The 72,089-nt window shown below is 41.2% G+C and overlaps 3 protein-coding genes across 7 annotated transcripts in view; 1 reads left to right on the forward strand and 2 right to left on the reverse strand.

Moving 5' to 3' along the window:
* Positions 1-308: 308 nt before the first annotated feature.
* RBMXL2 (RBMX like 2) lies at positions 309-1,472 on the reverse strand. Its single transcript, XM_041730691.1, has one exon. The coding sequence runs from the start codon at positions 1,470-1,472 to the stop codon at positions 309-311; it is 1,164 nt and encodes a 387-aa protein (XP_041586625.1).
* Positions 1,473-24,204: 22,732 nt separating this feature from the next.
* On the reverse strand, positions 24,205-56,472 carry NLRP14 (NLR family pyrin domain containing 14). Its single transcript, XM_041730689.1, is given in 11 exon segments — positions 24,205-24,489; positions 25,676-25,846; positions 31,154-31,324; positions 34,108-34,278; positions 35,653-35,823; positions 36,414-36,584; positions 43,380-43,547; positions 46,097-46,260; positions 49,362-50,959; positions 55,534-55,605; positions 56,181-56,472. Coding segments are annotated over 11 exon segments (3,282 nt in total). The 3' UTR covers positions 24,205-24,356.
* Positions 56,473-71,862: 15,390 nt separating this feature from the next.
* ZNF214 (zinc finger protein 214) overlaps positions 71,863-72,089 on the forward strand; it is a 15,660-nt gene continuing 15,433 nt past the window's right edge. For all 5 annotated transcript variants that reach the window (XM_041729665.1, XM_041729667.1, XM_041729668.1 and 2 more), the window contains exon 1: positions 71,863-72,089. This exon is cut by the window's right edge and continues 7 nt beyond it. The gene's annotated coding sequence lies outside the window, so the exon portion shown is untranslated.

Genomic DNA, 72,089 nt, shown 5'->3' on the forward strand with positions numbered 1-72,089 from the left:
GGATTTTTACTTGGAAATATAAGAAGACCAGTACGCGGGTTCAAGTCATACTTTTAACACGAGCTTGTTGAAAGAAACGTTAAACAATTCCAAAACGTTAAACGAGCAATTAAACGAGCTTTAACTTCTTCCTCCCGAAAAGCACCAAGGTTAGGGAGAGAAAGCTTAACAGAGAACGCTCAAAAGGTAAAAAAAACCAACTCTTGCTGGCACGAGTCCTTGGGGTTAGAGTTCACCATCGCACAGACTCTTCTTCTCTTTCCGCTAGTTTCTCGGAAAACGGAACGTGGGTCGTCGGCAGCGGGCGCCTAGTACCTGCTGCGGCCTCCCCCCCTCTCGGGGCGGCTTCCCAGGCGGCCTCCGCCCCTGGGGACCCTGCGGCCCGAGCGGCTGTAAGACTCGCGCGGCGGGGGGCAGCCCCTCTCCAAGGACGGGGAGAGCCCGCGGTCGGCCCTGCCCACCCGGTCGCGGCCCCGCGAGTAGCGGTCGCTCCGGCCGCCGCCGCCGTAAGTGTCGCGGCCGCCGCCGTACACGTCGGGCGAGCAGCCCCGGTATTCGCCGTAGCGGCCTCCTCCGCCGTACGAAGGCGGGGGCCCCCGCGCCGCCGCGGCGCCGCGCGGATCCGCGTAGCTGTCGAAGGGGTCTCGGTAGGAGCCTCCGCTCGGATGGTCCGCGTAGTCGCGGTCGCGCCCTGCGTAGCCGTCTCGGTCGCCGTAGCCTCTCGACGGACAGTCGTCCCGGGCCCCGGCGTGGCCGTAATCGCGGTAGGCGTAGTCTCGCGGCGAGGCGGCGAACTCGCGGGGGTCGCGGGCGCCCGGGTAGTCTCGGCTCAAGTAGCCGTCTCGGGGCGAGTAGCCCTCCTCCCGGGGGCCCAGGTAGGGGGCGCGGCGCGGCGGCGGCGGCTCCCGGCGCGGCGGGCCCGCGTAGCCGTCTCGCCCCCGCGCGGCCGGGGCCCGCCCGCGCATCCCGCCGCCGCCGCCGCTGCGAGCCGGGCCCGACGGCGCGGCCCTCTTGGGGGGCGGCCCGGGCCTGCGCGGCGGCGGCGGCCCGCGCTTCAGGGGCATCGGGGCCCTGGAGGGCCGCGGGTCGAAATCCCCCGCGTAGCTGCCGTCGTCCGCCGGCCCGCCCCGGGACGGAGGGCGCCGCGGGCCGCCGCGGGCCCCGCGCAGGCCCCTCAGGCGGCCGCGGCCCCGCCGCCCGCTCTCAAACGCCGGCTTGGTGGCCTGGGCCACCTTGATGGCCTTACCATCCAGGGACTTGCCGTTCATGTCTCTGGCGGCGGCCTTGGCGTCTGCGGGGCTTTCGAAGGTGACGAACGCGAAGCCCCTGGACTTGCTGGTTTCTCGGTCTTTCATCAGGAGAACCTCGCTGATGTGGCCGTACTTGCCGAACGCGGCCTCGAGGCCCTTCTCGTCGGTTTCGGGGTTGAGGCCGCCGATGAAGAGCTTCCCGGGGCGATCCGCCTCAACCATGTCGGCCGGTCGAGGGCTCGGGCTCGGGGGCGGCGGGGGGCGAGGGGCGCTCCCCGACGGCGACGGCGACGGCGGCTCCTACCGGTCGGGCGGCGCGTCGCGGCGGAGCCCCCGCAGCGCAGGCGGAGGGCTGAGGCGAGCCTCGGCGGGTGCGCGGCCCGGGGCTCCGGTGGTGATTGGCTGCCGGGCGCGGGGGGCGCCGGGGGGCGCGGGGGGGCTCCGAGGTGGGTCTTCCAGCTTCCGTTTCCTGACCTGCCCCGGGAAGCTCCGTTGCGCAGTGAAAAGCCGTTAGGTTAAAAAAAAAAATTTTTTTTTTCCCCATCACTCTTGAGGAAAAAAATGTTTTTAAAGATTTTTTTACTTATTTATTCATGAGAGACACACGGAAAGAGGCAGAGACACAGGCTGAGGGAGAAGCGGGCTGCCTGCCGGGGAGCCCGACGGAGGACCGCACCCCGAAGGCCCCCCACGCCCCCATCACGACCTGAGCCCAAGACAGACGCTCAACCGCTGAGCCACCCAGGGGCCCTTAAGGAGAAAAATTATAAAGTATTCTAATCCGAGTTATCCAAGCCATTTTCTTTCCTTTTTTTTCTTTTCTCTTCTTTTCTTTTCTTCTTTTCTTTCTTTCCTTTCTTTTCTTTTCTTTTCTTTTCTTTCTCTCTCTTCCTTCCTTTCTTTCTTCCTTCCTTTCTTTTCTTTCCTTTATTTTTTTTTGATTTTATCTATTTATTCATGAGAGACACAGAGGCGGAGACACAGGCAGAGGGAGAAGCAGGCCCCATGCAGGGAGCCCGACGTGGGACTCCATCCCAGGTCTCCAGGATCACGCCCTGGACTGAAGGTGGCGCTAAACCGCTGAGCCACCCGGGCTGCCCCCAAACCATTTTCAAACAGGAAAAAAAAAAAATCCACTGAAAAAATGAAATAGTAACTGAAAAGTTTAAAAACGCAGTTTGTACATAAAGTGTATTAAGAATTTTTGCACTTGTCCAAGGGCAAGAGAAGACTTGAGGGGGAGGGTTGGTTGCTAGAATAGGAAAAAGAGGGAGTCATTCTTTGGATGCATCATTTTCCCCTTCTGCACCATTTTCATCCGTTTGCCAAACTCCAAAGGGCTCATAGTTTTATGTAGTACTGCCCTTTAATATAAAGGTATTGCACAAAAAGTCCCCTTTGGGAAAAATAAAGGGAAAACATGAGAGCTCTTAGACATTCCTCACAGTAGCACCTGAGGCAAGCAAAACCAACTGAAGCCCTTGCCTCTTCCTCTCCAAAAAGGAGGTACATCTCAGTGAAACAAAGCATTTTAGGTTCAAACAGGTCACACAATTCAAATTTGTTCCTTACAATATTCTCTGAGTGAAACTGTGAAGAGTAACTTGGTGAACATAGCTGTGCTTGAGATTGTGACATCTAAAACCACTTTCTGAAAAAAACCATAATGTGTTTGAGGGCTTTTTAAAATAACTTAGATTTTTCAAAGGCCGCTATGTGAAAAGTTAACAATAGTCATGAGAAGTCAATATTTGTGTATGTAACGTGTACATATGTATGTACATATGCGTTAATTTGGTTTACTGCAATAGCCACATAATGTTGAAAGAGGTGATAAAAGCAGGCATTTTTATGTTTGACTTTAATGTGAACATTCTTAAGGTTTTAAGATTTTTTTAATGTGCATGAGTAGAAGTTAAAAGCATCACATCAGTTCATGAGTTGCAGTAACACATTATTAAATCATATTTCTAAGGTAAGCCTACCAATTCATGATGTATTTATTGTTAAATAAATTTATTTTTCTTTGCTCATGTTTTACATAGAAATGTTACATTTCTGAGCATAAAGGGCATTGGCCTATAATTTTCGTACCCTTACTGAGCTGGGGAGATTTTTGCCTAAATTTCTTTCAGTTTTAAGGCTATTCAGATTTTTTTTTTTAATTTCTTGACTTGGTTTTTGTAGTTTACGCTTTTCTAAGTGTATCATCTTTTTTTAATTTGAAATTTCATTTTATGGATAGCTGTGTTCTGTTTTGTAACCAGTCTCACCAAAAGTTTTTATCTTTTCAAAGAAGCAGCCTTTTTCTTTGTTGATACTTTGTTTTTATTTTATTTGCTACTATTGTCTTTCTTCTTTCCACATTCTTTGGATTTACAGTTTGTGTTATTTTTGTCCTAATTTTTTGACTGTGCATTAAGAGTTTTAAAAAATATTTCCTCTACTTGCTGTATCTAAGTTTAAAACTTCTTCTCTATATGCCAGTTAACAGCATGTCCTGAGCTGTGAAACATGGTGTTTGCATTGTTCCTCAGTTCCTAACATTTGCTCATTTTCATTCTTGACTCATGAATTATAAAGAAGTATGTTTTCAAGTTTTTGAACATACACATTTGGGGTTTTTTTTTCTTAAAATACTTTGTATGATCTCCATTCTTTGGTTTTTGCTTGAAACTTGCTTTGTGACCTGCTGTGGATCTGTGAGTGTGTGTGTGTGTGTGTGTGTGTGTGTGTGTGTGTGTATCTGTGTAATGTTCCACATATGCTTGAAAGGAAAGTATATTCTCCAAATACTGGGGTAGAATTCTTTCCTTCTATTCCGATGTTTAAATCTACCTTATCCTATTTTTGTCTGATAGAATTATCAATCACTGAGAATGGTTTTTAAATTTCCTGTAATTGTGGATTTGGAAATTTCTCTTTATGTAAGTTTTTGTTTCATGTAATTTAAGATTATATTGTTGGATATATAAAAATTGAGAATTGCTATGCATTTCTGGTAAATGTCTTTATTATGTAATGATCCCCATTACCCATAACATTTTTATCTTAATCTATTTTATCTAATACTTATATAGCTCAGTATTTTTCAGATTTCTTTCAGCCAGCTTCTTGTGAGCTGTTAACCATACCTTTCTTGCCTCTTTTTTTCCCCCCCAACTTTCTTGCATTCTTGTATCAAATGATTTGTCTTTATTCCTTTCTTTTTCCTCTAATTGGAAGTTTTGCCTTCCATTTCTATTCTTTGAATGTTTACCTTGAATGTGTTTACTTAGGGCTAACAAACACTAAGTTTATAAGTTTATAGACTCTTATAGATTAATTTTTACATATGTACATAACCATGTAACCATGACCCAACGTCAAGATCAATAACATTTCCACCACCCCAGAGAGTTCCCTGGCGCCCCTTTCAAAACAATACCTTCTTCCCAGAGGTAACCACTTTTCTGACTTATATTGACCATAAGTTAGTTTTGCCTGTTCTTAAACTTTATATAAATGTAATCTATAGAATAAACTGTTCTGTGTCTGGCTTACTTCATTCAGTTTGTTATTTCTTCTTTTTTAAAAGATTTATTTGAGAGAGAGAGTGCAGGAGCATATGCGTGCCTGTGGGGGAGGGGCAGGAGGAGGGGCAGAGGGAGCTGGACAGAGAAACATAAGCAGACTCTGTGCCTGATGCAGGGCTCGGTCTCATGACCCTGAGATCACCACCCTGAGATCACAACCTGAGCCAAAACCAAGAGTTGAGGCTTAACCGACTGTACCACCCAGATGCCCCTCCCTCAGCATATTATTTCTGTGATTCATGCATGCTTTGTATGCACCAGTAGTCTGTTCTTTTTGATTTTCTAATATTCCCCATATGACTATACCACAATTTATTTTTCCTATTTTCCTACTGATGGATATAGGGGCTTGTGGAGGGAGGTAGTGATTCTTGTTTCCTCCAGTTCCTATGGTACCCCCTCCCTACCCAATCAGTCCCCAGTCCCAAAACACATCCAGACTCACTTACCCACTTCTGCACTGCTACCAACTCCATACAAACTATCACACCTGAGGAATAATAAATATATATATGTTTGGTCTTTGTCCCCAGTTGCTGGCACAGAGCTCCTAAAACCCTTGGGATTTCCTAAGGGATACAGTATCTTTTGTTAAAAGATATCCCTTTTGACACACCTGAATTTATGCTAGTAAGGTTACTCCTAGTGGGGCCCCTAGATCATTTCACGATGGGGACTCATAGCCTAAGGAACCCACCCTGTAATTACAGGGTTAGAACTTTGAGCTCCCGCCTCCTTACATACACACATACACACATACACACATACACACACACACACACACACACACACACACCTACACCCCCTCTCTAGGGAGGACCAAGAAGCTGGAGAGTTTTTTCTAATCTTTCTCCTTCCGGGCAAAGTAAAGGGACCATTGTGTGTCTGAAATTTTTGCTCCCATTTGCTCCAGGGCTCCTCTCAAACCAGGCTGGTCTTGTCCCAGGAGCCCCAAAAAGGCCACTATAATTCAGTATTGTCTTTAGTAAAGTTTTGTCAGGGTAAAAGAAATTGAACAGCATTAGGGCCATTGCTGCAAAACATACAGTCTGGAGGAGTTGGGAGGGGTAGGGTACTAAGTCAACTGAGAAGAAGTTCCCATATCCTCAACTAATAGTAACTTACAAAGAGGCCTGGAACTTTATCTCAACCTCAAGAGTATACCCAGGATCTTAACAATCAAAATCTTTCTTCACTGTGCTTCCAAGCACTGGATCAAGAGTCAGACTCCTCACCAGATAAACAAGCAAGCAAACTGGAGACAAAAGGTCTCAGTGCTTGCTGAGTCAGTCCAGTTGTCGCATACCAGAGTCCTTTGGTGGTTTCAATGCAGATCTGGGAAGGGGCACCACAGAACAGAGATATAGCACCAGCCATGTGTTAAAGATGGCAAGACAGACACTAAGTATAAACTCAAACTGTAGAAACTGCTCAACCCCAACTAAGACAAAGGAGGCATGTCTTTATTTATTTTTTAAAGATTTTATGTATTTACGCATGAGAGACACACACAGAGAGATTGAGGCAGAGACACAGGCAGAGGGAGAAGCAGGCTCCATGCAAGGATGTGGGACTCAATCTCTGGATTCCAAGGTTGCACCATGGGCCAAAGGCAGGCACTAAACCACTGAGCCACAGAGGTGTCCTGGAGACATGTCTTTAAAGAAAGAATAAAGAGGAACAAAAAGGGGTGGTTGGGGAAGTAAAGAAGTAGGACTAAGGGGTCCTGGGGAAATGGAAAAACTTTAGAAGGAGGTTGTGGGAAAGTACTGAACATGGTTTGGGAATGGGGGCTGGGAAGATATATATTTGGCAATTTGGCAACTCTGTGCTTTATTAGACAAAGACTAAGCATGGGCAGGAGGCTGGGGTCACCTCTAAAGACATGTCCCAGTACAGGTGGAAACCAAGCTACACTTAGGTCTCTTAGCGCAGTGTCTGTGTAAGTCCTTTGTGCTGCATGGGACTTCACAGTTAACAAAGTGACTAATGTAGGGGCACATCTTTGGTTCTGAATGCTGCAGGGCAGAAACACATGTTTATACTGATACAGGACCAACAGCTCACTAGTGAACAATCCACAGATGGCAGTACATGATCCAGAAACACAGCAAGCTATTCTCAAGAAAACAGCCAGCCTGGATAACACTGTGAAGTCTGAGAAGGGGGACAGTTCAACTACCCCTATAAATGCCAAGCAGAACACCCAACATGAAGCAACTGATATGCTTCATATGCAAGCCATGTGGGACTGGCTTTTTGATAATGAAGATATCCACCCATTGAATATGCCAGTTACACAGGTTGGTTAGGGGACCTTTATGTATGGGTATCCCAAGTTGCAAAATAGAGCAGCAGTCTGATAATCCTCATAGAATTTAATCTGAGCTTCCCCTCTTATAGGTGCTATTAAAAATACTATCAGTAGGAGCACCTGGGTCGTTCAGTTAAACGTCTAATTCTTGGTTTTGTTTCAGGTGATGATCTGAGGGTTGTGAGATCGAGCCCTGTTTAGTGCTCTGTGTTCAGCATGAAGTCTGCTTAAGACTCTCTCCTTCTCTATCTGTCCCTTCCCCTCAGGTGCGTGTGCGTGCTCTCTCTCTCTCTCTCTCTGTCTCTAAAATAAATAAATCCTAAAAAAAAAAATACTAACAATAAAATGGAGAAAGGCAGAGGGTAGTCAGAGGACTTGCCCCAGGAAGGTAGAAATCCCCGCATGGTTATTAAGCAACAAGATAAATTGAATGGACATTGATAGGGGTGTAACAAAGATCTTAATGCAGCAGGAGGTCTTAATGTTGAGTGAACCAAGAGGACCTCCTGCTAGTCTTTCAATATTAAACAGCTTCAGATAAATCTGCTCTATTTACTCCAGTTTAGAAGAGTTTTAAAAGCCTGAAGATAAATACTACAATGAGAAACACCTGACCTGGAATCACCTGGGGTAATAGTCATGCAGATTAATCAAGACAAAGATTGACAAATGGCATAGGTACCTTGACCTGACACCTGCTCAGGACACAAAGTCTTCTGAGCAGATAATGGACAGGAATGGAGAAGAGCAGTTTCTGGGACCCCTAGACAAGGGAACCTTGTGCACTGTATCAAAAAACCCATTGATACATCCCTAACAGGAGCTGTAATCAGATTGAGAGACCATAGGGGCAGCCTGGGTGGCTCAGCGGTTTAGCACCTGCCTTCAGCCCAGGGCATGATCCTGGAGACCTGGGATCGAGTCCCACGTCAGGCTCCCCGCGTGGAGCCTGCTTCTCCCTCTGCCTCTCTCTGTGTCTTCATAAAGAAATAAAAAAAAATTTTTTAAAGGAGAGAATATAGAAATGTTAAGGGTTGATAGGATTGATGTAGAGATTTGGGTAAAAACAGGAATGTTTATATGAAGTGACTGCATCCCTATATCTCTTTTACCTCCATGTATTATGTAGATGGCTATTGTGCCTGATAGAGTAATGTTTCCCCTCCCTATTATGTAAAACACCGGCATGTAAATATACCCTTCAAGCAATATTAGACATGCTAACTGGGAACAGATAAGACTGCCCAAGCCCACACAGTGTAAAAGAAAAGCTGGAGTGCTGGTATGAGTGAATTCTCTGTACCAGAGACCCATATGGAGTATAAACTGGAGCTTATGGAACAGCCTGTGAATGGCCTACAGCCATGACTACTGGAACTTTTTGGACTAGAGAATTTCCATTTGAAGGGCAGTCACTTCATATAATAGTTGCTTGCTATTAGACATTAATTGAAACTGCTCCTATTCCTGAAAGATATAAATAATTGTATAATCTCACACCCATTAAGATAGTTACTATCAAAGAACCAAAACAAACAAATAAAACCCCAGAAAATAACAAATGTTGGCAAGGATGTGGGGATACTGGAACACTAGCACACTGCTGGTAGGAATGTAAAATATTGCAGCCACTATAGGAAATAGTATGGTGGTTCTTCAAAAGAATAAAAGTAGGGCAGCCCCGGTGGCGCAGCGGTTTGGCACCGCCTGCAGCCTAGGATGTGATCCTGGACCTGAGATCGAGTCCCACGTCGGGTTCCCTGCATGGAGCCTGCTTCTCCCTCTGCCTGTGTCTCTGCCTCTCTCTCTCTCTCGCTCTGTGTGTGTGTGTGTGTGTGTGTGTCTATGAATAAATAAAATCTTAAAAAAAAAAAGAATAAAAGTAGAATTACCCTATGATCCAGCAATCTACTTCTGGACATATATCCTAAAGAACTGAAAGCAAGGCCTCAGATATTTGTACACCCATGTTCATAGCAACATTATTCACAGTAGCCAAGAGGTGGAAGCAACTCAAGTGTCCATGCACAGATGAATGGAAAAACAAAATGCAGTATAAATGTACATATAATATTAGCCTGAAAAAGGAAGGAAATCCTGACTACTGCAACAACACGGATGCACGGATGAATCTTGAGGACATTATGCTACATGAAACATGCCAGTCACAGAAAGACAAATACTGAACAAGGATTCACTTATATGAGGTACCTAGAATGGTCAAGTTCATAGGAAGAGAAAGCAGAGCAGCGGTTGCTAGGGGCCGGAGGGAGGGGAAAATGATCTGTTATTTAATTGGCACAGAGCTTCAATTTTGCAAGATGAAAAAATTCTAGGGATTGGTTGCACAACAATGTAAATATACTTAACACTACTGAACTGTACACTTAAAAACAGTAGAGATGGTAAACTTCATGTCACGTGTATTTAACATAATTAAAATTTTTAATGAAAAATAATAATCTTAAGACCAGAAATATCAATGATAATTGGATGAGGTCACAGAAACATGCTAATGGGTAGAACAGTGCCCAGAGGCTTCTACAATAAAATAGAAATGGTCTGTATAGGAATATGCTATCAGAAGACAGCAGAAAGTTGCCCAGTGGATTCACAAGCAAGCCAGGTAGACTTTCCCCTTGGATTGACTTTGGAACCACATGACGAGCTGTAGGGTTATATTCTATGAACAGTGCCTTGTAAACAGTTTCTCAAGTGACCAACAAGGAGCTGCTTGGTTTATGGATGGCAGTTCCAAGGTGAACAGATAGCATCCCGTTTGGAAGGCTAAAAACTGTTTGAGGGAGGGTAAAAACAAATCAGCTTGGTGGGCGGAATTACATGCTGTTTTCCTAGCAGTGATTGAAGAAGTCAACAATGATAAAAGCCTCTTGGTTTGAGCTTTCACTGACTCATGGGTGGTGTCCATTGACCAGGGGTGGATAACCGTGGGGGACCTGGTTCGCTCAGTAGGTAGAGCACGTAGCTCTTGATCTTGGGGTCATTAGCGAACCCCATATTGGGGGTAGAGATTACTTTATAGATGAAATATTTAAATAAGAGAGAGATGTGAGGCATGGCCCTATTGAAATCACTGTGAGAATTTGGGGGGTGCACTACAGGACATGTTGATGCCCATTAGAAGAAGCAACCTGCAGCTTCACAAGGTGATTGGAATTCACTAGTCAACAGCCCTGTGTACTTGTTTGAAGAGGCTACCTGCATGCAAGAAATGCCTGGATACTGGAGCAATGCAGATATGGCCTGAATCTAGACATTTTTGTCTTGCACCTCTGGAGCACAAAATGCCACGAGCTACAGTTCTGTCTGCCAACAAGAGAGACAAACTACAGATGATGTATGGGCAAATTAGCTGGGGAAACACAGTTGGCAAGTGAAACTGATACTGGTAGCCAAGGCGTCTTAGAATTGATGTGGATTTTGAAGTAGGCTCTGCTTACCCAATAGAAGATGCAAATGTTCAGAGTACTGTAAAAGAACCATGACAGAACAGACTGTACCAGTTTGGATCACCAAATCATATTTCTTCAGACCAAGGAACATACTTGGCTGAAGTATGACAAGGAACATACATTATGGCCCATAATGTCCAACAATGAATAGGGAGGTATCCTCTTAGTAATAGTTTGATAGAGAATTGGAATGGGCAGTTAGATATTGTTCATCTGAAACAGGGGGAGATAAAGGCATGAAGGCCTTTATGAGTATATGCTCACACTCAACACAGGGAGGGCTAAGGTACTGTCCTCACTGAATAGACTCTTTTTTTTTTTTTTCCTGGTGGATCTGAGGAAGAGGACTGGAAGAGGATGGTAGCATGACTATGCATCTTCTCATGGGATAATGACTAATGACTGTAATTTTTCTTTCTTCCCCTTACCACCTCAACTTTCTTTTTCTTACCTTGGTCTTAAGGTCGCAGGACCAAGGCTGCAGCTATAAGTTCCAGAAGCAGAGATGATTCTTTAGTAAGAAACTGTGACTATATTTTAAATCCTTCTGTCAGAATCCCTAAGGACCTGATGAAGTATACCTTTACCCCATTTGGGAAAACAGTGATTAACAGTGAGTTCCACTATGACTAGTAATAAAATCAGTCCACTAATTCTGTATCTGTGTATCCTATTCTAAACACATGGGAGTGGCCTGAGGGGAGGGCACCTGCTAGATTGATATTGCTGTCTGCGATCTAGAGCAGCACCGTGAGTGAACTTAATGTCCCTTCGAAAGGTGAGAATATTTGGATAAAAAAGATTAAATAAATAAATGAGTTAAATAATGAGAGACGCTCAAGCTCAGTAACACTTAGAAAGAGGCTCAAAGCAGGAGATGATACTATCCCTTAGCGCAGTGATACTGATGCCTGAAAGAGTGAAGCTATGTAGTGCTGAGGCTACTCCTGCTGTTGGAACATGTCAAGATCAAATGAAAGCCTGCAAACATGAGTGACCTCACCGTGGGAAGTATTTCCAGATAGCACGATGATGGCCTGGACTGAATGGGACTCTAGTAATAGGCCAGTATCTTTTATTTTTCAAATTACGTTTACCATAATGAAATATGGTCTTATATCTACATCGTTGGTAAAATTGTAATACTGATATTGATGGTCAGATGTATTGGGAAATTAAGTTAAAAGCCTCCCATCTCTACCCCACATTAACTCCTCCAAATGTTGCTGTTATTGGTTATGTTCAGATAGGATTTTTTTTTTTTTTTTTATTTAAGGGATCCATGGTCAAAGACTAGAGGGTGGTCTGGGACACAGTAAAACACATATTAATCTTTGTCTAAAATTCTTGGAATGTTAGACAATACAAGTGTCTTTTTTTTTTTACCCATAAACCCTTTCTACCATACCTAAGTTTATGTTAATGGAGTAACTCCTAAAGGGTTCCCTAAATAGATTCAGGATGGGGCTGGTCACTAGAGGAACCAGCCATGTGATTAGAGGGTTAGAACCTGACTCTGGAAGGGGAAAGGGCCTGAAGATTGGGTTCAATCACCAATGGCCAATGATTTAGCCAATCATGCCTCTGCAGTGAAAGCCCATATGAAAACCCTACACAGGGATGCCTGGGTGGCTCAGTGGTTGAGCGTCTGCCTTTGGCTCAGGGCAAAGTCCTGGGATTCAGTCAGTCCCACATCGGGCTCCCTGCATAGAGCCTATTTCTCCCTCTGCCTATGTCTCTGCCTCTCTCTGTGTGTGTCTCTCATGAATAAATAAATAAAATCTTAAAAAAAAAAAAAAAGAAAACCCTAAACAATAGAGTTCAGAGAACTTCCTGTTGGGTGAACACATGGATGTGCTGGGAGGTCGCTTGCTTCGAGGGGAGTGGAAGCTGCAGACCCACTTCCTGAACTTGCCTTATGGCCTTTCATTTGGTTATTTGCATCCTTTATAATAAACTATAATCATAAGGATAGCACTTTATTGAGTTCTATGGGTCTTTCTAGTGCATTATGGAAACTAGGGGCATTGTGAGAATTCCTAAATTTTTAGTTGGCCAGGAGGCTATTGTAGCAATCAAGGAGAGACAGTGTGTCATTTTCTTCTTTTTTTAAATATTTTATTTATTCATGAGACACACACACATAGAGAGAGAGAGAGAGAGAGAGAGAGAGAGAGAGAGAGAGAGAGGCAGAGACACAGGCAGAGGGAGAAGCAGGCTCTATCCAGGTCTTCAGGATCAGGCCCTGGACTGAAGGTGGCGCTAAACCTCTGAGCCACCCGGGCTGCCCCAGTGTGTCATTTTCTAACAACTCTCAATTCTTTGACACCAACAGGGTGTCATTCACTTCTGACATTAATGCCTGGGAATTAGCACAGACTCCACAGCCTAAGGGCTCAGTCCCAACAAAACTGCCCTTATTCAGAGGCCAGGTGCACATGGGATCCCCAGATCACATGAATTTCTGCCCTGCGATGATGAAGAGGTTCTAACATACATGGTTGTTTTATATTCTAACACTCATAGTCTGGGCCACTCTGAATTTTTTAAGTGGGCTCTATGCCCACTTGAACTCATGACCCTGAGATCAAGACCTGAGCTGAGATCAAGAGCCCAATGCTTAACCGACTGAACCACCCACATACTCATTTTGAAATATTTTAAGTAATAATTACAATACTTGAAATTGCAAAATGATAATGGATGAATATTTTATGTGTCTACAGCTGTTCCCCATGTATTGTGAAAAAGAATGCTAATACTATTTTTCACTCCTTTTGCAACTACCAGCAGCAAACTGTAGTAGATCTTAATAATTCATGAAGTTGTGAAAATCAGTGGACAGGGAAGGATACATCAAAGAAAGGAGAGCCAGGCAATGGGGTGCAGGGGCATTCCCTATAGAGTATCTCACTGGCTACCAGATCCTTCAAGAGAGTAACTGGGCCAGGGAGGTGGGGACTTAGTGGGTAGAGAAGCTCCAAGATGAAAAAAAGAAATCTATCCACTATCCACATTTCAAGAAAAAAAAAAATCACCCTTCTGTAGTAACAGTAATAATCTCTATAAAGGGCTATGCCCTGACAAGGAAGACTTGGAGAATGCAAAAGAACTGCCATGAGGTTCCCCATTTCCTCAGGGCAGATATGAGAGTCAACTGAATGAGATCCCCATCCTTCCTAATAAGAAGGTCAGGGGACTATCTCTGGAAGCAACACCAATGCCTGGGGCCTGGGACCCTGAATCTGTTTCCAGTATTTTCAGAGACTGAGTTCTGGTCCAACCATCCAGACACATGGAGTGATCCATGGCTCTACACTATCCCACAAGCTCCTTGACAGTGAGGAGGGAGCTTCCCAGGCACTCTGCAGCTTGGGCACTGCCTTTTTTTTTTTTAAGTTTTTTAAATTATAAAATTCACTTAACATAAAATTTGCCATCTTAACCATTTTTAGGTACATAGTTTAATAGTTGTGATGTTGTGGTTTATTATATATTTTGTTGTTGGTCTACGGTCTCTGGCTCATAGCTCCTAAAACCCTTGGCATTTGCTGAGGAATAAGAACAATGGGAGCAACTTTTAGTATTTAATCTTTTGTCATGGATTCCTGAAGTAGCTCCAGGACCATAGAGGTGAAATGAGTGTCTTGTTATTCATAACAGGCTCCTTACAACCACACCTAAGTTTAAGTTAAGTAGTAACTTTTGGAAACACCTGAGGATGGCAGCTGGTTGCCAGGGGAACCAGCCTCAGGATTAGAGGGTTGGAACTTCCAGTCCCACCCTGCTCCCACCTCTCTGGAGGGGTGAGGGGCTGGAGATTGAGTTCAATCACCGTGACCAAAGATTTAATCAATCACGCATATATAATGAAGCCTTCATAAAAACCCGGAAACCCTGGGTTGGGAGAGCTTCCAGGCTGGTGAATGAGGAGGTACTGGGAAAGTGGCATTCTTTCTCAGGAAGAGCATGAAAGCTCTGCACCTTGTCCCATACCTTGTCCTAAGCATGTGTTCCATCTGGTTGTTCCTGAGTTAGGCCATTTTGTAACAAACTGGTAATCTAATAAGAAAAATGTTTAAAAAAAAAAAAAGAAAAGAAAAATGTTTTCTTCAGTTTTGCGAGTCACTCTAACAAATTAATCAGACCCGAAGAGGGGATCCTGGGAATCTTTGCTTCATAGCTGGTGGGTCAGAAGCACAGGTACAATCTGGACTTGGGACTGGCACCTAAAGAGCCATCAGGAGGAGGGGCAGTGTTGCAGGGCTGAATTTTCAACCTGTGGGATGGGAGGTGCTCTCCAGGTGGAGAATATCAGAATTGAGTTGAATTGTAGGACATTCAGCTGGTGTTGGAGAATTGCTGGATGTGTACACATGTGGTGACCAGAAGCGTCAGAAGTAGTGTAGTATTCAGAGTACTGTTTGATGTAAATGAAAATAAGAGGTTCCCTTTACAGTAGCATTAAGTACATTCACATTGTGAAACCAAGCTCAGAATTCTTTTCATCCAGCAAAACTGAGACTACCCAGTAAACAACTCCACATTCCTTCCAGCCCCTGGCCACCACCTTTGTACTTTCTGTCTTCACAATTTAAGTACTAGACCCCTTCATTTATTCAAATAATATGAACTGAAAGACTGTTCTTTATGTTGCTCTTGATTCAAAGATATTTATATTGTCTCGGTAAATGATAACACATGTCCATTTTTTGGAAATCCATTTCTGCCCAGCTTTAGGAAAGCAGCTCCACAGATTGGGATCTCAGCTTTATTAGGAGTGGCCAAATTGCCCCAGGGGAAAAGATCTGGGAACTCAAAGGGACTCAAGCCTTCTTGGCCTCTAAGCGCTGTCCAGGGTCCTAGTGTCCAGGTTCTCTGGCTTGGGAGACCAGGGTTGGGGTCGCTTCCTTTCTAAGCACGTCCATACCATGAACAGCACCGCAAGCCATGTTCTGAGGGTGCCTGCCTCTGGGACACAAGACCCGGGAGCCGACTACCCACTCTGCGACTCTGGGCTCCTGCCCCCTGCAAGCCTAGTCAGGAGTGGCCTGTGCCCCGACCCACCGAAAGCTAGGCACGCCAGCCGTGCATCTGTGCGCCTGGCTCTGGCCTCCCCAGCCTGAGCTTGTCTTCTCCCCAGTCTGCCACAACCTCGGACGCTCTGCAAGAAACTCCTGGCCTGCCTCCCAGGCTTCATCCCAGGACCTGAGGGCAGACTCACCCTGCTTAATAATTTTCAAAAGCCAACTGGAAACAAGCACCCTCCTCCCCCATCAAAGTTGGAATCCAGGGACCACAGCGGGATGCAGAGGATGTGAATCCAGGAGTTTCCTAGAAGCTGGGCATTTCCAAGCTGTGGGAGTCAGTGGCTTTTCTCAGCATGACAAGATCAACAGCTTCACTGAGGTAGTAGGAAGTTAGAAAGTAATACATCAGATGCCTTCAGGAAGAGTGAGATATTTTTGCTTTCATTCATTCATTCAGAGCCCACATTGGGCAAGACATTGTGCTGGGAGCTGGAAATAGAACAGGGAAGGAAGAACCATGGTTCCTGCCCTCACTGAACTTACACAGTGTTTATGAAAATAGGCAACAAGGAAATCTTGGTGAAGTTGGATAGAAGCACCTATGCTCTGTTAGGAAAGAGGCAGTAGTATTTCAGATAACAATGCTCAACCTTTCTGACAAGGGATATTTAAACTGCAGTGTAAAGGATGGTCAAGAGTCAGCTCTGTGGAAGGCTGGAAGAGCAGAGTGGACAAAGAGGATCACCAAGCAAAGGACCAGTGGTGGAAAAAATTGCAACATTCAAGGAATTGAGAAGAAATCAGTGTTTAGTGAGAAGGGGGAGTGACATATTGGAAAGTGGAACCAAATTATGCTGCCTTTTTGTTAAATAAAGATCTTAGAGAGTGAGAGCATGTGAGTGGGGGGAGGGTCAGAGAGAAAGAATCTTCAAGGAGAGTCCTTGCCAGCAGGGAACCCAATGTGGGGCTTGATCCCAGGACTACTGAGATCATGAACTGAGCTGAAACCAAGAATCAGACACTTAACCAACTGAGCCACCCTGATGCCCAAATTATGCTGCCTTTTAAATAAGGAGAATTTTATCCAGTTCTTGCATTCACTTACTCTTTCATTCATTCAACAAATATTGGGTACCTACGATAGGACAGGCACCATACTAGGTGTTGGAGATTCTGAGGTAAGGACAAAGAGGGGGCCCCTGGGTGGCTCAGTCAAGTATCTATCTTCAGCTCGGGTCATGATCTTGGGTCCTAAGATGGAACCCCACATCGAGCTCCAAAAAAAAAAAAAAAAAAAAAAAAAAAGAACAGGGACTGTTTAAACAACTAATTACATCTGAAAGACATAACAATATGTGAGTTCATCACCTTTCTTCCTCCTATTGGTAAAGGAACCCGCTAGGGTCCACCCTTTAATCTGCACTTAGATGTTACTTATCTTCTAGGAAGGGACTTATGACTAAAAAATAAATGAAGACAATATTATTGGGAACAATATGTGCAAAATGAAATGGGGACAAAATAAACTGAATAGAGTATTATTCTGTTTGAAACAACATTGTCAATGGCTTACACTGTGGGGGTCAAGAGATGAAGTTGAATGTAAAGCATTAGAAGTGGAAGGACAAGGAAAAGAGACTTGAATATAGTTCTGTTTTGCTTTTAAAGAAAACTACTTTGAGTGAAGGACATAGTAGAATGCAATAAGTGAGAAGCTGGGAGATCAGATAGGAAATGACCTAAAATAAACTGTACTAACACTGGAAAGAAGAAATCTTTTCAATAGAGTTTTCCCTTAGAATTTTTCTCTTGCACTCTTTTAAAGTGTATTGACAATGGAAGGTACCATGTGTTTTTCCCACACCAATTAATTCTCCCCAGACACTGAATATCCTACAAATTCACTCAACTCAGACACTGCCCACCTAGAAATAGCATCATATTCCACAGGTTGATGAGTACTGAGTCCCACACGATGCCAATTGGAAGTCCAGGTTGCTCATCTGTCCTTTGAACTGGCTATATGTAAATCAGAGTGTCAGTTACCCCTCTTCCTCAACTATAGAACCCCAACAATCATTCCTTATTACACTTTCCTAAGGCACTGACGATAACTGGAACATTCCAAGGGTCAGATTAGAAAAGCCCTGATACTAATGGAATGCCTAGAAGATCACACCCCACAAGACCCCCTCCCTGCCCAAGATCAAAGGCTGAACACACGCCGACCCCCCCACCCAAGATCACATGCTCTCTCGCACATACCACCCCTCCCACCCACGTTGCAAACCTCTGCAAAACTCTAGGTGTCCATCTGCTGGAGAGGCCAATTGTAAAGGCATAAGCCTGTCACCTCCCTTAGCTGCTGGCACCCAAAATAAATTTCTCCCTCCTCCAAATCCTTGTCTCTTGAGTTACTGACCTCTCATGACAAATTTATCAGTTTGGCAACAGTGTTGGCAAACCCAGTCAGGAGCTATGCTTTTGATTTGTGCATCCCCCTTGGGATTCCCTGGAAGGGAGCATTGGGCTGGCCTGTGATAGATTATTTGGTAACACCACAGCCCCCTCCTTGGGTTCGATTAACTTGCTAGAGTGTCACACAGACTCAGGAACCGAGAATACTTACTGATAGGAAATGCTGGGATTTGGGACTAAATGGTCCCCCAAAAAGTTTTTCTTTTACCTTTGTTCTCCACATCACTTACTGTTACTGATGTATTACAATGGTATATAAACAGCCAGATGAAGAGATCCATAGGGAGAGGTCCCTAAGAGCAGGAACTTCTGTTCCCATGGAGTTTGGGGGCTAGCAGGTTGATAACATTTAGGTTCACCATCCTGAAATTGCCCAAACTCTCTTGGTTTTTTATGGAGGCTCCATTACATAGGCATGTGTGATTGAACCTCAAGCACCAGCACCCCCCCCCTCCCAGTCAGGGGCTGTGACTGAAAATTCCAACCTTCAAATCAAGGTTGGTTCCACTGGCAGCCAGCCCCTCCTCCTCAGGGGCATTCTGAAGGTCACCTCAACATAAATTCATCATTGGAAAGGACTCATGAATAACAAGACAGCCATTTCACCTTATGGCTCTGAGGCAATTTCAGGAACTGAGGACAAAAGACCAAATATTATAACAAAAGATGCTCCTATTGCTCTTATGGGTTAGGAAATTCCAAGAGTTTTCTTAAGCAATTTCAAGAATAGGACGCCTGGGTGGCTCAGTGGTTGAGGTTGAGCGGCTGTCTTCAGCTCAGGGCGTGATCCCAAGATCCAGGATTGAGTCCCACATCGGGCTTATAGGAAGCCTGCGTCTACCTCTGCCTGTGTCTCTGCCTCTCTGTGTCTGTCATGAATAAACAAAATCTTTAAAAATTTTTCAAGAGCTGTGAGCCAGGAAGCCTGAAGACTGAAATAAATTGTGAAGTACAGTATAGCACAGTTGGGGGAAGACAGTTGTCCTGTCTTCCACACTTCCCTCACCCTAAAGTTTATTTTCTCCTAGGCTAAGATCCAGGGGTGTTAGTGAGACATTTTTTAGCCTCCATTTTATAGATAACTCAATTGAAGTATGAAAATAAAATACCTGCCAACATTACAGAGCTGCAGCTGGTAGTAACAGAACTAAAATCTGTCGATCCCAGGTTCACTTGATGTATGGAAAACAACTGACTACCAAGAGCAACCTTCAGTTACAACTAAAAACCACTCCTTGGTGGCCAAATCACCACAGTTGAGACCCACCATTCTTAGAGAGGAGTATTAAGAAAAATTATCCAAAACTTAAAAATAGGCAAAAAGGATTACTAGGTATCCTTTCATTGCAATGGTAGGTGTTGGCTAGCAAGCAGGGGATTATCTGATTTTCTAGGGGTGTACAGGTGGCCATTAGACGGAGGTGGTTCTAATATCGTAGCATCCAATTGCAGAGAGCAAGATATCATCACTCATATCCACCAGTGGCCTATGTCAAGAAGTGACACAGGCACCGAGGGCATTTCAGCTGAGACCAGATATCACCGAGGCCAACACCAGCTAATGACACACTCAGAACCTATAACCAGTGGAAAGATAAGAGATCTGCAGGGGCCCAAGATGGATTAAGTCTCTAACAAGGTAGGATTTTTGCAGCAAACTGTTTTGAGAGTCTAACACTGACCCCTTTATGTCTGACCACTTCAGAGCTGCTGCAGCAGGCTCTGATTGATCTGTGAAAAGAACACCGATCCTTCACCACTTGAACATAATAAGCATTTAAGTGCTGAGAGGTGACTTACACGGGGGCCAAGAGCTTATGCTGACTGACTTCACATTTGGTTAACCTCCTACCCCCTGGTTCTGTCTTGTTGTAGGATTTGTCTTGTGCATGGCTTTGTGTGCCTTATAAGCAGCTCAGTTAATCACATGGTGAAAAGTCATTGAGCTTGGAATGCTGAACCTGCTTTATAATTAATTTTGCTTTATGACTGAATAAAGCCAACATTGCGGAAAGACACACTCCAGTGTGTGCCTTCATAGAGTGCTAATGACACTATCCAAGCAAATCAAAACAAAAACCTGTAAATGCCTCAAGGTTAAATGGAAACCTAAGGACAACCAATCACAAATACCCAACTAGGCTTTTCCAAATAAAGCTTATAATGCTTAACCTATAGCCATTCAAATAATTTGTTTTGCTTTCATATCTTCTCTATTAAAAGACTTTCTCCTGTTTTTGGGTGCAATCTTTCTTGCCACTTCCAGTTTGGTGCTGCATAATTCAAATTGATTTTCCCTCAAACTCTTAAAAAGATAAACTGAGAGGCATATTAAAAAACTTAAAAGTTCTCTGTCAATTTGCTATTTGATCAGGAGATTCACAACTAAGGGTAGAGAGTATTCTGTAGAAACCTAATATTAATAATTCTTTGAGCTAGCAGTGCAAATGATTTCTATATGATTGAAAGAGAATACCAAAGGTTACTTATTACCTTGTAGGACATTAAAAAAAAAAAAAAAAGGTGGTTAAAAATTTTGATAGAGAATACGAATGGGGGGAGGGGCCCGGGGACACGCAGACTCCCAGGACCCAGAGATCATGACTGGAGCCAAAGTCAGAAGCCCAACCGACTAAGCCACCCAGGCACCCTGGACATTAACCAGTTTTAATGGCTGAAATGTTATTCCAAGTTTTTAAAGAAACACCATTTCTGATGGATATATATATAAACCTTTGTTCCTTAAATGCTTTTTAAAGCATTAGCTCACTAGTTCCCTACTAATGCACTGAAAAGTCTTTGATGAATCTTTGACTCATTCTGCATTTATATAAGAGCCATGATTTTAAATCCTTAAAAATTATGTTTTACTGCATCCCTGGATCCATTCTGGACCAATTAGAGTCTCTGAAAGACATTTTAAACCAAAGCAGTATAATAAAAGACATCTTTTCTCCTTGGCTAAGCTGACAAAAGCCAAGTTCAAATCTGCCTGTGACATAATTCTATCATATTTAGTAGACAACCATGGCCTCAAAATATCTAAAGCAAAAATTTAAATACAGGAAAAAAATAATTCCATATTTGATTTAAAGCAAATATTCTCAATTGATTGGTTAAACAGCAAAAATTAGTATGGGAAGGTTTGAACTACATAATTAAAAAGCTTAATTTAATGGATGTATATGTGTCTATATATGTGTGCAGGTACTCAGTTATGGGAAAGTTTACATTCTTTTCAAGCACACCTAGAAAACTGATTATATGGTAGGTCATAAAGTATTTTAACTGATTTCAAAAAATATTTTCCAACAGAACACATTATCTGATAATTAGGTTAAAAATAACAAAAAGATAACTTTAAAAACTCTTACATCTGGAAATTATGAACAATTCTATTTGACATATGAGCCACAGGAAAAAAAAATCCCAGTGTAAGATAACGTTAGGACATGAATATTACTCCATATTCAAGCTTAGGAATTCAGCTAAAGTAGAAACTGAGGGGAATTTATAGCCTTACTGCTTGTAATAAAGAGGCTAGAAATCAGTAAGAATCTAACTTAAGATGTTAGCATACTAACAGAACAAATTCAAATGTAACAAATAAGAATTTACAAAATAAATTTTTCAAAAATGTAAAGAGTAAAAAAAAAAACCAACAAAGTTAAAGTTGTTTTGATCACCCTATTTATTCTTTGACTCTCTTTTTGACTCTTTAACTACAGTATTTGAAATTGCAAACCCTTCTGTCTTTAGGGCTGGATTTAGGATGAGGGGAGTAATTTGGGTGATGCACAAAACTTAAGGAGATATGGAGAAACTCAGTAATCAAGATAAACATTTTAGTGGAATACTTTGTAAATCAAAATTCACCCAAAACATCCATGATAACTGAACACCAAAGATTTAAAGACAGCGTCTGACTCTGCACTGGCACAAGATCCACCCCAGCAGCCTCCACACTCCTCCAGTAAGTACTTCACTCCCCTCACCCTAGAAACACCCTGGAAACCAGGTGTGTTTCCAAAATTTAAATGACAGTGCTTCTAGTATACAGTTATAGTGCAGGGTAAGAATTCCTTATGTTATGAAAGTACCTGACCAAAAAACAAGACTGAATTTTATTAAATGCCTTATCAACATTTACTGAAGTGATCATTTGGTCTTTCTACATCAATCTATATCCTAAATTATAACATTCCTAATATTTGTCCTCTCGTATTTTGGATGCAAATCATAATATTCATGGTATATATATATTTTTTAAGATTTTATTTTTAAGTAATCTCTATACCAAATGTGGGGCTCAAACTCAAAAGTCTGAGCTCAGGAGTTACATGACTGAGCCACCCCAGGCACTCCTAATTCATGGTATATTTAAATTAAATTTTGGAAATTTCAAATATTTATATTTAGTCTTCATGTATATATTTATAAGTAACATCCAACTGTGAATTTCCTTATAGTGCTTTTTGAGATTTTACTATTAAAGTTTTGTAGTTTGATAAAAGAAAATGGTAAAGTTACCTTCCTCAGTGATGCTCTGAAATGGCTTAAAAAACATAAGAATTTTCTCTTACCTGAAAGTTTGGTAGAAAGTACCTTGATAAGCATTTATTAACTCCTTTGTGGAGTTTACTTGGGCAGCTTGGAAATTTTATTGTCTATGAAGGATAAAATGTTCACTGCAGCCCAAAATTGCCATGTGAAGGGAATACCACTTCCTTGCTGCATACTTTCTTTTGTTATAACACCCCAAGGCTAGTCTTCTTTAGCCAGCATGACTGTCAAAACTGAGAACCCCATTAGTGACTCTCTCTAGGCATCATCTGTATAGATATTAGCTCCAATAACATTATCTGTGAATTTTCCCATGACTGCCACCTGCACCTCCTTCTAACTGCTATGGTCAACTCTTTACCTCCAGCTCTGCCACATTGACACAGGGGTGATTATACCATCTACAAGACTTATCTCTTACAGACAAGGAGGGAAAAAAAATTGAGTCTTTGGTAGACTAAGGAAGACCACAACTTCATTGACACTATGCCCATCAAGAAGTGACTGCCCTCAAATCTGGGCTGGCTGCCCTGGACTGTTCCTGACCAATAGCATAAGATAGAAGTGACTTTGTGCCAGTCTGGAGCCTAACTTTCAAGGAATGGGCAGCTTCCACTTGGCCCATTTAAGTCCTAAACCCCCATAAGATAATTACTTCCCTGCTGGAGAAACCACGTGGAAAGTCCCTAAGACTAGAGGGAAGAGATATCCAGCCAAACCCAACCTTCCAGCCATCTTTGCCAAGGTACCAGGCATGTGAGTGAAGTCACCCTGGACCCTCCAGAGCAACCTGGCTGCGAGCTATCACTGAAGGACCCCAAGTAATGTGTGGAGTGTAAGAAATGCTTAGCTGAGCCCCTCTGAATTCTAATCTACCAAGTCATGAGATAGAACAAAGCAGTAACTGCTTTAAGTCACTAAATTTTGGAATGGTTTTTCACATATTAATAAATAATTAAAAGTCTTTCACAGAAAAGGTTACTGAATCAGGTTTCTGTCAAAGCACATGACTTTAGCTCTAAACTCAATAATCCTATATCCACTTATATCTTTGCAACAGGCTACGGAAAATGTTCACTGAGGAAGTGGACTCCCGCTTCAATTGAGACCGGCAATTCTCAAATCATAACATGCCTAAAAACTGCCTGGAAAATTATTTAAAGTGCCAGTTCCTAAGGTTTTCATCCAGTTATTCTGATTCAGTAAGTCTGATACAGAGCTTAATAATCTGCATTTTAAGAAACACCCAAAGTATTTAGACAACAGTGGTCCCGGGAGCACACAAAGAAAAGCAGTCAGTAAAATATCCCAAAGCTGGTGAGGCTGTGAAGTAAGCCAACTATGGGAGGGAGAGAAAGGAAAACAGACATTCTTATGTCATCTGCCCTGGCCCCGTCCTCTGGTGTCATTTCTAGGATTCTCGCATTTGAATTCTAAAGCTCTATCCAATTAAAAACATGTTATACCTTTCACAGAGCTTTATGCTTTTCATTTTATTTTATAGCCTTTCAACTCCCATGTGAAATATAACAGATATGTTACAGAGAAGTGACTCATCTACATCTAACAGACCTTAAACAGTCTGGGCATAAAGCACCTAAAGCTAAGAGGCCCAAGCCTAGTCACTCTGAGGCCTTCATTTTACTTTTAAAAAGAACATCAGGTTCTTCAAATCAGGGACACCGCCACCAGGAACCATCTTCATCATCATCATTATAATCGCGCTTAATGATGAGGTGTGGATTGCTAATTCGCACAGCTTCCAGCAGCTTCTGAGCTTCCTCATCAAATGCTTCTTTGCACACCCTGAGAAAACAAGGGAACACCTCTTCTCGCACTCAGATTTGTTTCTCTGAGAAAGACTGCAGTAGACACAAATGAACATGGCTGGGGAGTGGGCAAGGAAAGTGAGGGATACACAGGAGAGGGAAGGCAGGAGGTGAAGGAAAATAGAGAGTAGTAATAGAAATGGACTAAAATTTAAGAGGATCCTCCAGGAGGCTTTTGCTTCTCAAACAAAACAGCACTACTGATAGCAACAGCTAACACATAACACTATTATGTGTTATATGCTAGGCACCGTTCTAACTACAGGTACCCTTGGCTGTTCAAAGATCATACCTATACCACTTCACCCTTATCAGAGACCTACATTAGCAACTGTTTTTGATAACCAAAGGAAGTCTAAAGATTTTTGCCTTTCTCTCTCTCTCTCTCTCTCTCTCTCTCTCTCTCTCACACACACACACACACACACACACACACACACACACACAGGTAAAAAGCGAAAATAGCATTTGGATCTAGCAAGCCATTATAGAGGCAGCACAAACCCAAGCAACAAGAGCAGTGGCCCTTCCACGCCCCCACGCCCCTTCTCTGGGACCTACACTGCCTCTCAGCACCATGCTGGCATAGCTTTAAACTGTCAGGCATCTGTGCTTTATATCAATTTATTTTGTGTATGTGTCCTAAGGTATCAGAAAAGCCTGAAAGAGGTTATTGTTTAGGTCCAGGAATGCTCAAAAAAAAAATTTCCCATAAAAAATTAATTGTAATTGCTTCTCTGCTTTACATCATTTTGGCTTATGAAAGGTTTTCATAGAAACACTCTACCTTCAGATAGTAAAGCAGAATAGGCGCCCCCCTTCTGAGTCAGCTGATCAATCCTCATAATAAAACATGGGCAGATATCATTTCACCCATTTGTAGATAAGGAAACCAGAACACAGAGATTGGAGACTAGTGCAAGTTCAAATGTCTAGTAAGTTCCAGCTAGCTTTCAAACTCAGGTAGTCTTGCTTTAGAGTTCTTCGCTGTTACCACTATGCTACACTCTCAAAATTCCATGTCCTATGTGAGAAAAATAAATACAGGCCTCAAAAATATGCAAGGATCCACAATCAGGCTGATCCTTAGGCTGCAGTACACAAGTGGTTCCCCAAATCCCATTACAAGAAACTTTCACCTTAAGAAGCTAATGAAGACTTACCCCAGAACTTTCAGTTTACATTCAGGAGACTTCAAGACTTCACATAACTTCATCATTCCTTCATACCCTAAAGTATTCTGTTTCAGGTTTATTTTTATCAGGTTTTGGTTGCTTCTAAGAGTAGATGAGAGATCCTGACAGCACAGGGAGGTCAAACCACAGTATTCCAATCTGCAGGGAAGAGAGACTAAAGATAAAAATTTTACCCCAGAGAGCAAGAACGTAAGAGATCTGTGAGCTGGGAGTGTAGGAGGACTCCAAAGCTTAAAATGAAGGGAGCATAATTAGAGTAAGTTTGAAGAATGTAAGTCCTTCTCATATTCATTCTTACTAGATATTTATAGACTGAATATATCCCTTCCTAAATCAAGAATTCCAAGTTCATAATTATGGTCCAGGGAATAAATAGGAAAACACACTAAGAAAAGCTGAAGCAGTTGGATTTTTGATCATTAAAAGTATAGATGTGTAAGTAGACTTTTGAAATATGGTATTGAGTATTTCAAGAGCAAGGTATAGAATGAGGTCTCTAGCACTGTGCCATTTATGCAAATAGAAATGCATACACCAAAAAACATTATATCTTTTACAATGATACAATTATATGGCATATTTCAAACACAGTAGGCCAGCTGCCTACACAAGGGAAGGAAAATGGTTAAAGGAGATAAATTAACCAATAGTCAACAGAGGACATTTGCATAAACCAATGATACTACTAGGAATTGAAGTATTTTAAACTCAACCTTCTACACCTGATGACATCCCCAAGCAACTAATCTTATGTTTACCTAGCCATTCAATAATTGAGTGCCTATATAGGTGCTGAGTTTAAAACATTTAAGTTGCTGCCTCCACATGGAACTTGCCATTAATGTGATAGACCAACAATTTCACTATTTATGACACGAGGTTAATATCACACAAAATAAACCGTAGGGTAAAAAGCAGTAGGAGACATACGAGGTTAAGCATTCATCAGGAAATAATCATTCTAAGTTTGCAGTCACTAATAATGGCTTCACAATATAGAAAATTAAAGATGCCTTGGTGGCTCACTGGTTGAGCGTCTGCCTTTGACTCAGACTGATCCTGGGGTCCTGGGATCAAGTCCTGCATCAGGCTGCCGCAGGAAGCCTGCTTCTCCTTCTGCCTATGTCTGCCTCTCTGTCTCTCTCATGAATAAATAAAATCTTTAAAAAAAATGTATAGATGATCTGAATAACAGAATATTAATTCACTTATATACAATATGGCAATCCATAACTCTTCATATTAAGTGCATCATGGTACACATAGAAGAACTGACTATATACTAGGTCATGAGGCTAATATCAAATTTCAAAGAACTGTAATCATGCTTAGTATGTTCTCAGACCACAATGCGAGAGATTAAATATAAAAAGATGACAAGAAACCCCTCATATTTGAAAATTAGGGATTATACTTTAAAATAACCTATAGATTGAAGAAAAAAATCATAAGGGAAGTTAAATATTTTAGACTCAAAAATAACAAATGGTGCATATAATATCAAATATAGGATGGAATTAATGCAATGATGTGAAGAAAAGTCATATGTTTAAGTGTTGGAAAAGGAGGAAATATTTATCTTCCAACTCAAGAATTTAAGAATGGTAAAATAAACTCAATAAAAGCAGAAATAAGATAAAATAATAATTAATGAAATAAAATATATAGAGAAAATCTATGTTGTGTTCTTTGAAAAAGTAAAACGAGAAAAAATTCAAACTGCCAATACCAGGAAAAGACAGGAGACATCACTAGATGTCTAAGTCACTGGAGATGATCAGAAGTTGAGTAGAGAATAAAATTTTAGACACCTGCCAATAAGTTTTAAAATTCAGATGAAATGGATAAAATCGTAGGAATAATCTTACCAAGAATTACTCTAGAAAACTTACATAAATGTATAATTATTTTTAAAAATGAATCAGAAGTCAAATTTCCACACAAAGGAAATTCTGTATCATATAGCTTTACCAGAAATTTCCACGAAGTTCAAGGATGAAAAAATTCCAATATTACACAAACTCCCCTAGAAAAGAGAAGAGGATCACTCCTGAACTCATTTTTTGAAAATACGATCATCTGGATACCAAAACTTGAAGGGGACTACACAAGAAATTTATAACCTAATCTCCTTTATAAACCAAGATGTTAAAATATTCATATAACAAACCACAATGACATGTTGAAACACACCTGATTCACTAAAACTTTAAAAATTAAGTCAGACAAAACTGGCAAGAATAGAGAACAAGAACCATCACACACTACCAGGGGCAGATGAAATTAGTACAATCTTTTTTTTTTTTTTTTTTTGACAAAACCTGATAAATTTGAGGACCTAGTCCCCATGATGTAATAAATCTACTCCTGTTTACCCTTGATGGATATATACGTATGTGCTTCAGAATTCATTATTGAAATATTCATCAGAAGCACTGGTTATAAAATAAAAACACAAAAGTCCGCATATAATAGAAGGGTTACATAGTTTGTGGTATAGTGACTCACTGGAATACTTTACTGTGATAAAAATGACCTAAAAAACTAACTACATGGGGATGCCTGGGTGGCTCAGCAGTTGAGCATTTGCCTTTGGCTCAGGGTGTGATCCTGGCGTCCTAGGATCAAATCCCACATTGGGCTTTCTGCATGGAGCCTGCTTCTCCCTCTGCCTATGTCTGCCTCTGTATCTCTCATGAATAAATAATTTAAAAAACTACATGAAACAACTGGATGCCAAATTCCTAACAATGCACACAAAAAAATCATAACACAAAAGAATATACAGAGTAGGATCCTCTGTACATAAAATGCAGAACCTGGCATAATTTAATATATTGCCTAGGACTATATACACTCATGGTCACTGTACAAATAAATGATGGCCACAAAGATAAAGATAAAGGTTACTTTAGTTTCCTGGGCAAATTCAATTTACTGACCTGTTTTTTTTTGTTTTTGTTTTGTTTTTTTAAAAAAAAAAACAGGTTTATTTACTTGTTTGTATATATTTTATATTTCCTAGTGAAAATGTTTAAAATATGACTTGGCAGATTTTTTTTTCTGTGTATAAACATTTCAAGTTTTTATGTAAATTCCCAGTTAGTTAACATACAGTGTAATATTTCAGGAATAGAATTTAGTGATTTATCACTTACATACAACACCCATGCTCATTACAAGTGCCATCCTTAATACTCATCACCCATCTAAGCCCATCTACCACCCACCTTCTCCCTCCATTAACTCTCGGTATGTTCTCTATAGTTAAGGGTCTGTTTTGTATTTGCTTTTCTTGTTTTTGGTTTTGTTTTTTGTTTTTTTAACTATCACTATCCAGCAATTGCATTACTAGGTATTTACCCAAAGGACACAAAAATGATTCAAAGGGATACATGCACTTGACGTTTATAGCAGTATTATCAATAATAGCCAAATAATGGGAAAAGCCCTAGTGTCCACTGATTATATATATATTTATATATATATAAATATCTCAATCTCCTTTGCCATTCAATGGCATTATTCAGCCATCAAAAAGGTGTAATGACATGCATGGAGCTAGAGTGTATTATGCTAAGGGAAATAAGGAAAGAAAGATCATATGATTTCCCTCATATGGAATTTAAGAAACAAAAGATGAACATAGGCAGATCTTTAAAATATCAGGAGAGAAAAATAAAAATTACAGAATGTAGGTGACATAAGAAGCAAAAAGGAGGTTGCCACTGCTGAAAATACACTCAGAAATATGTAGTATGGGTTAGAGAAAAGTGAAAGAAAAGGAGTTTTAAAAAATTTATAAAGACAGACAAGAGATCCAACACAAGCATAATTAAGGACCCTGAAAATCAGATAAGCAGAAATTAAAGTAGGAAACCCTACCAAAATAAAGAGCACCATCTATAGACTAAAATAGCACACCATTTCCCCAGAAAAATATTAATAAGGAAAATTCTACACGGGAATGATTGTTCCTGAAGAGCAATCCTATGGACATCCAAGACAAAAACAATTTTTAACCAGTAAGGACGCTGAAGGGGAAGAATCAGCTGGGCATGATGACCCAAATCAGTGGAAGAACACAGACCACACTGGTGAGGTTAGAGGTTTGTTAAATGTGGAAGTATGGGCCACTGAGTATCTCTTTATTGGAGATGGGACTGCTTTGGGCCAATTTTTTGCTCCCTTTATTGCCAATGATACCAAGATCAGCAGGTCTTGCTCCCTCTCATGAGTTGTAATGGATAACAAGGCTAACTTATTAGGTTATAAGCAGGATAAAGTTACATTTCAGATCCAATAGTTACAATATATATTTTTATCACAATAAACAGTTGATGCAAACATAGATAAAACAGCACTTTCTTGAAAGAGTCTGGGAGACAAAATATTTGCGTTTCTCACATACAGAACAAAATTCTTGACCCAGAGGTCAATAATTCATGCAATACAAGTAAAAATGTACTAGCCAATATCATTTCAAGATTTTAAAAAAATAAACAATATACGATTGAACTCAAAACAGAAGTATTCAAAACAGAAGATAAGATTTTATTAGACCACAGGCTTCTTAAGAGCATAGATAGTAGGATGCTTAGGTGGCTCAGTCGGTTAAGGGTCCAATTCTTCATTTTACCTCAGGTCATGATCTCAGGGTCAGGAGATCAAGCCCTGCAATTGGGCTCCACGCTCAGTGTGCAGAGTTTGCTTGGGATCCTCTCCCTCACCCCTCCCTCCACCGCTCCCCCTACTCACACTCTCCCTCTCTCTGCCTCTACCTCTCTTTAGAATAAGATATGTTAAAGATTTTAAAAGATTCAAAAATAAATCTTTTTTAAAAAGAGCATAGATAGCATTTTTCCAGATAGAAGACAATTGGCAAAATATTCAGTTTATTTATTTATTTATTTTTTTTTTGAGAGAGAGAGAGTACACATGTGCAGGTGAGCTCACACAAGCCAGGGGAGGGGAGGGGAGAGAACAGTAGAAGGAGAAGCAAAATCTTAAGCACCCAGTGTGAAGTCCAATGCAGGACTCAATCTCCTGACCCTGAGATCATGACCTGAGCCGAAATTAAGAGTTGGGCACTTAACCAACTGAGCCACCCAGGTGTTCCAAAAATCTTCAATTTAATAAGAGAAGTTCATTCAAAGACAGATGGAATATCTGAAAGATGACAGAACATGGAAGAGCTTAAAGCTAGTACCATTTACTTAATATAGACTCTGGCCAAAGCACTAAGGAGGACACTAAGAAACATGAAATACAGCTTCAATACTAATGCTTAATACACACTGATCCATATATTTGAAATTCAGATTCTCATTTCTGATAGTAACTTACATTCTATTCCATTTTTCATCCTCTTTTGTGTACTAAATTTCTTCTAGCCACACTAGCCACCAAATATGTAGCATTTTCTTGATGGAAAACTGAACTCACCCAAGCCTCTGAATATTGCAGTTTGGATGTCTCAAAGCCTCACATAGAATTTTTACTCCATCATCCCGCAGGTCATTGTGCCCAAGGTCCAGTTTCTGTAGGTGTGAGTTGTTCAGAATAGCAGAAGCCAGATCCAGACAACACATACTAGTAAGAACACAGCCCATCAATCTGCAAGAAATACAGATGAAGTGAGACATTTGGTTGTGAAGCTTAATTAGTTATTCCTAGGAGAGAAGCCCAGGTATCTGAGCCTTTTCCCTGACCCCTTTTCTATCCACAATTCAGGATGCACATAGGAATGTCTAACGTTATCAGCAGAAACAAATGGGATTTCTTAATGGGAAGAAAAAGCAGTGAATAAAGCTGCTTTCTCCCCAAAACACGTTATCTACCAAGCTTCCCAAATCAGAGGTATATATACTTTTTCCTATCAAAACTAAAAAAAAGGGGGGGGGAATAGAAGTTTACCCAAGGAACCCACAGATCTCTGTGCTTTCAGTTTCTAATATATTTTTGAAATAAAAACACTTCCAAGGAATATATCTTAAAATGTTTTCTGGGATGGCTGGGGGGCGGGGGGGAGCTCAGTGGTTGAGTGTCTACCTTTGGGTCAGGTCATGATCCCGGGGTCCTGGGATCGAGTCCCACATCGGGCTCCTTGCAGGGAGCCTGCTTCTCCCTCTGCCTGTCTCTCTCTCTCTCTCTCTCTCTCTCAACCATGAATAAATAAATAAAATCTTTTTTAAGAAAGCATTTTTTCCGAGCAGCAGCAGACTGCATATATGAATACATTTCTTTTAGTCTCCAGTAGGGCAGTCAAGAGCATTTACAATCTGGCTTCCAGCATTCTCTTTCCATATTTCATCCCCATCCTAGTCACCAACCATACACATCCATTTTTTCCCCCCAAACCTACCACCTCTATCTTCATGTCTCTTCTCTCTTCCTACCTTCTGCCAAGGATACCTGCACCCAACAAAATCCTCCTCATCTTTCAAGGCTAAGGTAACTCAGTCCCCTCTGTTCCACTCCTTGCTTCTTGGGACTTTTGTCCTATCTTTATAATACATGGAATAGGGATCCCTGGGTGGCGCAGCGGTTTGGCGCCTGCCTTTGGCCCAGGGCGCGATCCTGGAGATCCGGGATCGAATCCCACGTCGGGCTCCCGGTGCATGGAGCCTGCTTCTCCCTCTGCCTGTGTTTCTGCCTCTATCTCTCTGTGACTATCATAAATAAATAAAAATTTAAAAAAATTTATAATACATGGAATATGTTCTAACTGGCTTTGTATTTATTTCCCTGACCTCAGCATTTTGTGAGATACTGGAGGGCAAGAGCATCACGTTAGTAACAGCTTTTAATGCCCTCAGTATGTAGCTTATACTTGTTGTCAACTTTGGTTAAAAGAATTGGCATGGGCTGCATAGAGGCTGTGAAGGTAGCTAAGAAACCAAAAGATCTGTCTATGTGTTTATAGCAGTGGTGAGGAGACAAAGTGGACTAACCAAACACCTTGCATGTATAGGTCACTTAGAAATTGTAGCTGACATAAAGGTATTGGATTTAACAATAATTTCCATGAAGTAAAACTTTGTCTTCCAGTTGAAACTTCAGAGAATCACATCATACACGTTTTCCTGAAGAAAGTACAGGTATTTACGGGACTCACAGGTTGAATCGCCTTAGTGTTTACCAATGTGACAATCAACTATTAAACTCTTGTGGCAATTTGGCTATCCTGAGTCAGTCCAGTCAAGCCAAATACCTCTGGATATACCAACAATCTAGAGTTTATAGTTCTAAAATGCTAGAGTTTGACTTAATGACTTATCCAGGTGACTAGTCCCATGGGAGGCCCTGGTGGGAAAGGGAGCTAAGACCACTAAGTAACACCACTATGTTGCTTCACTCTAGCCACAACATTTACATATTGAAATATTAAACACTAAATATAGTGCATCTGTTAAAATAGCCAATAAGATAACTGTATATAAGTATTCAAACATTTCTGAAATACCATCATATGAAAAGGAAGCCTCAAAGTCCTATCTATGCAGGACTCACAATTACATATAGACGCAGCATGCATGTGTGTGTAGACCCACTCACAGAATGGGAGGATATAATAAGAACAGCTATTGTTTAATAATGACTGGCTTGTTGGATATTTTTAAAAATTCCCTTCCTAGTGGGTGCCTGGGTGGGCTCAGTCCATCCTGAGTCCATTAAGCATCAGACTCTTGATTTCAGCCCAGGTCACAATCTCAGGGTCATGAGATCAAGCCCAAGAATATGGCTCCCAGTAGGGTATGGAGTCTGCCTGAGATTCTCTCTCTCCCTCTGCTACCTTGCTTGCACATGCACTCTCTAAAAGAAAAAAAAAAATTGTCTTCCTAGTTTCTTTAGAAGTTGACCTAGTTATAAACCTGAACTGAGGGGCACTTGGGTAGCGGCTCAGTGGTTGAGTGTCTGCCTTTGGCTCAGGGCAAAGGGGTCATGATCCCGGGTTCCTGAGATGGAGTCTCACATCAGGCTCTTCACAGGGATCCTGCTTCTCCCTCTGCCTTTCTGTCTTTCATATGAATAAATAATCTTAAAAAAAAAAGCTTAATTGAAAAGAAAAGTAGAGCATAATTTCTGCCTCTTGGATATAAGGCAGAGGACACACAATAAACTCATTGGGGCACAACCAAAAAATAAAATAAAATGGCTGATGTTCAGCCTGTTGTCTGGTCCTTCTTACCTGAGGGAGGTTGACTTTAATTACTGTAGTAACTGTTTAAGAAAAATCTGATGAACATACTTCCCAAACTTGTCTCAGGCAGGATGAGAGAGAGGCAATCAGCTGTTTATTCTTTCTCTGACAGATAGATACACAGCTCATCCCTTTCCTCATCTCCCCTGACCTCACAGTAGTGAAAGTACGTAAAGGAAGGTCACAGAAAACCTACTCTAAGTCCTGAAGGTTACAGCTTGGATGCCGAAAGGCATCACACAGAAGCTTTACTCCATCATCTTGTATCCAGTTTGACCCCAGATCCAGATGTATCAGGCTCTTGTTGCACAGGAGAGCAGACGAGAGATGTTCACTGCTAAGTGAAGTGAAGTGGCAACGCCTTAGCCTATAGGAAGGACAATGTAAGCAAAGATGGAATCACTGCTTTACTGGCCAGAGATTTTTATCTTTGAAAAGGTTTCATGCTCTGGTCCCTTATTTGCCAGCACTATCTCAAATATTCTCTTCCCTCATTACCTCTTTGCCTGTATCCCTTGGGATACTTAGGTTTGTACCAAATTGCACAAACTGGATCCATGTTCTCAGAATTTTTCTTACTATAAGTGAAATGTTAACTTCTTCACACTGTACAGGAGTAATCATAATAAAGTACTTTTTGTACATAATAGAAGTAGCATTTCCAGACAGTAGGGAAAAGATTATACCATAAATAATTTGGGAAGGCAGACCTGACATATGGGGGAAATAAGTTTAAGCTTTATTAGAGTAAATTAGGAATAATTTAACATTTAAATTTAAAAAGTAAACCATAAGGAATAGGACATTAGTCTTTTTTTTAAGAAATATTTCCAATTATGACAAAACTTCCAGAAGAAGTCATAAGGAGAAAGATAATTTGACTTCACAAGCATTTTGAACTTCTATATTCTAAAAAGGACTGTAAGCTAGGAATACAGCAACATGCTAGGTAAACTATTTGCAATATATAAAAAATAATGTTTATAATGTATATGTGCTATTAATAATCATCATATATAACATACATAACAGAAAACATCCAGAGGAAAATTGGGCCTACAAAGAGGCAATGCTTAGAATACTAAAGGCCAAAAATATTTGGGAAGATGTTCAATACATTATTTTTAGTTATTTTCAGTTATCCAAATAATATTGATGGAAAAAATAGATATCCAGTGAGGATATTAAAATGCAGGCCCCAGACTGCCGAGGAAATATGAACAATCTCTGAAGAAATTTAAGCATATATGACAAAATAAAAATTTTGCCTCTAATTCCACATCTAAAATTGTCTAAGAGCAATGAAGAGAATAATCACACTGTGATATAGCCATACTATGGGATGCTACATTTCTGTTTAATGGTGTTAATATAGATCTGTTCTAAGCCCAGAAATGGAGCTGGACAGGCAGACTTTAGTCCTGAATCCATCATTTTCTTGTATTAGGCAAGCAACATAATCTTTCTCAGCCTCACATTTCCTACCTGTCCAACGAGGCACTTAGAACCCGGATGGCCAAACTGATACCAACAGGTGCTTTTGTACAGATTAAACAAATTTAGCACAGGGCCCAGCATAGAGTAAAGATACAATATGTGGTAGTTATTAACAGCATCATCCTTGTCATTTTCATTATGGATAACAAAGGAAAAAGGGACAGGATATGTTCATATTTTCCTTTTTAAAATAGATTTCAAAATGTAATATACATCAGAAGGATGAAAACTAGTACAGTCTTACACAAGGCTCTGGAGTTTGCACTGTGGATGTTTCAAAGCATCTTTCACAAGCTTTACTCCATCATCTCCCAAGATGTTATCCGCCAAGCACAAATGTGTCAATCTTTTGTTGCTGATGAGAGCCAAGGAAAGATCCTCACAACCAACTACCGTGAGGCCACAGCTTTCCAGGCTGAAAGAGAAACACAGGAAGGAATTATTCAAATACCAAAGCTCCTGTTTCTCTTCTCCTTTGCAGGGACTCTAGGCTGTAACTTAAAGCCCCTATACCTCTGCTATAGAATCAACCTTTTCAATCTACTAAAAATACAAATGCCACTGCAGCTATATACAGGGGAGGGGAAGAGGAGGAAAATAATAAAAATAAGCAGTCGTGAAGAAAAGCAGCATTTAAAAGTCAAACTAGGGACACCTGGGTGGCTCAGTGGTTGAGTGTCTGCTTTTGGCTCAGGTCATGATCCCACGGTCCTGGGATTGAATCCTGCATCAGGCTTCCCACAGGGAACCTGCTCCCTTCCTCTGCCTCTCTCATGAAAAAATAAATAAAACAAATTTAAAAATAAATAAATAAATATAAAATAAGAAAATAAACAAATAAATATCAAAAAAGGAAGGAAAGGAGGCCTTTACGTAGAGTTCACCCAGGCTTGACAGATGAGCCAAGTAGTGTCAAGGCCCAAGCAGTTTGCCCTTTCAGCTCTTCACTAAGCCACACAAGACTGCACAAAAGGATTCCAGGGAAAACAAATGAGCAAGACTTACGATAGTCTCTCTAGGTAACACTTGGGATGTCCTAAGGCCTCGCACAAGAGCTTGACTCCATCATCCAATAGGTGATTGGTGGACAGATTCAGAAATCTCAGACTCTGACTTCTGATGAGAGCCTTGGAGATATTTAGACAGCAAAGTGTAGTTAGGTCGCAGGATTCCAAGCTGGAAAACAGCATAAAAGAACAGAAATGACCCTACTCAGAGAAGAGCTATGACAACCACTCACCCAGCCTGAGGGTATAGTCTCCCAGGCTTTGTGACCAGTTCTGAAGACCAGCTTCCTTACATGGAGCGAGTTCCTTAATCAGCACAAGGCTCTAACAGCAGATTAGAAAAGGAAGGAATAGGAAGCTTGTTTCTTCCATCTCCACCTCTCCAATTCCTTATGGAAATTAGGTATGAATGTACTAAAAATATTCTTTAAAGATTATTTGAGAGAGAATGTGAGAGCATGTGTGGGCGACAGAGAAAGAGACTCCTCAAGCAGACTCCCTGCTGAGCACAGAGCCTGATAGGAGGCTCCATCCCACAACCCTCAGATCATGACCTGAGCAGAAATCAAGAGTCAGATGCTTAACTGACTGAGCCACCCAACTGTCCCCTAGGGTTTTTTTTTTTAATATTTTATTTATTCATGAGACAGACACAGAGAGAGAGGCAGAGAGAGCAGCAGGATCCATGCAGGGACCCCGATGCCAGGACTCGATCCTGGTATTCCAGGATCACGTCCTTAGCCGAAGGCAAAGGCTCAACCACTGAGCCACCCGTGTCCCCCCTAAAGATATTTTTAAATGATAATCTTTTTTTTTAAGCCAGGAAGAATTTCCTCCAACTACAACCTGGAAGAAGGTGGACTAAGATGCTGTGTACACTCTGACTTCTGAAACAAAGGGGCAGGAAGTCGGGAACTAAAGGTGTGATTTCCACTGTTAAGAGCTCACCTATTCATAGGAGTCAATTCATGTTTTCTGAGGAACCCAGTCCTTAAGAGTAAAAATAAGTGAGTCAGAAACAAAATAATTTCTAAAAATAAAGAAGGGAAGCAGAAGAATGGAAGAAGTGCCTGTAGAGCCCACATTTTTAGAGACTCCTATTTGTGCTCAGAGAAGCCTGGGCCTGATACCAGCTCCAAGAGAAGGCAGGTGGCAGCAGGTTCCAAAAACCTGGAGTTGCTCTAATTCCTTCTTTGAACCAAGCACGTATCAACTCCATTCCTCAGGAATTGGTTCTCTTCATCAAAATAAGGGTGTCCATAGGTAGGAAAGAGCTGCTCCCTCCTCAATCCAGAACTAGACTTCAACAGATGACTGAGGACACAGCCTAAGTCTGAAAACTCCAACTTGCCCTGAAAAGGTGTCACGGACTGAATTGGCTTCAACATACAAATTTCGGGGAACACCAAATTCCCAAGTGACTGTAGGTGGAGACAGGCCTTAGGGAGATAATTAAGGTTACATGAGGTCATAAGAGGGACCCTGATGCAACAGGCCTGGTGCCCTTAGGAGAGGGGCACCAAGAACATGCACGCACACACACGCAAAAGGCACATGAAGACACCACAAGAAGGGGGCTACCTACAAGCCAATGGGAGAAACCTCACCAGAAATGCACCCTGATCTTGAACTTCAGGCTCCAAAGCTTTGAGAAATAGATTTCTGTTTTAAGGGGGTACTTGGTTACAGCAGCCTGAAGAGAGTGATACAAAAGAGAAGTCTGTCAGCAGCCAAGCAGGCAGAGAAACAAGAGAAACGCTGGGTTTGGATGGAGCCCTTCTAGACGGATAAAAGATTCCAATGTGGAGAAAATATTAAAGCTTAACTAAGGGACAGAAGATAAGTACACATACGAAAAAGAGAAAACAAACAGAAGAAAATGTTTAGAATGGCTTGTTTTACGTTTTAAATGTATAGGAAGATGCAAATTCTCTGAAGAACACATCCTAAGTGGAAATCAGGTTGAGAAAAGGAAGGTTTAAGATTTAAAAAGAAAAAAAAAAGTGCAATGGTTTAAAGACAAGGGAAACCTGAAATCCATATTTCAGACAATAAAAAACAAAATCAATGAAAATAGGGGCACGTGGGTGGCTCAGTGGTTGTTCCTCTGCCTTTGGCTCAGGTCATGATCCCAGGGTCCTGGGATCCAGACCTGCATCAGGCTCCCTGCAGGGAGTCTGCTTCTTCCTCTGCCTGTGTCTCTGCCTCTCTGTCTCTCTCATGAATATTAAAAAAAAATCCATGAAAATAAATTTGATATACCCCAAGAAGGGGAAAACAAGATTAATATGACCAAAAGTAACAGTTATATAGGAAAAGAGCTACAACCAGTGACTAATAGACACTCTTGAAAAACAGAGCAAGAGGTCTAAAACCTTTGCTAGGCCTTGGGAAAACAACTCATAAGTACTCATCAGTCTAATTTTGATCGTTTGTTTAAATACTGTGTCACTCTTATTTCAAATTGATATTTAATTTCTAAATGTTACAAATAGGGAACAGATTTTGTCAATCAGAAGATCACCAGTACTCTCCTCTCACATATATAAGGAAGTTTTAAAAACATAACTTTCCCTAGAGTTTGAAGGTCTTATCTCCATTATATTAATATATAACCTGAATCACCAGTGATTCAATCAAAAGCTGAGCTGAGGATGCAGATTCCAAACAGCCCCCTGCATATGGGCCAGCAAACAGAGGAGACATGTTAACTTACATTTGGGTCCTGCTGCAGCGATGACCCAATTATCTCTTAATAGTGCCCCTATGGTGAGGGCCTAGGCTGACAATTTCCAGACAAATTATAATTTTTAAAATTAAAGCAAGCAATTATAATTTTGTTCTCATCTATTTCGGTCTGTCTCTCTAACCAGCTGTCCATGGGTACAGGTCCACCAGGTGGTCCTAGATGCAGTGCACTAAGAAGAAATCCACGTTTCAAGGATAAAGGTCTCCTGATGTTGGAGACATGGCTGATGTCTCTAGATGGCTCCATCTAGACATCCGTCTAGAAGGGCTCCATCCATAGAATCTAGAAGGATTCTATCTGATGCAAGATGCCAGATTTTTCCCACTGAAGTAAGCTCTCCTGTGCTGCTAGCAGCTCAGGATAGGTACACTGCCATTCCAGAGGCATCGCCAGAGAGGCCAGTCTTCCCTTAGCTAAGATGGTCTCCCAGGCCCTCCCTCCAGGCCCTCAGAACAACGGTGTGAATGTTTTCTCAAAACTGCTGTATCATTTCCAGGATGCCCAAGACTTTTGTAATTCTTTTGTTATTTGAGTACGAGATTATTATTATTTTTGATAGGCATTAGAAATTGCGAGAAGGCAGGAGAGTTGTTTCTAAAACAATATGGTAATAGAAATTGTTCCCTGCAAGAGGGAAAGCCTTTGGATGAACAGGATAGGCTTCATGACCTATTATAAATCAAGGTAAATCATAAGGTAAATTAATTTGTTCTGTAATTTGAGACTTACAAGAGGTCGTTGGGATTTATGTCTGAATTTACCATAATGAGAAATAAAAATGCAAACAGTTTTTAGATCATACACAGCTTTGTATTTTTAACAAAAGAATCTAAAAGAAAGAATTTCCTATATCTCTTTTAGTTCCCTTCTAGGTCACATAATTATTACTTATATTAATATTTAAAAGCATGCAAATATACATTGGGATATATAATTAAAATGAGTTAATATCTAATATCATAAATGACCAACATCTTTGTAAGTTGTAATCTTGTAAGTCATAAAATCAGATAATATTGCAAATATCATACTATCTGGATCAACCTCTGAACGAAGAATATACCAAAAAAAGTATACTTAACAGTGGTTATACGGTCTTTAATGTTAATTTAAATATAGCTTCCAAACATTGATTTTTAGGAACTTGGAGTAATATTTTTAAAAAATAGTTTCTCTAAAAATCTCTACAAAAGTTAAACTTCAAAGGGAAAATAAATCACATTCTTACCTATTTGTTATTCTTCCTACAACTCAAATTAAGATAGCAAAAATCAAGGTGTTCTTATATTCCATTATTATTTATGTTTGAAGTTAGGGCTGAAATCTTTAAATGATATTTCATTTAAATCCTGTGTAGTGTGATTATGAAGCTGTGGATGTATACATATCAAAGTTTATTAAAGTTAATGAGTAGAAGACATTTTTGCAATAAAGAAAAGAGCACTAGTAGTTCAGGTTTCAACTCCAGTCTGTGTGCTGGATAATCTGTGCAGATGCAGAAGTTCTGACTTCAAAGTGTATACTCTCCCTTTTCCAAAGTCTGTTCATATTTATAACTCATTTTTGAACCCTTCCTGAATGTAAACAATTGTAGTAAACTAGAAGGATTCCAAACTCCTGGGAAAGCAAAAATTTTCCACTGGTCCATATACTATCTACCTCTTATAAAATATTTATTCTAGTTAATAATAAAATCAAAGCTGTGGTTCATTCTCAGGCACCTTCCTTCTTATCTTGATCAGTAATCAGTTTGTCCTGGCAGCTATTTTAGATGCCACCCTTTCTGAAATATTAGTCCTCTAAATTTAAAATCTTTGAAAATGTAGAGAATGTTTTGCTTTAATACCATTTTGGGGATGCCTGGGTGGCTCAACAGTTAAGTGTCTGCCTTTGGCCCAGGGCATGACCTGGGAGTCCTGGGATCGAGTCCCACTTTAGGTTCCCTTTGAGGAGCCTGCTTCTCCCTCTGCCTGTGTCTCTGCCTCTGTCTCTCATGAATAGATAAAATCTTAAAAAAAAATACCATTTTGGCACTCTTCAGGTGGTTGTTTGATGGAATCAACAATTGCACAAGGTGGCATTACTAATATGCCCAAGGCTTTTATTATCAGGACCACACGTAGGAAGTAGAAAAAGTTAGCACAAGGATCTTGAGTGGATCTTTCTCCCCTTCTAGAGGGGAACCTTTAGTAAATATTACAGTGAAAGATTCACATGAAAGCGATTGTACTTTTCCAGTATGCTCATGTCTCTTAGCAATTTAAAGTTTTCATAAATAGTTTAAGTTTGCAAAATTCCTATGGTAATTGGAGATATTTTGTGAGGCAGCGTGGCAAAGACCTACTAATTTATCAATACTCTCACTGCTCACATCATCTAGAATCACTGGGAAAATAAATATCAAAATGCAACTCTACAATGTTAAGCTCAGCATGATCTATGCACAAACCAGACTACTGTGGCCAGTCAGCTGTCCATAACTGTGACGAGGTCTAATGCAAACATAAAACTGAAACTTTCCCCAAAGTGTAAATAAGGGGTCACCTATCGTGGGAGAACATCCAATCCTACATAATGTGACATTCAATTATTATGAAGCTCTAATGACTTCTGCCACCAAAACCTTTTACTTACTGGTAAAAGGAGCCCTACTCTGACCCAGATAGATGGTTTCCTATTTGAAAGCCTAGTAACTGGGTCTACATGAAGGCTAGCAGTGGAAAACACTGTTCAAATGTCAACAGATAGGGGCACCTGGGTGGCTCAGTGGTTGAGCATCTACCTTTTCTTAGGTCATGATCCCAGGGTCCTGGGATTGGGTCCCACACTGGGCTCCTTGCAAGGAGCCTGTTGTTCCTTCAGCCTAAGTCTCTGCCTCTCTCTCTCATGAATAAATCTTTAAAAAAAAAAAAAAAGTCAACTGATAAAAATCTTACCAAGGCCTGCTGCTCTATAAAGTGCCAGGACATTTTTGCCTTTGACCCATGGCTCCCACTGTAAGAAAACCTCTTTCCCTCCATTTAACAGCTTTTTGCTACTAACGTGTTTCACTTTTGATGGAAGAACCAATGACCTACTTCTCACCTGCATTCTAGACTAGAGGCTGCAGGTGACTGAAAATTCCTCACAATGTCTTAAGACTATTTCACAGATGGTAAAGCCGATACCCCAACCTGGCCTGCTAATAACTGAACACAACCCATGTTCAAGAAGCATTCAACTTTCCAGACATGCTATTAGTGAATTTCATCCTACAAAACATGGTGAAGCTTAAAGAATTCCCAAAGGTAATTTAGTTCATCTCCCTATTAGCAAAAAGATCTTGTTCTGGATTTTACTTGTGCTTTCTACATATAGATTACAATTTGCTTCTGACAAGTACAAACCTATCTTGGCCTTTCATGCGTCAAGGTTCTGTCTTGCCCCCTGCCCACCCTACTGCACCCTCCTTCTCAGCTCTTCCCCACCCCTAAGTGAGTCCATGGATTATGAAAATTTCTAAGGTAAAATTTACTACAGTGACTATGTTTTATTTTGTTCTTGTTTTGTTTTAGTTTTACTTTGTAAGAAACTGAATTAAAAACCTTTATTTGGAAAAGGAGATCTCCCTTGAAATTGGTCATACAATGTGGGGACCAAGTAGGATCGACAACCCTCACTTTCAGGAGAAAAAAACAAAAAACAAAACAAAACAAACGAAAACCAGACCCACTACTAGGATCCAGTGTGTGAGAGCAAGTGAGCACCTTGACAATTAACAGCTGCTGCTTTCTTCAAATTTTTGTATTGGTCACGGAGTTGCGATTTTAAGAGTAATTAGTTATCAAAACAAGTAAAACTGAGCCCTCTAACTCTGCCCCCAGTTACCATTCGTGCATTCTTATAAGCAAAGATACAATGAATATACATATGGCTGTACTTAAATATGAAAATATATAAATCTTTATAAATTCTGTTTTTTTTTTTTTGATTTAGGAAATGGAGACACAGAACTGTACAATGGAGTGGGGACTGTCTTCAGTGGGGGGATGGGAGCAGTTAAAAGTCTTGTCAGAAGGAAGTCACTCTGAAATCACGGATTCCTGCTATTCCATATAGTGAAAATAGACTGAAGCTGGTCCTGTGAACAGCAAATCCAGGCTGTAAGAATCTATCTGGATAAAAGAGTCTATCTGTTCAGTTATAACAAGAACAAAAAAACAACTCACAACTTACCTCAGATTCTGTAGTTTACACTCTGGGTGTTTCAAGGCTTCACATAATGACTTTACTCCATCGTCCCCTATATCACTCCCTTTCAGGTCAAGATGCATCAGATTCTGGTTGTGAGTCAAAGAACTAGCAATATCCTGACAACCACCCGGGAAAGAAAGAAATCTCATCCTTTAGAGGAAAAATATGCAGGAGGAATTAACAAAATTATCTCTGTCCTGGTTAGAGCATTCCCAACCCCCTTTTTTTTTTCCAAACTCAACTCTTACATATCTAAATATTCTTGTCATTTCTTATCTTACTTTTAGTTTCTCATATTTCATGGGTAGTCATAAATCAGTTTCAGGACGTTGCTTAGAAAAACAATTGGGCTACAACTTAGGTGTCCCTTACACATCCTGACAACTGATACTCTCAACTTTTTTTGACCTTGAAGTAAGAGAAGATAATATCAGGAAAAGCAGAAGAGGAGTTTTTTAACTCAATTCCAGTATACCACAAATAATGGAGGATATTCCAAATACTTTAATTATAGCATTAATTCATAATATTGCATGCTTTAAATAACCCAAGGTAAGTTCATAGTTAATATCAACTGATGTAAATGATTAGCAAAACAGATTACTGCAAAATATGTCACCTCATGGACTTGGCAAGGTGTACAGAGATAGCCCAAAGCTAAATATGGGAGGAAATTAAATATACCCATATTTCTTCCTGTTATCTGCTACTCAGTGACTGTTAGCTATATCTGATTCTTCCATAAGTGTCTCTGCATGTTTACACTGCTCACCAACTGTTCGGAACATCCCTTTGTAACATCATCTCTCCTCCCTTTTGCCCACCACCTACCCTTCACCCTCACCCTCCTTCTGGCCAGGCCCAAGAAAACAGCTTTTACCTGGGTTTTATGGCACTAATCATCATCATCTGGTAAAAGTGCCTAATGCACTCACTAAATATAAATTGAAAGTACAATTTCATGTGTTAAGAAAGAGGGACTTGAAGGAAGGCCACTCCACTGTGGAGGGAAGACTAAGTTCAGCCTTTGTGGTGTCCTCCCAAGAAGCCCTCACATTGTAAAAGAGGAAGCCTTTTAGCCCAAAAGAAGGCAGTAGCTATTGTTAGGGCTTTAGACTGGTGACATTCAGTGAAAGGGAGATGTAGGGGAGATGTTTGGGGGTAAAGGAAAAGGATTGCCAGGAACCCCTTAATATTGACATCTGTGCAGTCACCTACTACATCTATGTGTAAAACCAGGCCAAACGGATTATTTGAAACCGAAAGTCAATCTCACTAAAAACAGATTCCAAGGGACATATTTAGGGAGAAGCCTGTCCTCCCACCCCTCCACCCCACCCCCCCCCGCCAAAAAAAGAACAATCTCCAGTGCTAATCATTTGTTCAGCATTCAGTACATATTACTTAACACCAATTAGGCCTTGAGCACATGGATGGGCACTGAATACAGAATAGGCTCAGCTCCAGCTCCTAGTAGAGCCAGTAGACAAGGAGACAGAAGTGTAAACCAGCCACTATAAAGAAGTGATAGGGTCTGTAGAATCAAATTAAGATGTAATAAAGACTGAAATAGCAAGCGTCGGCAAGGATGAGGAGCAGCAGGGACTTTAGTATATTGCTAGTACGACTGAAAAATGGTACAACCACTCTAAAGAGCTCATTGGCAATTTCCTAACAAGTTAACATCCATCTGTGAAATAGCAATTCCATTCCAAAATATTAACCTAAGAGATGAAGACCTGAAACACACACAAAGTGTATACGAAAATAGTCATAGCAGCCTTATTCATAATAGCCAAAAACTGGAAACAGCCCAGGGGTCTATTCAAAAGAGAAGGAGTTGCAGTATATCATACAATGGCATGCTCATCAGCAATGAACTACTGAAGCATGCAACTAACATGTGGGTAAATTTTCAAAAATATTTTGTTGAGCAAAATACTGACACAAGTACATACTAACTATATGAAACAATCCCAATTTTTAAGAACAGAGCAACCTATAGTGATAAAAGGTAAGAAAGTGGTTGCTGCAGAGACTGCATAGGGTAAGAAAGTTGAATAGAATAAGGTAGAAGGAAACTTCCAGAGGGGATATATTTTCCATCTAATTTTGGGTATTGCTTACATAGGTGTATGCAATTGTCAAAACTTAACCAGATCTGTGCATTTTATTAAATGTCAATTATTCAATATTAAAAAATCTTTTAAAAAATCTTATCTTTGTTTTGAAGATTTATTTATTCATAAGAGACACAGAGAGAAAGGCAGAAACATAGCAGAGGGAGAAGCAGGCTCCCTGTGGGGAGGCTGATGCAGGACTCTATCCCAGGACCCCAGGACCACAACCTGAGCCAAAGGCAGAAGCTCAACCACTGAGTCACTCAGGTGTCCCCAGAATTTATCTTTGAAAATACTCTGTTGAGCTGCCTAGAATGCCTTAGCTCTTTGTTCTTCATCTAGAAAATTCCTTATCAAGCCTCAAAAAAATGCACATCAACAGCTGCTACACTCCATACAATCCTTCCCAGAACAAACTAGGTCTGCTTCCACATCCCCAGAGGCTTATACTATGGCTGTCCTTAGGTATTTTACACAGTGGGTTTTAAGTATCCATTGGTTCCCCCTAATAAGTAATAGTGGGAGGTAGGACAAAGAAAGTTGAAATAATTTCATGAAACTTCCTCATGCCAAACTTACAATAGTCTTTGTAGTTTACAGTTTGGGTGCCTCAGTTCTTGATAAAAAGTCTTCATGGCTAATTCATCAAGGTTGCTATGACACAGGTCCAGTTCTCTCAAGTGATCATTTGTATGAAGCACAGAACAGAGATCTTGCCAACAATGAATAATGCTACCATCATCCTTTTGCCTAAATAATTGAGAAAAAGACAAGACCAATGTATCTATTTCAGCCCAGGCAATTCTCAGAAGATGGTATTGGGTGAAAGTATATTCTGGAAATGGCGAATGCATCAGTGCAGGTCTGGGATGGGCACAGTCCACTCAAAAGTCGTCTTCTTGGCACTCCAGGAGGCTATGCTTCCCCAAGGATTCCCTTGGGGAAGGATTCCCTCACACACAAAATTACATTAGAGAGACTTCATTTTGGATGAGGCGGCTTAGGAAGGATGACAGAGGTCTTCAAATATCCAAAGAGCCAGTATCAAGGAGAAAAATAATCTAAGACTCAAAGTATAAGAATAAGAGTAATGGGTAGAGATTCAGGCACGGAGTGGGGATTAAGAACCATGGGTTATGAGCTCTAGTTCTCCAGTTTTCTAAACTACATTACTTTAGGTAAGTCACATCAGTTCTGAGAACTCTAAGCTTTCTTCATCTAAGAAATGGGAATTCCATCCCCTTTTGCAGGATTGCAGGGATCTAATAGTCAAGTTTAGTGCATACACAAAAGCACTTTGCAAATGTTGTATAATTTAACTATAAGGCGTACTTTCAATAAGCCCATTATAAACAAAGGTTAACAAGGAATAAGACAGAGGAACACCCTATGATTATAAGCATACACTCTAGAACAAAACAGTCCTGAGTCCCAACTCTGCTATTCGCTAACCTGGGTGATTCTGGCACTAATTTATGTGAGCCTCAGCTTCTTCATCTTAAATAATGAAGATAACACGATTTCTTAGGATTTCTGTGAAGATTTAGTAAAACAATCTACAGAAAATGCTTAGCATTTACAATGGGAAATACCTGCTAACAATTGGTAGTTGCACTTATTCATATTAAAATATATGAAATCTAGCATGTTGCCTGATACAAATAGCTGCTGTAGGAGAGGAAAAAACTTTTTCCTTGTGTCCTCCCAGCTTCTAGCTAGGGACTTGTAAATTGGAATGCCAAAAGTCAGGTTAACAAGAGAAAAGCATACAAGTTGTACTAGCTTGTGCATTGTGGATACTTGTAGGTGACGTTCAGTGAGGAGTAACTCAAAGGTAGAATTTGGGCTTTGTATAGCTAAATTAGCAGGAAAAAGGCAGAGGAAGTAAAGGCACTTGTGAAAAAACAAATGATCTGTTGGGAAGATAAATGGACCCTTCAGAGAACAGATAAAACAGGATAGTTTGTGACTATGTCTACATGGGTGTGGTGCCAACTTCTGTCTCCAAGAAGAAAGTAGAGAAACTCCTTCCAGGGGGAAGATTTAGGACAGTGGAGTTCTTTTCAGAGGCTTTGCTTCTAGGCAGGTAAGGGGTTTCAGGAGCTCTTAGGTCTTCAGCTCAAAAGACTTCTCATGGAAAAGTGGCATATTTTGAGGTGGCATATCCTGATCTCATTCAATACTCCATAAATATTGATTCCCCCATACCTTACTTACCTTGGATTGAATAACATTGCAGAGTTCTGGTTTCTACATCACCTGAGGTCTTAAATTTGACAAAATTAGGCAATAATCATTCCAACATTCAAGTGCTTACTATGTAGAAATGCCATAGGATATTATGGTGAACAAGACAGAGAGGCTGTTAAGTCTATAATGTTGTCGTGTTGTAGAATACAATGACCCACCTATAATGTGCCACTTAAAACACTGATATCTCAGGTTTATTTTGGCAACAATGCCAACTCTAATATTAGGTAACACTACAACACAGGTGAGGGGAAGGTAGCATGAGGACCAGCAATATAATGGCCAGAATGCCTTCCTAATATTAGGCACAAAACACAAAATACGTTCTAATGTCCTGAGTTCAATCACAGCATTAAAAAGAACTAAGAAGTCAGAATTGAGATAACAGACTGAAGGAGGTTATTTACAACACCCCAAGGACAGTAAAGGTCACAGCATCCCAGCCTACAATTCCTATATCCACAGCAGAAGAGAAATAAAAACGTATGTCCTTATAGGAGATATGGTTCTGCAACTGTGTGTAATGGCAGTGAGGGAGCATGGGGTCAAGCTAGAAAACCAAGGACTTAATCAGATGTGTGACCTCAGTGAAGTTGAGATCTTCTTGGTACCTCAGGGTTTCTACTAGGAAAATGGAAATAACAGCATCTTCCTGGGATTGTTGAGACTAACTGAGTTGGGACTCAGAAGACTGTCAGGCATGTGTCAAGCAGATGCTAGCTGTTATCTGAGGTGTGCTTGAATCAATAATGGTACGCTTTCTAGGTGAACTTCTCTGGATCACAGTTTTGTAATCTCAAAAATAAGTGGAGATATGCTTTTGACCAGCATCACATTGGATACTTGGTTAAATATCCCATGTACTATATACCATACAGTAAGCCCTCAATTTTAGTTAAATCTAGAGCTAATCCCATAGTTTAATCCTTCCCTTAGACATAGGCCGAGAATGCCAGAAAAGCCAACTCATGGAAGAGAAGAGGGTAATATAGGCATCAAACACTAAAGATTCATTTATTCTTTCAAAATATACATTCAGCTCCTATTATTTCTTACCCAAATCAGACTTTCCCCACTGAGGTTAAAGGGCTGAGATCTTTCATGAACTACAAAGGCTGACCTACATCTAGGCAATGAGCTAGGTTGGTAGCTTACAGAGGAACATCACCCAGATACCCTGTGTAAATTAGCTTCAGCATGAAATTCCTGGTCCCTGGCTCTTCCGGAGTACATTCTTTTTAAGAGTTAAATATACGTATCATAGTGGATCCAACCTTGTGCTAGGTCACATCCTTCCCTGAGGACTAAAGATTATTTCTAGCTGTTGAAAGTGTTGCCAGGGGATTGCCCTCAGCCATGCCCCTTTCTTGGGATAGCCCTCGGGCCAGGAGAGTCACTTCAGGCAAGATTTTGTTCTTTCCTCACCAGAAGCCATGACTAGTCAATAAGGGATTTTAGTGCTTGGCCTCCCTACCTCAAGGTGGAACAACTCTGAAGGGTAATCTCAGCTCTGGGACCTCAGCTAAACAATTCTCCTTTCCTCCCTCTGATGAAATTTACTTCCCCTCACTCCCCTGACAGGGCACCTCCCCACTTACCACATTTCAGCTGGGGGACTTGAGTTTAACATCTTCTCAAATACCACAGTCACAGATAGTTTAATGGTCTGTAAACATTGGCAGTGCTTAACGCAGAATGAAGACACAAGCAAATGGACTTTCCCACACACATCAATGACCACCTTTTGGAAAGATCTCATTGCCTGGCTTATAAATGCTTCATCTTGAGTCTCATACAGATAGAAAAACAATTCCAGAAATTCTAGCTCTGCTGGAAAACATTCGATGTTTCCCAGTATCTCCAGCCACTGAAGGATCTTCCCTTTTATCTCCAGTGACAGTCTACATTTCAAAGTTGTCTCCAGTTGTTTTAGTAGATCTTCATTCAAAAGGCCAAACAAAAAGCATTTCATCTGCGTCAAATGGGGATCTTTAGAACTCTTGCTTTCAAGCAATAGCTTCAAATCTTCAAAAGAATCAAATAAACTATTCCTGGTCTCCCAATTGTCTCTTAACATATAGAACATAGCTGCAAGGAACTCCTGAACATGCAGGTGAGTGAACACATAGCAATTTTCATACTCCGTGTCCTTTTGAAGAATATTCATGTCCAGGAAAATCGAGACATCTGATTTAGTTAACCCATGCTTTCTGAGATCTTCCCTATAAAACACAGATGTCATAGTCCACACTCCTTTGGCAGCCAAGTGGCATAGGCTCTTCAGTTGGGTTTGATTGGGCAGACTAGGAAAGTTTCCATCTACTGGTGGGAACAGGCTAGAAATATAGCGGGTGAACAGAGCTGTTGTTGTTTTGCAGGTTAATGAAACATCACCACCCATTTCTATTTGCTGCTCCAGACAGGTACAGATGGCCCAGCATACCAGGGGGACTTTACACATGCTAAAAAGCATCTCGTTGCTTCTTAGTGAACTGAATACTTGCGAGGCCCTCTTCTTGTCTTCAAAGAACTGGTAAATGTATTCTTTTCTTGCATCCTTGGACATACCCAGCAGCTCTACAGAATGCTGGTTCTTCAACAAAGGCTTTAGCTTCTTACAAGCCGTGAATCTCGTTGTCACCAATAAAAAGGACTCAGGGAGCATTACTTTCCTCAGCAGACTACTCATAAGGAAGGACACGGGGTGTACCTGGGTCCAGTCTTCACATAGCACAAAGTCCGGTTCCTCAAAGGCAAAGTTCAGTTCATCAAAACTATCAATAATAAAAAGGAGACTACTCGGCTGGGTCATTATCCTTTCGATGGGGCCTTCTGTGCTGGGCCAGTCCTTGGAGATCATTTGAACAAAGCTCCGTTCTCTCAACTGGTTGATTTCTCTTGCATTGAGATAAAAAACATAGCTAAACCTCTGCTGATAGAGATTGCCCTCAGCCCAATCTACTATTGCTTTTCTCACCAAGCTGGTCTTCCCAACTCCAGCAGCCCCCTGGAGCACAACTGTCTGTGGCTGCTCGCCGGTTTTCACATCCACATCAAACAGATGTTCCAACAGTTCTCGATCTTCCTGAGCAATTCCAGGATGGAAATCTTCAGGTCCCCCAAACAAACACTTCTTATCCCACATGATACGAAATTTTTCCTTTATTTGGATCCTGTATTCTGTTCCATCACCTAAGTCAGAATGCAGCAGGAAGAAAGAAAACACATAATCAAAGCAAATTCTATGAACTGCAGTGTTAACACTGGACTTGGCTCAAATCAAAGTACAGCTGGTTTAGCTAAGAATGTAAACCAAAAAAAGTTCCTATAGATTTAAAACTTGCATAAGAAACTGAAAAAACAAAATTGATCATGCATAAGAATGAATTTGGGGTAGAAAGTAAAAATTAGATTCATTCTAGAAATATGTTAGACAAATACCATATGTAGAATTTAATAAACAAAACAGATGAACATGGGGAAAGGAAGGAAAAATAAGATGAAAACAGAGGGAAACAAACCATAAGAGATGCTAGACTAGGAAATAAACTGAGGGTTGCTGGAGGAGAGGTGGGGGGGATGGGGTAACTGGTGATGGGCATTAAAGAGGGCACGTGATGGAATGAGTATTGGGTGTTGTATGCAACTGATGAATCACTAACTTCTCCCCTTGAAACTAACAATACACTGTACATTAACTTGAATTTAAATAAAACAAAAAAAGAAATATGTTCTCTTCTTTGTACTTTTCCTCTACAGGGAGAAAAGGACAACTATATGAAGGATAGAGTCATCACCCAAATGAAAGAACACCATTAACAGTGACAGTGAGGAAGGACCTGAAGACATATCTCAATCTATAGATCAAAATAATCCACTTTATAGTAAAACATTAACAGAAATGAACATTGAAGCATAGCCTGAAGAATTTTTTTTAAAAGAAAAATATTCTAAATCTTTTTTCTAAATATGTCTCCTCAGGCATGGGTAACAAAAGCAAAAATAAACTACTTGGGGCAGCCCCAGTGGCACAGCAGTTTAGGACCACCTGCAGCCCAGGGTGTGACTTGGAGACCCGGGATGGAATCCCACATCAGGCTCCCTGCATGGAGCCTGCCCCTGTGCCTGTGCCTGCCCCTGTCTGTCTCTGTCTCTCTCTCTCTCTCTCTCTCTCTCTCTCTCTCGGGATCGAGTCCCATGTCAGGCTCCCTGCATGGAGCCTACTTCTCCCTCTGCTGTGTCTCTGCCCACCCCCCATGAATAAATAAAACCTTTAAAATATAATAAACTACTGGGACCACATGAAAATAAAAATCCTGCATAGCAAAGGAAACAATTAACAAAACTAAAAACAATCTACTGAATGGGAGAAAATACTTGCAAAGGATAGATCTGATAAAGGATTAGTACCCAAACTACATAAAGAATTTCTAGGGGCACCTGGGTGGCTCAGTGGTTGAACATCTGCCTTTGGCTAAGGTTGTGATCCTAGAGTCCTGGGATCAAGTCTAACATCAGGCTCCCCACAGGGAGCCTGCTTCTTCCTCTGCCTAAGTCTCTGTCTCTCATGAATAAATTCTTTAAAAAAAAAAAAAAAAAGCCAGCCAGGCCAGCTCAGTCAGTGGGGCATGCAACTGTCTCTTGGTTGTAAATTCAAGCCCCATGTTGGGTGTAGAGAATACTTAATATTAAAAACAAAACAAAACACACACACCACTAAAACAACATCAAACCCCCCCAAATAATCCAGTAAAAAAAAAAATAGAAGACATGAACAGACATTTCTCCAAAAACAACATACAGATGGCCAACAGACACAGAAAAGATACTCAACATCACTCATCATTAGGGAAATGCAAATCAAAACCATACTGAGTTACCACCTCACACCAGTCAGACTAAAAATCAACACAAAAAGTAAGTGTTGGAGAGGATATGGTGAAAAAGAAACCCTTGTGCACTATTGTTGAGAATCAAACTGATGCAGCCACTGTGGAAGACTGTTGGAGATTCCTCCAAAAACTAAAAATAGAATTACCATATGAATCAGTAAGTCCACTACTGGGTATTTACCCAAAGAATATGAAAACACTAATTCAAAAAGATATATGCACCTGTTTATTGCAGCATTACTTACAATAGCCAAGACGTGGAAGCAGTCTAAGTGTTTTTATTGAGAGATGAAGGGATAAATAAATGATGTATATAATGGAATATTAGCCATAAAAATGAAATTTTGCCATTTGCAACATGAAAGGATCTAGAGAATATAATACTAAGTAAAATAAGTCCAAAAAAGACAAGTACCACAATGATTTCACTCATGTGGAATTTAAGAAACAAAATAAGTGGAAAAAAAAAAAAGATAAACCAAGAAACAAACCCTTACCTATAGAAAACTGATGGTCATGGGGCAGGGGGTGTGGGGTGGGTAATGGATGGAATAGGTGAAGGGGATTAAGAAGATTAAGAATACACTTATGATGAGCACTGAGTAATGTACAGAATTGTTGAATCACTATATTATACATATGAAATATAACACTCCGTGTTAACTGTACTAGAGGTTTAAAAAATATTCCCAAGTGTCAAACCAGAATGGAAAGAGTTTCACCTAAGTTAAGTCCAATTACTTCTTTAAATCTGAAACGCCACTATCTCAGAGGAAACTTCTGTGAACCCCAATGCTAGAATACTTCTCTTTCATAATTCTCAAAACATGGTATATTTTCATTCACAGCATATCTCACAAGCTATAATTATTTTTTTAAGTAAATAATTCTTTGTTCTATCAGGGCATTCAGTATAAACATGTAACAGTTCAAGTCCCACTAGATTATGCTTATGATGAGGAACAGAAGGCTAGCTGAGGACAAAGCAGAAGCTGACACTCCACAAGGGACCCCCGCCCACCAGGTGGGCTATGTGGGACATTCCTCAAGCACTCCTGGCTGTCCTAAAGCTAAGTGAAAGGAGAAATAGTTAACTTATAGAAATTATAGTCTTATAAACACGAGTCTCCCCCAGCTTACAAAATGTCTTAGAAATTTACAAGAAAAAAGCATTATTTATCAATAACCTAACTTCCAGAAGGAAACTCCCAACTATCTTAATGCTTACTAGAGGAAAAAACAACCACACCTAGGCAATGGCAAGGCCTCCAAAGCTTGTAGGTCCTGTTTAGCATACAAATTTTTTTTTATAAATTTATTTTGTATTGGTGTTCAATTTGCCAACATATAGAATAACACCCAGCGCTCATCCCGTCAAGTGCCCATCACCCAGCCTCCCCCACCCCCCGCCCACCTCCCCTTCCACCACCCCTAGTTCATTTCCTAGAGTTAAGAGTCTTTCATGTTCTGTCTTCCTTTCTGATATTTCCCACTCATTTTTTCTCCTTTCCCCTTCACTATTTTTTATATTCCCCAAATGAATGGGACCATATAATGTTTGTCCTTCTCTGACTTATTTCACTCAGCATAATACCCTCCAGTTCCATCCACGTCGAAGCAAATGGTGGGTATTTGCCGTTTCTAATGGCTGAGGAATATTCCATTGTATACATAGACCACGTCTTCTTTATCCATTCATCTTTCGATGGACACCGAGGCTTTTGAAAGAATTTTCCTTACCTCTTCCACCTCCCAGGTTATATAAAATCAGCCACCGCTCATAACCCTGGGGTAGCAGCTCTTTTCTGCCCATGGGTCCTGTCCTTGTGCTTTAAATAAAACCATCATTTTTGCACTCTCAAGAATTCTTTCTTGGTCATCAGCTCTGGGGCTCACCCCACCAAACCTCACCTATATTCCTGAATTACATCTCTTAGATCTCCTCCAGAAGACAGTTTGTATTACAGATACTCTTTATGGTATTATTTAGTACAGTACTTAAAAGAAAATTGGGATTATGAGGATGATTTTTACTTTCTTTGTTAGAAAATTTGGAAGATAGATAAAACTCTAACAGTCAACTTCTATGAGGTGGAATCTTGATTTCCTAAATTTATGGCCAGTAATAAATACCACAGGAATAAAATTTCCCTATACTGAATCAGAAATTAAAGTCAAAGCAGAAAGTTATCTTCGAGATCATTTAACACAATGAGCAATTTTTATTAGTGCTTAGAATAAAGTAGCTCTCAATTAACTTCTTGAATGAAATAATGTGGCCCATCAGAAAGCAGCCATAGCTGGGGTAAGAATGGGTTTCCCACATGGTCCAATTTTCTTTCTACTGTAATTCCATTTATATAAAATAGAATTCAACTACATAGAATTTAAAACAAAGTCGGGGGAATGGAAACAGTATTGAACCAAGACTGAGAAGACCTGGTTCTACGAATTACATTCTATATGGACTAGTTGGTTACCTCTCCTACAACTCAAATAATCATTTTTTTAAGTAATTTTTTATTGGTGTTCAATTTGCCAACATATAGAATAACACCCAGTACAGAATCATTTCTAAAGGAAGAGAGTAGATGTGATAAGCCCAGTAGTCCCTGCCAAACTCAGAGACTCTAATTCTGTAAAATAAAACATGAATATACCCTCCTTCATCAGACTGTAAACTCACGACTGGGCTTTTCCAAATACTATTCTCACTGAGGCCCTGAGTTAACAGGGCCCTGATTTTGACCTTGGCTACAGAGCCAGTTTTGTTGAGTCTCTTTGAATAATCATCAACAACTGTCCCCTGGGGCATAAACCTCTATCACACTTCAAACCCTCAAACTCCTCCCAAATCACAAAACATCTACTCACTTTGCACTGCCTCCTGATCATCTTGTTCCTCTTGTGTCCTGGCACCTTCTGTTACCATGGTCCGGGCTGTCCCTGAGACAGGTTCCAACAGGATTGTGAGATTTACCATACACAAGGAGAGCTTTAGTGATAGCCAAACAGGGGCCAGAATGGTCCTCAGTGGTCTAATTCTATGACATCTGGGCTCAAGAAAACTGGAGCAAACAGAGCCTCAGATTCCCCCTAGCTTAGCTAAGGAAGTGAGGTGGTGTCAACAGCACCGAGGAAGGGACCTCTTGCCAGGCTCTCTATTCTGTAACTCCAGGGCAAGTGCTGTAGTCGAAGCCTGTTTCCTTGTCTACACTGACCTCACAGGGATATGGTGAGGCTCCCAGGAAATAATGAATACAATTTTGTAGCTGTAAAGCTTTGTAAAGTACATAAGAAATTTTTGAGGTCTATAATGGATGAATTCTGTCCCCGCCCCCGACCCCGCCAATTAAGGAGCCACACTGAATAATAGTACCCAAAATCCTCCTGCCTCTTCAGTGTTTCTCAAATGATCCAACAATGGTTTAATCCCCAAGTCCCTTTCATAGAATCATGCTGATGGGGCTCCGGAAGCACATCTTTCCCCCAGCCCCAGAAAGGTTGCCAGCATCACTCACAGTTGATCTCTGCTGTTGCCCGCTCACACAGATCCTTCAGGTTCATCTTGCCAAAGATTTTGAGAGCCACATCCCAGGCTTGCTCTCCTGGATAATATTTTTTCATCAAATTAGCCAGGTCCTCTCGCTTGGCCTTCTTCACCTCAACCCAGGGTATCTGGCAGGACCTGGGCTCCACAGTCTCATTCTTTAGAAATGACTTGAATTTATTCAACTCCTCTTTGTTTAGCTCCTCCAAATACAACAGCAGCCCAAAATCAGGGAAGAAGGAAGATGACGACCCATCTGTCATCTTGTTCACAGATCAATACTCAGGCTTCAGTGGGGGGGAAAAAAACATCAAAAGAATATGAATAGGGATCCCTGGGTGGCACAGCAGTTTAGCGCCTGCCTTTAGCCCAGGGCGCAATCCTGGAGACCCGGGATCGAATCCCACATCAGGCTCCCGGTGCATGGAGCCTGCTTCTCTCTCTGCCTGTGTCTCTGCCTGCCTCTCTCTCTCTCTCTCTCTCTCTCTCTCTCTATCATAAATAAATAAAAAATATTAAAAAAAAAAGAATATGAATAGAGGCACCTGGTGGTCTGGTTAAGCATCCAACTCTTGATTTCGACTCAGGTGGTGTGATCTCAGGGTTGTGAGATCCAGCCCCATGTAGGGCTCCATGCTCAGCAAAGAGTTGCTTAAGATGCTGTCTCTCTCTGTCCTCCCCCGCCCCCCCGCCCCAGCACACTCTAAAATAAAGATAAATCTTTAAAAAATATATAGGAACAAACAAGACTGACAAAAGATTAGAAAATGAAATACCCATAAAAATATAGATTAATTCAACAAACACATGTTGAAGCCCCACAGTTAGACTCAGTACTGACTTGGTGCCCACTGCAATATGTTTTGCTGTCATAAAAACATTCCTCTAACACAGATCACTGTAGGTTTCTTCCACCTTTCCAGAGTTACTCCCAGTCCCACCACTTATGAGCTGTCAGAAATAAAGGCAATTCATCTCTCTGAGCCTCAGTTTATTCTCCTAAAGGAGCAGCTCTGGATCACCCTCAGAGAACCACAGTATGGATTAAATGAGGTAGGAGTTCATCTATTGCCTGGCATAGTCTAGGCTCTTACTAAGTACTGGCAACTCTTGTCATGCCTTCTCTCCTCTACCAACATCCAACATATACCTCAGTCCATAAAACATTGTTATTACACTGCTCCCAACATATCATTACTCCTGAAGCACATGCACTTAGAATATGCCACCATCCAGCTCTTTTTGTCTTCTCATTTCTTGTCACAAGCCCTACATAGCCAGTGACGATCTGTGTTCCCAGCTCATGAGCTCCTTTCACACCGAGTTCCAACACTGCAAATGTTCTGGATGTGTTCCAAGTTACAGCTCACCCTAAACAGCATTCTCTTACATCACGGACCTGAGCTCCCGTGACTATTCCACTCCAACATTTCATTCTGATGCTCTCACTCCAGACTTCATCAGTAATGACTACTCACACTTAACCTGCAAGCCCCTATAACCCATTCTCTCTGAATACCTTCCAGATAGCAGCAATTTCTTGCTCTCCCTCCCACTGTGACAGTTCTTCAAATACAATCAAATCCTCTTCTCTTGAGGCCTGTTTTCCTCTTGTCAGTCATGTAAGAGCCTTATTCAGTTTCTTATTCAACCTCGAGTTGATCACTTAAACTGTCTCCAAGTGCCTTATCTCCTCTAGAGCAACTGGCTAGAGAGACAACTAGTAAGTGGTAAGGACAGAACTCCACCTAGAGCGTTCCATCCTCCAAAATGCTTACCACTGATCTTGCTAATGGGCCTCAAAAAGAAGGATGGGGGAAATAAGGTTCCATAGTAACTTATTAAAAAGCAGCAAAAAGGAGTAAATTTGAGGAACCTTCAAAGGAAGACTGAAATTTACCCAGGACAAAAAGGCTTTTCCCCTCAGTCCTTTTCATTAACATTTAAACATGCCCAAATCTATGTTCCCTTTACTCTGCATACCCCTCATCTTCATGCTCAAACTTATTCGGAGTCTTCTATACTTAACCTATATTCCTCCACCATCCACTGCAAGCTCACTTTTGCAATCAGAAATGCACTGAGATAACTTAGAGCAATTACCACCCTGTTGCAAAAACCTAATAGGTATTTATCTTTGAATTCAAGTTTCTAACAGTCCTTATCTCTGCAAAGGTTAGAAGTTAATACATGCACCTAACTCACAGGGTGCCATACACATAATAACTACTGTTTTAACAATGCCTTACTTCTTGATATTCTCTTTCCCTTTTGCTTTCATAATCCCACACTTGTCATTTTCCTTTTGCTTTTTGGGGGGTCTCTGGGAGCCAAGATCTATATAGTTCTGGATCCTACTGGGTTTCTTTTTTTTTTTTTTAATTTATTTATGATAGTCACAGAGAGAGAGAGAGGCAGAGACACAGGCGGAGGGAGAAGCAGGTTCCATGCACCGGGAGCCCGACGTGGGACTCGATCCTGGCTCTCCAGGATCGCGCCCTGGGCCAAAGGCAGGCGCCAAACCGCTGCGCCACCCGGGGATCCCTCCTACTGGGTTTCTGCTACTATATGATGTCTACAAATTCTGACAGAAAGTACCATATACCATATTTTGGGGAAGAGGGAAAGATGCTCTGTCTGGTGTGGCTACTCTTCTATGAAGACATTCATAAATTCCAGGATGTTCTGAACTAAAGGAATCCATGGTCTTGGAGGATTGAATTTGCAAATTGAATTTGCAAAAAACCTCACTATTGCTAACATTGTTGACTGGATAATTGAGGACACTCGGGTGCACTATATGATGTTTAGCAGCATTGCTGGCCTCTACCCACTCGATGCCATTAGAACTTTCAGTCTCCTGCAGTCATGGCAAAGGGTTTTCAGACATTGCCAGATGTCCCAAGGCAGTAAACTGCCCCAGAGGTTGAAACCACTTCCAAAGCCTTACCTCCCTACTGCTGAATATGTAACTTGATCGGTCCTTCTCTATGATGCTACCATAATCAAAGCAGCAGAGTAGATAACTCAGGAAAAGACAATCTGATAAGATTTCACGTATAATAAATACTGTAATTGAAAAGGAAGCATATCAGTGCAAATTATTTAAGGACAACTGGTAAACCATTCAGGAAAAATGATTAGTATCCTTACAGAATGAATCTCCGAGTAAATCAGTAAGTCATCAATACTCACTCAAACCAGAGGAGGGAAAAATAAAGAATATTTATTACACCTCAGGAGAGGAGAGACTTACCAGCTTGGGCATAAGGGAAATAAAGAATCAGGATGTATATTAGAAAATATGGTTAACTATGTTGAAATTAAAACCTCTTGTCTATAAGATTTCAAACACAAATGGCAAATCAAAAAAATAGCAAAACTTTTTATAGGAAATTTGGCAAATACAACTGGAATATAAATGTCAACAGTTCTAGAGTGGTTTTTACTAATTTCTAAAATTATATGCACTCAGATTCAGATCAGACAGTTTCAAATACTGTCCTTCAATAAGAGGAATCAGGGCTTGGAGAAATTGCAGATTCTAGGGCTGGGGTTAGAAATATACAAGATGACCCTAGAAGTTATAAGGTCAGAAAGGAAAAAAGGATGGGGTAGGTCAAAAAGACACAGGAGCCAACTGGAAAGAGCTTCCACTGGCCAAAATAACATACTACTTTATTATAACCCAAAGCAGAAAGCAAATATCCATGAGTACATACAGATAGAGATAAACGACTGAATGAATAAATGGAAAGAGACAAATCACTCTTACAGAAAAATTCCAAATATGTTATATAGATAATTCCCTCCTCCAGGAAATATATCTTAACCCCATCCCATTCCTACACAGGAGTGTGGACTGGGCTTAGTGATTTGCTAAGTAGGGAAACCTGATAAACAGTGGTCTCAGCCTGGTGATCAAGGTTAATATCAGCCATAGGTCACTGACACTGGTAATGATGTGAGGAGAATGGTACATCACCACCGTCCTATTCCTCCCCCAAATCCCAAATCCCAGTCTACACATGAGGAAAACCTCAGACAAACTCAAAATGATCTGCTACAAAATACCTGATCAGTACTTCTCAAAAATGTCAGGGTCATATTTAAAAAAAAAAAAAAAGCAGAAAGAAATCAAGGAATCCATACCATTTACAATTGCACCAAAGTCCTAAGATACATAGGTATAAACCTAACCAAACAGGTAAAAGATCTGTACTCTGAAAACTACAGAGCAATTATGAAATTGAGGAAGACACAAAGAAATGGAAAAGCATTCCATGCTCATGGATTCGAAGAAGAAATGTTAAAATAGCTATACTATTCAAAGTAATCTACACATTGAATGCAATCCCTATCAAAATATCACCAGCATTTTTTTTTTTTTTTTACAGAGCTGGAACAAACAATCCTGAGATTTTTATGGAACCAGAAAAGACCCCAAATAGTCAAAGGAATGTTGAAAAAGGAAACCAAAGCTGGAGGCATCACAATTCCAGACTTCAAGCTGTATTACAAAGCTGTGATCAAGACAGTATGGTACTGGCACAAAAAACAGCCACATGGACCAATGGAACAGAATAGAGAACCCAGAAATGGGCCCTCAGGTATATGGTTAACTAATCTTCAACAAAGTAGGAAAGAATATCCAATGGAGAAAAGACAATCTCTTTAACAAATGGTGCTGGGAAAATTGGACAGCCACACACAGTAGAATGAAACTGGATCATTCTTATACCACACACAAAGATAAATTCAAAATGGATGAAAGATCTAAATGTGAGACAGGAAACCATCAAAATCCTAGAAGAGAACATAGGCAGCAACCTATAGGACTTCAGCCACAGAAATTCTGGCTAGATAGGTCTCCAGAGGCAAGAGAAACAAAAGTAAAAAAGAACTATTGGATTTCATCAAGATAAAAGCTTTTGCACAGCAAAGGAAACAGTGGACAAAATTAAAATACATCCCATAGAATGGGAGAAGATATTTGCAAATGACATATCAGATAAAGGGCTAGTATCCAAAATCTGTAAGGAACTCAACACCTAAAAAACCCAAACAAGAAATGGGCAGAAGACAGGAGTAGACAGTTCTCCAAAGACATGCAAAAGGCTAACAGAGGTGTGCCTGAGTTGCTCCTTTAGTTAAGCCTTCGACTCGATTTTGGCTCACGTCATAATCTCAGGTCCTGAGACTGAGCCCTGCATTGGGCTCTGCCCTCAGCACAAAGCCTTCAGATTCTCTCTCCCTCTCTGCCCTTCCCCCTGCTCTCATTAGCATTTATCTAAAAATAAATTTTTTAAATGGCTGAAACATGAAAAAAAGCTCAACATCATTCATCAGGGAAAAACAAATAAAAACCACTCAAAATACCATATACCTGTCAGAACGGCTAAAATTAACAATTCAGGAAACAATAGATGGTGAGGATGTAGAGAAAAGGGAACCCTCTTATACTGTTGGTGGGAATGCAAACTAGTACAGCCACTCACTAACATAAGGAGGTTCCTCAAAAAGTTAAAGATAGAACTATCCTATGACCCAGAAATTGAACTACTCAGTATTTATCCAAAGAATACAAAAACAGCGATTCAAAGGGGTATGCGCACCCCAAATATTTATGGAAGCAATGTCCACATTAGCCAAAATATGCAGAGCCCAGATGTCCATCGATGAAGGAATAAAGAACATGTGGTGTGTGTGTGTGTGTGTGTGTGTGTGTGTGTGTGTGTGTAATGGAATATTACTCAGCCATTAAAAAGAATGAACCCTTGCCATTTGCAAGGACGTGGCTAGAACTAGAGGGTATTATGCTAAGCAAAATAAGTCAAAGAAAGACAAATACTGTATGATTTCACTCATGTGGAATTTAAGAAGCAAAACAGATGAACGTAGGGAGGAAAGGAAAAATAAGCAGCAAACTGTAAGAGACAACTATAGAAAACAAACTGAGGGTTGCTGAAGGGGAGGTGATTGAGGGGATAGGGTAACTGGGCAATGGGGATTTAGGAAGGTACTTGATGTAATGAGCACTGGGTGTTAATACAACTGATGAATCACTACTTTCAGCCTCTGAAACTAATAATAAAAACAAAACTTTATGTTAACTTGAATTTAAATAAAATCTTTAAAAAAAGGGATCCCTGGGTGGCGCAGCAGTTTGGCGCCTGCCTTTGGCCCAGGGCGCGATCCTGGAGACCCGGGATCGAGTCCCACATCAGGCTCCCGGTGCATGGAGCCTGCTTCTTCCTCTGCCTGTGTCTCTGCCTCTCTCTCTCTCTCTCTGTGACTATCATAAATAAATAAAAATTTAAAAAAAATCTTTAAAAAGAAAAGGCAGGTGGGGGTAGGAGGACTAAAACTGTCACAGATCAAACTGACAAAATGTAATAGGTATGCTGGAAAAGATCCTAGAAAAAAAAAAACCCACTAGGAAATGCTGGTGAGGGATCCCTGGGTGGCGCAGCGGTTTGGCGCCTGCCTTTGGCCCAGGGCGTGATCCTGGAGACCCGGGATTGAATCCCACATCGGGCTCCCGGTGCATGGAGCCTGCTTCTCCCTCTGCCTGTGTCTCTGCCTCTCTCTCGCTCTCTCTCTGTGTGACTATCATAAATAAATTAAAAAAAAAAAAAAAGAAATGCTGGTGAAATGTAAGTGTGACTTAGTTGTGGTCTCAATTGCCTTAGTGGTTTCAAATATACTATAGTAACACAAAACGTAAAAATAGGGGAAATTGGCTAAGGAGTATATAAAAACTCTTTCTGTAAATATTTTTAAGATTTTGTTTATTTATTCATGAAAGACACCAGAGAGAGAGAGAGAGAGAGAGAGAGAGAGAGAGAGAGAGAGAGGGCAGAGACACAGGCAGAGGGAGAAGCAGGCTCCATGCAGGGAGCTTGATGTGGGACTGTCCCGGGACTCCAGGATCACACCCTGGGCCAAAGGAAAGCACCAAACCACTGAGCCACCAGGGATCCCCTCTTTCTGTAAATCTAATGCTATTTTATAATAATTTTTTTAAATTGGAGACATGCATCTTCTATAGACTAACAAGTACAGTCCTTAGAATACACTCAAGAGAAGTGTGTGTGCAGAAATGCTAAGAGACATAGAAGACTAGCCATAGCAGCATTATCTGTCATTCCCAAGTACTGGAAAAGACCCAAGAGCCCACCTATAGAACCAGAAATACTGGAAAATTCATATAAGAAATCTCATACAGCAATGAAAATATAGGATATGCAGCTACCTGCTAGGATGAATCTCACATAGTCAGTGAAAGAAACCAGACCCAAAAAGATTATGTACCATATAATTCCATTTATAAAATGATCAAAACTAGGGCACCAGTTTGGCTCATTTGGAAGAGCTTGCAACTCTTAATCTCAGGAGTTTGAGCCCAACGTTGGGTGTAGAGATTACTTTAAAAAATAAACTTTATAAAAACATTGAAACTGAAAAAAAAGAAAGCTTAACTATGCTGTTTATGGATGCATGTATAGGTGATAAAACCATACTTTTTAAATGGGCTAGGGGTAAGGAGATTACTACTTTAAAAAGTTGATTTAACACCACCCTGGCAGGGAGGGAGGGGTTTACATTTGGGGAGATGCCTCTGGGGGTGCGTGGGTGCTGGTAATGTTCTTTTCCTTGATTTTGTATTGGTTTACATGGAGGATCACTTGGTAACTACTAGCTGCACATTTAGGTTTAACGTCGTTTTCTATATGAATTATAGTTCACACTAAAATATGGTTTTAAAAAGGTTCATATTATAGATTAGAAACACACTAAAAGCAAAGTATTGTTAATAGCCTATTCATACAGGGAAAAGGGTAAACCTATTACTATTTTCTGAAAGGTTAGTTCAAACTGAAAGAGATAATATACAAACAAGATTATATCACTTCACATTTATCAAAATGGCAAAAATATTTAGCCTTAAAAATACAATAGGACAATGAGAATGGAATGGAGCAGATATTGTAGGAAAATGTTAATAGCTACATTCTTGGAAAGCTTTGTGCCCACCTATGAAGAGCTTTAAAAACCTGCTTGACTTTTTAATCAGCAACCTCCCTCTGGGAAATTATCCAATGGAAAGAATCCCGAATATAGAAATAAGGTTTTCTGCCTAAAGGTATTTTAAAAAATAACTGCCAAATTAAAATTCATTATGAATAATGAAATAAAAAAATGAATAATGAAATAAATGCATTAAATATAGCATTACTAGGGGTACCTGGGTGGTTTAGCTGGTTAAGGACCATCTCTTAATTTAAGCTCAGGTCTTAATCTCGGGGTTGAACGTTCAAGCCCTGGGTTTTGCTCCACGATGGAAGTGGAGCCTACTTTAAAAATTTAGAAATACGTCCTACGCTTGATCTTTCTGGTCATTAAAATAACCTCTTCACGCAGCGACAAGCAACAGGTGGAGGGTTAAAAGCATATGGTAATATGAGGATAATTAGAACCTCCGCAGGAAAAAAAAAAAGCCAAAATATTAACCGTGGTTGTGTTTTGGGTTTTTGAAAATATGTGACAATCTTAATCAGAATACATTCCTTTAAAAAGCGGAAAATCAAAAAGGTAAAAAGGAATGCAAGATCAGTTTGTCAAATCCCGAAGAGACCAGGAAATGAATGCCTGTCGACTGCACTTGAATTTAGCAGGTGGGAGCTCACTGGTAACCACTGTAGGAGAGGGACAGTTTTAGGTTTTAGGTCACTGCTGGGGGAGAAGGGCGGGAGTTATTTAAAGCCTCACTACAATGGGTACAAGTGACTGGCACAGAGCAAGCATGCGCTATTCTTTGTAGACCTTTGCTAGTTAGGAGAAAAACTTGTAGCGCGGAGCACAGGTCTGTAAAGTTTTTGGCTGTTAGTATCGTCTTCAGTAGGAAGAGGGGCTGAGAGGAGGCAGAGCGGAGGAAGGAAATACTCTCAGATTTAAGGCTAAACACCTGTTCCCCGGCCGGGAGGAGCGAGGAGCGCCTGAATTTACGAAGGTTGGCCAAAGGGAGGAGCATCATACCACCTGCCCTCAGGAGAATTAGGCAGCAGGTACTGCGCGCCAGTTCCAGGCTCCGGCGGGTCCCCACCCCAGGTGGCGTCCCTATCCGGGCGCGCGCGGCCTCGCCCCGGGAAAACCACCTTCCCCCTGGGTCGCCCACGCCGGACAGCTCCTCCCCTTGGACCTCGGCGGGGTCTCCGTTCCCCTCCTTACCTTCCATAAGAATGGGGGCGCTGGGAAGACCCTCAAGGGTCCTAACCTTCTCGTGTAGAGCGAGCAAAACACGCCCAGGGAAGAGGAGCGTCCTCCACCCCGCGGGCCAGAGGGCGTGGGGGCAGGTTAAATCCCAGCGCTGAGAGCCGCGGGCCGAGGAAGGAGGGAAGACGGCAAGAAACGGCCCCCAGGGCCCGCTCCCAGACGCGACGCGGGAACGCGCTCTTCCGCCTTTTATGCCCCAGCTCCATCCCCGCGGCGCACGGAGCTCGGCGCCCCCCGCCCCGCCGGCCCAGGACGCCGCTCCTCCTATTGGCGGCTGGTCCCGCTCCTCGCGCGGCCCGCGGGCTCGCCCTGCGCTCCCCGCCCTGCGCCCCCCGCCTGCGCGCCGCACACCTGCTTTCCCGAGAACTCGGAACAGGTGCGGACGAGGGGGGCTGGGCGCTGGACCCTGGCTGCCGAGGACCTTTCCCCGACAGGCGGACTCCCAAGAAGCTTCATCTCTTTCCTCATCCATCCAGTAAGCCGTGTAACTTCTGAGCACCTACCTCGCGCCTGGCAGTCTTCTGGGCCCTTTCTAGCTGGGAATAAAACAGCCGAAGTTCACAAGTACATGCATCTTAAGGGAAACTATGAATGTCATAGGTTTGGGTTCCAAAGCCATTTCTAACAAGTTTGTAAAACCATAAAAAAAAAAAGAACACATTCATTCCATGAAAAATAAATTGAGGCAACTTAGAGTAAGGGTTTTAGAAGCTGAGCATCCCAAGCTGTGCTTTTTTTTTTTTTTTTAAAGATTTTATTTATTTATTCATGAGAGACACAAAGGGAGAGAGAGGCAGAGACACAGGCAGAGGGAGCAGCAGGCTCCATGTGGGAGCCTGATGTGGGACTCGATTCCAGGACTACCAGGATCAGTCCTGGGCCAAAGGCAGGTGCTACACCGCTGAGCCACCCAAGGATCCCCTCAAGCTGTGCCTTAATAAAGTGAATTAGACTCCCCCCCCCCCTTTCATTTAATTTACATATACCTGGCATATTTAATTTTACATACATACCTACATATTATATTTTAGTGCGATCTTTTTTTGTTTGGTTGGTTTTGTTTCCCTCTTGGTTTGGCCCTGCCATGGAAAGCCACCTTTGTGAGGAAGAGCATTCCTTGCCCTTTATTGCATTATCGCTAAAGAAAATTGGGTTTTGCTGTTTCTCTATCTTGCTAAAATTTAATCTTTCAGGCCTTCTTTGTCTTAAGATGCTCAATAATGAAAAATGCAAGTCTTCTTATCTAACAACTACTAGCGAGAAAACATCTTGGAAAAAAACTTTAAGATATCACCTCATGCCCCTGCAGCTGAAAGGAGAGACATCATTCTTCATAAAACTAAATAAGGTGGGGAGATAATAAAGGCAATTAAGAGCACATTCAACATACATGGACGAGGATGGCAAACCTTGTAATTCATTTTTGTTAATTTTCTATGGACACAAAATTATGTTCTCTATTCTAGATATAAAAGTTTCTATATAACTTTTCTTGTTGTTTTTAAAAAATATTTTATTTATTTACTCATGAGAGACAGAGAGAGGGAGAGACAGAGACAGAGACATAGGCAGAGGGAGAAGCAGCTCCCATGCAGGGAGCCCGATGGGGGACTCAATGGGGATCCCAGTACCAGTACCATAGGATCACACCCTGAGCCGAAAGCAGACGCCCAACCACTGAGCCACTCAGGTGTCCTTCTATATAACTCTTAAATCAGGATTTTTATGGTACTCAATTTCTGTAGGACCTTATCTTTTGTGTTCTAGGTGTAATTCTGACACAAATGTATTGAATTTTCCCATAGAAACTGTATTTATCAAGTTCTTAAATTTATAAATTTTTGCCCTATTTATTTAGTAGGCTTAATACTATTATACTTCCTCATAAATTGTGCACCTTTTCAATGTATAAAATCCATCTCTGATTCTGAACTTCCAATTTTCTGCAATTTCTGCTTTTAATGTTTGCCCTCCAGCTTTTTGACCAACCTTACAGGTGTTTCTTGTAAACAGCATATGCCTGGATTTTGTTGTTTGACCCAGTCTGTCTCTGCCTTTATATAAGAAAATTCAGTCCATTCACCTTTAGCACATGGACTGAAAATTTATTGCATTCTTTATATGTTACTTTGAGTTCATTATTTATTTTATACCACTATTTTCTGTTTCCTTTCCCATAATTTTTCTAACTTACCTCCATCTTTGGTTTATTTGTTATTTGTTCCTTTCTTGAACTGTTTCTTCAGATAGAAGAATGATATGGACTCTGAATTCTTACAAATCTACAAATATTTATTTCACCAGGACAGGTGACTATATTTTGGCTGATGGATGCAGCCTCTTTATTTTGCCAGTCAATAGCCTCTGTTTACTAGCTTTCAACATTACAAATGAGAAGTCTAATGTTATTTTTCTTTTTAGATAACTTGCCCTTTCTGCCTGAAAGCTTGAGTTTTCTTTTTTCTTAGCATGTAGAAATGATATCTGTATATGCCTAGTGTGAGTCTTTACTCATTAATCCAGATTGAAATGTAATGACTTCCTGAGATCTGTAGATTCAGGCATTAAAAATTTTTTTTCAGCCCAGAAGAATTTTTTATTATTTTGTTATTCATTTACTTTTTTCACCTCTATCCACTCCTTTTTTCTCTCCTGGAACTTTTCTGTCTGCGTAGTAGGTATCATAGATCTATCCTTTAAGCCTATTATCTTTTTTTTTTTATGATTTCTATCTCTTTTTTTCTTCTATATGCTTTCGGGGTATTTCTTAAAAGTTATCTAGGCTACTTTTGGCTCTCAAAAGTGACTATCCCAATTCATTAGCTAAATTGATGAATTAGGAAGATATAGGTAGATAGACACAGATTTAGACATTTTTAAATTTAAATTTTAGAGATTTTTAAATTAAGAATTTTATTTTTAAAAGTATATACATACTTTTAAATTTTTATTAATATCAAATTTTAAAGTATATATATACTTTTAAAATTGTATTTAAATTAAAATTTTATTTTTAAAGGTGTATATATATATATATATATCCTGGGTGGCTTAGTGGTTGAGCTTCTGCCTTTGGCTCAGGTCCTGATCCTGGGATGAGTCCTGCATTAGGCTCCCTGACGGTATCCTGCCTCTCTCTGTGTCCCTCATGAATAAATAAAGTCTTTTTTTAAAAAAGCATAAATACATACATACATACATACACACACACACATATGTATGTGTATATTGTAAATTTGTTTTGTTTTTTTCATTTCACTGAGGTTCAAGTCTGGTTAATGGACTATTTTAAGTGGTAGCAGTCCCATAGATAGGGGAAAACAAAAGAGGCCAGGAACTTTACTGCAGCGGGCTGTTGAGTAGAAGCATGAAGCCTGCCATTTTCCTACTATGACCCCTAGATTAAAAAAAAAAAAAAAAAAAAAAAAAGCCCTCTGTCTTTCTAGTTTCCTTATAATCTCTCAGACTCAGCACCAGGACCAGCAGCCTACGAGTTCAGCTTCTTCGTGGTCTCTTGGGAGTCAGAGAACCTCAGTAAATTTATACAGATCTTCTAAGGTCTAGGCTCTTTTCAGAAATCCTACTTTCAAGTCCTCACACCTGGGCTCTGACATTATTTGCTACATTCTTATCTATTCCATAAGGAAGGAGATGGAGAGATACCCAATATCAGGTTTCTAAACCAGTGCTCTGAGCTCAAGGTTCCTTTCCATAAGTTCCAGTTCTCTGGTGTAGGAGAAGCAGACATCAGAATAGGAAATAGAAGAGCTCATTACACATTTCTCGCATGATCCACATCTAACTTTAGTAGAGAGCTACTGCTCTTTTCTGTGAATGACCTTATGAAATGGGAGATCCATTCACTTTCTTTTATAAGAAAAAGCCCTGCTTTTTCAAAGTATTGCCAACCTTAGCATGGAGAAGACATGTGTCTAAGATGAAAGGTCTTAAGGATTAGTGTTCTTAATTAGAAAAAAAAAAGACAGTTGTTTGAAACAAAACTCTGGGTTCCACTTCCCTTTCAAAATAAGTTCAGAAAAGCTCAAAATGCAGGAGACCGATCACACATCTGAGATCCTCTGATACACAATAGTTTAGTCTCAAAGCACATTTAAAAAATGAGATTAGGGATCCCTCGGTGGCTCAGGGGTTTAGCGCCTGCCTTCTGCCCAGGGCATGATCCTGGAGTCCCAGGATCGAGTCCCACATCAGGCTTCCTGCGTGGACCCTGCTTCTCTCTCTGCCTGTGTCTCTGACTCTCTCTCTCTCTCTTTCTCTGTGTGTGTGTGTCTCTCACGAATAAATAAATAAAACCTTAAAAAAAAAATGAGACTATAGGGATGCCTGAGTGGCTCAGTGGTTTGAGTGTCTGCCTTCGGCCCAGGTTGTGATCTTGGACTCCCAGGATCCAGTCCCACATAGGGCTCCCTGCATGGAACCTGCTTCACTCTCTGCCTGTGTCTCTGCCTTTCTCTGTGTCTCTCATGAATAAATAAATAAATACATAATAAATTAATTAATAAAAAAGAGACTATAGGGGCTTCTGGGTGGTGCAGTGGGCTGTGTCTCTTGATTTGGCTCAGGTCATGGTATCAGGGTTGTGATCTCAAGGTCTGAGATCAAGCCGCATGCAGAGCCCCCATCAGGCTCCGTTCCCTGAGCAGTCTGTTAGAGATTCTCTTTCCCTTTCCCTTTGCCCTTCCTGATTTAAACTAGAACTATTTAACCATATTAAAATATACATCTTACAGATTAGAAAACTGGGGGTTAAAGACTGAATATCTTGCCCAACATCACCTAATGGGTAACACAGCAGGTTTTATTTTTTAAAAAATTTTTATAATGTATCTTTTTTTTTTTAAAGATTTTATTTATTTATTCATGAGAGACACACAGAGAGAGAGGCAGAGACACAGGCAGAGGGAGAAGCAGGCTCCATGCAGGGAGCCCGATGTGGGACTTGATCCCAGGACTCCAGGATCACACCCTGGGCGGAAGGCAGGTGCCAAACCGCTGAGCCACCCAGGGATTCCCCACAGGTTTTAAAGTCAGCTCTGTTAGCAAAATCCAAGCCTTTAAACACTGCCCTATAGCCCCTGGATGTGTAAGTCAGGGAGGGATCCACACAGTGATTTGCAAAATGTGATCTTGGGAGTCACAGAAATCCAGGTGTTCATTTCCTAGTGGAGGCCAGAGGGGTAGGCCCTGACCACCTGCTTCTGCTAATCCTTGAACATATTGACATATATAACTTTCTATGTGCCAGGGACCGGTTTAAGCATTTCGAGGACACCAACTCAGTTAATTCTCACAACAAGCCTGTAAAATAGTTACTATTATTATGCCTATTTTAAAGATGGCACAAAAAGGGTGTTATTCAGCCAAGATCACATCATGAGTGGGTGGTATAGTCAGAACAGGATCCGACCGAGTCCACTGCTTCTAAAGACCACCCTACAAAGCGTTCCTTACCTAACACTTGAATCTTACTGATCCAGCCTAAGTTTGAGGAAAAGTGCTTTAAAGAAATGAAAAACATTTTCCTAAGGGAACACTGAAGGAGATAAGAGAAGAGCGGGTGGCGAGATCTCTTTCCGAGGCCTTTCCCGCGGCGCCGCCTCGGTCCCACCTTCTTTCTCCTCTCTGCTGGAGTCTCCAGAGAAGCCCGGGACTTGGCAAGGGACGAGGGACGAGGAAAGCGCGGCCGCCACAGCGTCCGCAGGAGCCAAGCCGGGGCCTGGGGACCCGGAATGTGCAAGGTCCTCTTCGTGGCTGCGCGGCTCCAACCTCGAGTTTAGGGACAATGCTGGGGCCGGAGACCGCGGGGCGTCTATTCCGCCGGAGGCGCGGGACAGCGGGCGCAAGCATCCTTCGTCCCCAGAGACGTGACAGCAAGGGTTTCCCCAGATTCCTACGGGGGGGGGGGTCGGGGGGGTCCCCACTCGGGGGTTCTGAGGGTCCCAGAATTCTCCGAGGCCAGCCCTTATTGCTCTGAATCCCCAGCCCTGCCCCCTTCCCAGGGGCTCTAAAAGCACCAGGAGGTAGTGGAAGGGGAAGTGGGCGGGGGGTTGGGGTGACCGGGTGATGGGCACTGAGGGGGGCACTTGCGATGAGCACTGGGTGTTATGCTATATGTCAAATTGAACTCCAATTAAAAAAAAAAACTCCAGAAAATAAAAAATAAAAGCACCTAGAATAGTCCTGTTTCGTTAGCCTCGGGGGCGAGCGCGGAGAGGCAGGTCTCCTGCGCACCAAGGCGGGGGGCAGAGGGCCGAGCTGCGCCCCGAACCTTCTGGCCAATCAGGAGCCACGTTCCCCGGCGCTCGCCTTTCCCGCCCCGCCCCCGTCTCCATGGAAACGCTGAGTGTCTACCCCGAGGCCCGGGGCTTCCGTTTCGGTCTTGCGGGGCTGCGGCCATTGTTTGGGTAGACGGGCCGTCTCGGCGGGTCCCGGTCCCCCCCGAGGCTCCATAGGTGACGCGGACTCTCGGGAGCGCCGAGCCAGGAGCGGACAAGGGCGGGGAGAGCTGTGATCGAAGGAAGAGGCAGAAAAGGGAGGGTGAGGGGCCGAGAAGCGGCTCCGGCTTAGAAATCCCGAAGACACC

The sequence above is a fragment of the Vulpes lagopus genome, chromosome 15, assembly GCF_018345385.1.
Source record: "Vulpes lagopus strain Blue_001 chromosome 15, ASM1834538v1, whole genome shotgun sequence".
NCBI lineage: Eukaryota > Metazoa > Chordata > Mammalia > Carnivora > Canidae > Vulpes > Vulpes lagopus.

What these genes read in the sequence shown, in the direction of transcription:
- RBMXL2 (XM_041730691.1), bottom strand. Translation starts at nt 1,472, where the DNA reads ATGGTTGAGGCGGATCGCCCCGGGAAGCTCTTCATCGGCGGCCTCAAC.